This window comes from Dreissena polymorpha, chromosome 13 (assembly GCF_020536995.1).
Source record: "Dreissena polymorpha isolate Duluth1 chromosome 13, UMN_Dpol_1.0, whole genome shotgun sequence".
Lineage (NCBI taxonomy): Eukaryota > Metazoa > Mollusca > Bivalvia > Myida > Dreissenidae > Dreissena > Dreissena polymorpha.
In genome coordinates, this window is record NC_068367.1 from 26,164,041 (window position 1) to 26,236,129 (window position 72,089).

At 35.8% G+C, this 72,089-nt stretch overlaps 2 protein-coding genes across 2 annotated transcripts; both read left to right on the forward strand.

The window, feature by feature from the left end:
• The first annotated feature begins 5,911 nt into the window (after positions 1 to 5,911).
• Positions 5,912 to 58,267, forward strand: LOC127854528 (endonuclease 8-like 3). Its single transcript, XM_052389592.1, has 8 exons — positions 5,912 to 6,099; positions 18,632 to 18,750; positions 19,183 to 19,326; positions 31,452 to 31,635; positions 46,222 to 46,257; positions 48,506 to 48,622; positions 54,897 to 55,520; positions 56,912 to 58,267. The coding sequence occupies exons 1-8, from the start codon at positions 6,001 to 6,003 to the stop codon at positions 57,071 to 57,073; spliced, it is 1,485 nt and encodes a 494-aa protein (XP_052245552.1). The 5' UTR covers positions 5,912 to 6,000; the 3' UTR covers positions 57,074 to 58,267.
• On the forward strand, positions 6,175 to 10,357 carry LOC127854940 (uncharacterized). Its single transcript, XM_052390115.1, has one exon. The coding sequence runs from the start codon at positions 6,962 to 6,964 to the stop codon at positions 9,836 to 9,838; it is 2,877 nt and encodes a 958-aa protein (XP_052246075.1). The 5' UTR covers positions 6,175 to 6,961; the 3' UTR covers positions 9,839 to 10,357.
• Positions 58,268 to 72,089: the final 13,822 nt, after the last annotated feature.

Sequence of the window (72,089 nt, forward strand, 5' to 3'; positions counted from 1 at the left end):
CAATATATAAGTCTAAATTCATAAATACTATCACACAAAATACATTTCATCAATAACACACATTCATATTAAATTAGTTATCTCTATATATTATAAATATGGTACATAAAGTGTCAGATAGTGGTACATAAAGTGTCGGTACATAAACGGACTGGTACGTAAGGTGTAACATTCAACATTTTAAAAATCAGTTAACAATATATGGACTTAATTGTTTTGCATATACGCAATCAAAGCATATTTATTAAAAATTAAAACACACTGTTCATGGCTTTATCTTTTTATTTATACATGCATCAACTATTCTGGTTATTAATACATTTTAAAAATTATATATAAACAAGAGCACCACATAATGGGTGCCAAGCTAGGCTGCTGTGCAGTTTTGAATAAATGAATTTTATTTGTTTTTAATTAGAGGTTAGTGACCTTGACCTTTGACTAAGTGACCCCAAAATGGGTGTGGTGAATATACATGTGAGGTTTCAATGTTATAGGTGGAAGCACTTTGATTTTAGAGCCGATGTAAAGGTTTTAGCACGACGCGGACGTCTGACGACGAGCTGTCTATGACAATACCTAGGGTTTTCCCCGAAAACAGCCGAGCTTAAATTGAGCGCCATATAAATTAAATGGAAAACATAAATATTATGTCAAGAAAAATAAAGCTGTAAAAATCTCACCTGCTCGTCTTTGATGTTGCAATTAGCACATTCAGCATTTTCAGTATCTACTAAATAAATATATGAAAGTGCCAAATGTCCAAGATACCATGACGTCCTCATCAAAATGTTAGATCCTTCGAACTCCATTTATTTTATCCCCGATTAATCCTCTCACACATTAGGCCTACATGTAAGATTCCTTGTTATGTTCACAGCGTTTATTTTAAATCGTTTACGTTCTCAAATTTCAGCAGGTATTTAATTATAAATATTTATTTATGATTAAGATTTATTTACTATTTCGAAGATACAGTCTTGCAACGTGTTTAGTTAGTCTAAGTTACGTGTTTAGTGATTCTTACAAACAATAGACTGACATGAAAAGTGGCTCCTTTTGAAGCACAAACTGCATCCAAATATATATTACAGCTGGCCCGGTTTTATGGGGCCTGTTTTTGATAATAATTAATTACCATTTTTCACTTTCGTGTTTATTATGTTTAACAACGCCATGATGGGAAAAAGTCCGTTTCCCACAATGCTAAGCGCGCATTCACACAGGTCAGTAAGACCGGTCACTCTGGATCAGCAGACGATTTATTTCATAAATCAATCTTACGGAGGAATCCGCATTGTGTACACACCGGTCTTACTGACGATAATAACGTAGTGACGTCACCATCTATGTATAGAATGAGGAATCCGAGATAGCCGATGTATCACGATTGTAAGACCGGTGTGACACAATGGTGGACATCACTAATCTGCGGCCACTGCGGCCATATCTGCGGCGCTAAATGCGGCCATTCTGCGGGCAAAATAGATTGCAGTATCATTGATTTATTGATTGATAAGATCTATACCACATACTGTTGATTATACCACATACTGTTGACAATTATCATTAATATGTGCAAGTGTTAGAGTATTTTATAAATAAGAATTGGAATGAATGTTATAGTATTTTATAATTAAGAATTGGAATGTTAATTGACATGAAATTACTCATGAAAGTTTATTATTGTAATAGATCTACTTAAAATACTTAAATAATAAGAAATATATTTTTCAAGCTTTTCTGTAAATATAAAAACAGTACAAGAACACACTTACAAAAAATGTACAACTTGTTTAAATTACACAAAATAATAATTGATTGACATTTTGTTTTATTTTTTAAAATAATTATTATTGTTTAAAGTGATATTATGGACATCTAACAGTTTATAGGTGGCTATCGCAACCGTTGTTTATTTTTGGTGTTTTCACTTCATATACACTTATATTTAATAATGCAGCATAAACATACTAAAACAAATTACCGGAAAGAGAAATTTAATGCATTTGAATATCAACCGTACTTTCGTTTGACAACTGAATATGCATGTACGATTTGAACCTAAATTTAGTTTTAGTGCAGATTCGTTCATACGACACAAAGACACAGTTTTGTTTTATGGATCATTTCGGCTTACAGGACTGGGTGGGTCACGTAAGAATATCGAATATAAAATATATTTTTATAAACAACTGGTAGCAAGATGAGTTGTAGATAATTGATCAGTAACCACATTTTAACCAACTCTTTTGACCTGTTTATTCTTTTCTGCTCAATTCAACTGTGCAAAATGCCCATAATATCACTTTAAATTACACAAAATAATAATTGATTAACATTTAAAAAAAATTATTATTAATAATAACAAAGTTTCTAATTGAAAATAGCTAGATAAGAGATGGGCAGGTTGGAAAATGCTTAAATACGGACAAGCGTAAGTATAATTTCTTATAATGCAACTTTCTTATATTATACACAAACCGCTGAATTACATTAACTAAAAGAATAAACCAAAAAGTACAGCGTGATATACTAATACTAAATAATATCAAGAAACATGATGGTAATAATGACGTTTTTATGGTGTTTATTATGGTGTTTATTTTTACGACTAAACAATGCGAATGAAAAGAAATCAAGAAACAGAAACATAGTTGAAAAGCGAGTTGATACGGATTAAACTCGTTTATAATTCCATGTAAGTATTAACAAATATACACAATCGATCTTAAAAAAAACATGTAATGGAAATTCCGTAGTATCGTTCTGATATTCTATATTTGTTTAGAAGATTACCGGTATCATATTTGCCGAACATTTACATGGATATTTTATGATATAATACAATAACATTATCACTTAAATTGCCCCGATCAAAATTAAGTTCTCCACCTTATTCTACATATAAATCATTGTTTTCTTTATTAATTAGGAAACATAAATACATTCCTAAATGAAAACTTTATTTTTAATATACATTCTGTATTTGACGGTAATTAAGAAATAATCGACGTGTAAGCGTTGGTTATTGCGGTAATAACCAACGGTTTGGAGTTCCGATGCGCTGTAATTAAACCACAAATATTTTGCTTATTGATTCAAATAAAAGGGAAATAACCATAACACAAAGCACGACAGTTTACTACTATTTTGGTTGAAGTGAACTGAAGTACGCGGAAATTTTTCCGAATCGCGCGTTAGCGCACGTGCATTTTAATGACCATATTCATGGAATTTCCAGAACTGTTTTCAAAACATTTGTCTTCGCCCGTGGTTTGTTGCAGAATAACCAACGGTAGTTTTCCTTCGTTGCATGTAGAAAACAAGTCACGTGCCGTGTTAGAAAGCCGTTTTACTGAAACAGTGAATTGTTATCATGAATTAACTTAACACATAAGTATATAGCCTCTATATGGGGGAATAAGGTAGGGTCCGACAGCTCCCTGTACAATTGGGGTTAAAAGAGGCACATATTCAAATGGCCATAACTTCGTAAATAATAGGCAATATATAACTTCCCGCATTAACGCACAACTGCATGTCGCCATGAAGAATGACCATGAGTTTGAATGAACATCCATTGAAATTTCAAGAGGAGATGCGTTCACAAAAATTAATCTTATACATTGACACAATAACAATAATCAAAGGGCCATCATTTCATTTTAATGGTAGGTGATATTTAAATTTCCGGATAAAAGAAGTTCAAAAAAACAAAATCGACATTATTGAAAACATACATAATATGAATCATTATTGTACATGTGTTCTGATTTCAAGTGTGTTTTCGACATGTAGGCCATCTGAGCTAAATTGATTTATTTTACGCTCTTACGCATCATATGAAATATTAACTCAACGAGTTTTGCTGATCATTGCGCTGTACTAGTTTGCATAAAATGCAAACGCCTCTTTTGTCATGTGCGATGAAGGTGAGTCATAATTTAAGTGCAATAAATCGCAAATGGCTACATTTCTTGATTACGTCAGGAAAAGGGCGGGTCTTATACATGAGCCGGCCAATCATATACCTATCAATAACATCGCTTTAAGATTCATGGAAAGGTTCTCTTCAATTTTATGGGTTGAATAACCAATTTTGATCGGTTAGGAAAATACACAAATTATGATTAGAATTGAATGAAACGAAATATTTACCGGTACTTACAAATATTAATAAATCATTAAATACAAATGTTATTGAAATTGTATTGTAAGATTACCGGGTAAATAAATTTTATAAACTTGCATTTACTACATTTCATCATGAAAAAATGAATTTCACAATTGGGAAACTTCACGCATCGTTTTTCACAATTATTGAAAGCTCGCATTTCTGAAGAATTTGCGACTCATTTTTTTCACAAATTAGCGGCCAACGGACTACTTGCTACACAACCAGTATCAATCGAAGATGGATCTTATTTAATTGTGGTACCCTCTTTGAACTTATGTTGCCTGTCGACTTGTAGAATAATGTGTCAGTAATAAATGTATTTCTTCAGATTCACATGTTTTTTTTAAGAAATGAAAGATGCGCGTGTGTCTTTTTTTCTGTGTATTTAATGTTTCTTAGTTATATGTGACTACGTGCTTATTTTTTTTAAAGAAATGAAATATTCAAATGTGTCTTATTTATATTTTATCCATGTCTTAAATGTGTCTTATTTATATAAGACTACATGCTATATAGCCAGTGTCATAAAGCGTTGCAACGCGAAACGGTCGAATAATTTGGAGAGTTCTGTTGTTGTCGTTTAAATTTGTGAAACTACGAAGATTGCTTATATAACGTATACAATAAGCGTCTAATGTATGCTTTGCAGGATAGCTCAGTTGGCTAATGCGTTTTTACTTCAGGTTTCCGGGGGTCACTGGTTTGAGCCCTGCCGCGGGCTACTTTTTTTTCCTTTTTTAAATTTTATATTTGATTTTTTACTGGAGCTTTTAAAATTTCATGTTTACATTTATCAATATAAACCATTTAATGACAAACTTCAAAACATGCCAAAGTCTGTGAAAAGGCCCCTTTAATAAAAATGTGCAACGGTGATGTGGATCCATTCTCGTTGTTAATTTTAAATGTACACAACAATTTAGAAATAAATTAAATCAGTTATTTTGGCAGTAAATCCATTTTTCCAGTACAGTAGCCACGTGCCTGTGTATTGAGCTGATACGATAGAGATCACCACAGCAGGTTGCTAATACACAATGTAAACTTCCCCTGTTTTATTATTATCATTGTTATTTACCTGATTGGAATAAATAAAATGTATTCATTCGGGTCTGCTGGCGTTATCATAAAGGTCATTTAATGCGAAAAGTTGGGTTTCTGGCATAATTTCAATCGTTTTGCTTTTATACACAATTTCATGAAACAATGAATACAGTGGCGCGATGGAACATGATTTATAAATCAAGCTGACAGAATAGTATCAGTTTTTTAATTACGTGTAATTTAATTCGCATCTCTCGCTTAACTCATCGTTCAATGGCGCGCGCACTTAACAAAATTATAAAACATCACGTGTATCATTATATTTCTTTTTATAAATTATGTACAAATATAATATGTATAAAGCGCTTTACTTCTGCAAAATTCTACACTCCTCACTTATCCGTATTACCGTATGGGAAATAACAAAACCGTATGTACATTGTTAGTTGATACAGCAAATATAAAATAAATAAAAAAAAACTATAAAACAAAAACAGTATGTGGTAGCATGGAAAGTGGTAGCAGGGACTGTGTTTATCGTTCCTGTGGGTAGATCTTATCATCTAATCAATCAATAAATCAATGATACCGCACTCTATTTTGCCCGCAGAACGGCCGCATTAAGGGCCGCAGATATGGCCGCAGTGGCCGCAGAATAGTAATGTCCCATACCTGTTATTACAATAAATGTTATTTGTGGAATTATTATTGCGGGAAACTCTGATTACAAATTTCAGTTTTGTCTAATTTCATAATACAGTTGTTGGTTATTGGAAATGGTTGAAGGTCCGGGGTGTAAATTAAAAGGGATCAAAATAAAAGCGAAACTTCTGAAGCAGACAGTTAAAGATGTCAGTGGAAATTCTGTTGAAAAGGTATGTTGTGGCTGACCTGGAGAGTTGCGTCTGACCCATCGGAAGCGCGTTGCGCATGCGTATGGAGGGGACGCCGTGAACCTGTCCGACTGTTAACGAACGAACACTCAGTAAAATTAGCTTGTGATTATTGTTATTAAATCGTTATATCTTTTAGCACGTGTTAAGTTTTACTTGGAAAATAGTAAAGATACATTATTGGCGACGAGGCAAATACTTAAAGAACAGCGGGATTCCGGGTAATTAAGAACTTTTGCATTTGCCAGTTTGGCAACCACGTGCTATTGAAACATCGTATTTCACAACTGAGATCGTCTAGAGTACGTTCGTAGGTGCAGATCGACCAGCACAGATTATTTTTAAACAAATTTGAGCCAGTTTGGCAGTATTAATTTGTTTAAGAAGTGTTTCTCTTGAAAAGAAAATTGTTGCTGTGACGTCACGAGTTTATGAGCACACAGGTGAACATGTACTAGCGTTTTCGCAGTTTGCGGAGGCGCACAGGGGTACGTCGCAGTTTGCGCACAGGGACTTCTCGCATTTGCAGTTTTCGGGGGCACACAGGGTGTTTTTTTGCAGTTTGCAAACAGATACTATGCTGCAGTTGTAAAGACGGAGGGAGTTGAACTTGGCTGTTCGTATACTTCTGACCAGTTTGGTTGGTATGGTGGGCTATTGTTGCAATTAATTAAGTGAACATTGGTTAACAATATTATTCAACATAATTTGGTTTAAATACATCGATTGGACTATTTAGGTAATTTTTATTTGAAAATAAGAATACAATAAGGCGAAAACAATAAAACTCTACTTTCGGTTCAGTTGTGTACCATATAAGGAAAAACTATTGTTATAACGAATCATGAATGGTTTAACGTGGTTATCCGAGTATTCATTCTATATCGGTCTCATCATATTCGCCTTATTGTTTTTCCTAAATAAAAAATGTGGGTTTGAATTCATGACACTTCCCACAAGAGCTCAGTCACACTCAACACGTGATAACGATGATTTAAACTTCTGCAGTGATCCGAACTGTGTAAGATGCTATAAATACACAGGAGTTTTATGCAAGACCCGGAATTGCCTTGAAGATGTATCTGAAAAACAAATAGCTTCTGATATTAAAAGCGGAATCATAAGCGGTAGATATGATGATGAAGAGCAGCAGCCCATTAAAAAAGATAAGAAAAAGCAGTCAAGACAAGATGAAAGGCCCTGTAAGCCCTCAATTTATAGCCAGGGGGTTGAACAGCCGTTGAAGAAACAATTTAGAACAAATGAGAGCAGTGACTCGGACAATGAATCAGCGGTGCGGGTGGAAAAGAGGCAAAGGGGAAATCACTCCAAGACTTTTGATCATTTTAGGCGTCGTCGGTCACAGGATAGGGTATCAGAGGAAGACGACGACAGTGGCTCGGGAAATGAAGACGACAACAGACGGTCAGTTCGTAAACATTCCCGCTACAGTCATGCTCCATCTGGTGGTAGGCCATCACAAAAGCCAAAGCACAGGAATCACTCCAGCGACTCCAGTTCGAGATCAGGGTCAAGACACGGTGTTTCAAGGAGGCGGCATCGTCATGTACAAGGTCGTCACAGGGCAAGGTCATCACAATCAAGGTTCTATTACAGTTCCAGTTCAGAATCTGATAGTTTATCAGAGAATGAATATCACTCTAGAGTCCACGGTGATCCAAGGAGGCAGCCAAAGAACCTACGATATGATGGACGAACCAGTTGGCTGTCATTCAAGCAAAAGTTCAACAGCTATCGGAAAGTCTACAAATGGTCTGATCATGAATGCCGTGATTACCTGAACTGGTGCCTCGAGGGGAAGGCTCTCGATTACTTCACTATTGAGACGCATATGGGAGAAAGTTTTTCTTTCCGTGACATTATGCGAAAGATGGAAAGGCGCTTTGGTTCAAAGGAACTACCTGAGACAAGTAGAGCTAAGTTCCAGCAGGCTACACAGCAACCGGGGGAATCGTTAGAAGATTGGGCGGATAGAGTGTTAACTCTGGCAATACCTGCTTTTAGGGACCTTCCTGATCAGTTTGGTCAAAGGGAGGCAGTTTCAAAGTTCTGTCAAGGTTGTATTGACAGTGAAGCAGGGAAACACGCCTGTTTTGAACGACCACGATCTATTCAGCAAGCTGTTGATCTGGTACGACACCATCAGTATGTCACTCAAGTGGTGGATGGCAAGAAGGCTAAGCAATATGATCAAGGAATAGCGGTCAATGCGGTTCAGTCCCCGTGTGATGTGAGATTAGAAAAACTGGAAAAGGCGATCGAGCAGCTGACTTGTAAGTTTGAAGCTAGTTTAGCATCAAACAGTGCAAGAAATAACGAGGATATGACGTTCCCACAGAGGATTTTCAGATGTTTTCATTGTAATGGCAGGGGCCATATAAAAAAGAATTGTAAGGTGCACCAGGAATCCCTTAAATCAACGTCTGAAGGTCAAGTGGCTGAAAAGAGTCCACAGAAGACTAAACTCCAAAGGGCCGGTAGCGAAGGCCAGGCACCGCAGCCCGATGTAGCAAGAGGCCATTTGTTAGTGCCGGTTGAAGTGCAGCAGGATGCTTCATCTGGATTGGCGGCTGAAAAGGAAGGGAGCAAATCCGTGTCAGCAAGTGGAGTGGAGACCATAGCAGTCATGGTTGTGACGGCAGGGTCTTCGTATGTGAATATGTTGGTAGGAGACCGTCAGGTTAGGGCTCGGGTAGACTCTGGAGCGGATATATCTATACTGTCTTCAGCAGTCTATGACCAGTTAGAGCGGAAACCAGGCAAGGTCAGGGAAATCAACATGCAGCTTGCTGATAAGAATTCGGTTCTCAAAGGATTTGTGACACAGCCTTTACACGTACAGCTTGGAAAGCAGTCTTCCAGGGAAGGGGTATGTGTAGCGCCAATCAGTGATGAGATGTTGCTGGGACATGACCTGCTGCGGCACTTCAAGGCATTGATTGATCTGCACTCGGACTGCCTTTTAATCAATGGCGAAAGAATACCTTTGAATACAACATTCAGAGATAAACCGGTGGTAGCAAAAGTCATCATGTTCAAACGAACAGTGGACATAGGTCCGGATCCGGATATCCTGTCAGGAACGCCAATTCCGAGAAAGGGTCATAAAAAGTCATCGACGGCAGTTTGCCCGATGGATGTCAGTTCTTCCAGCGGTGACAAGGTAGAAGCTACTGTTGGGGTCCAAGAGTGTCACTTCTCGGACAAGAAGGCAGAAGGTCATACCGAGTCCTGGGCGGTTGGATGTCTACCTTTGGTAGGGGTCGAGGGCGATCAGTCCGAGGATACAAGTCCTGTTCGGAGTCGCACGACCACCAGAAGAGACGGGGTCGAGGGCGACCAGTCCGAGGATACAAGTCCTTTACGGAGTCGCACGACCACAAGAAGGGACAGTTCGTCCCAGATCCAGAAGAGCTTGGAGAGCCAGCGCCAGGTGGATAAGTGTACAAGAAACCACACCTGTCGTGTCCCTGGGTGTGACAGCGTGGGGGTTAAATTTGAAAAGGTCCATGCGCCAACAGTTTACGATAGACAGTTGGCCGATCCAAGCGGCCAGTTAGCTCATGTTTTCAATCGAATGGAATCGGCTAGTCAGCCTGATTCATATCCGTGGGATCCGGGGGGCGAGCCGTTCACTCAGTCGTGTCGGGTGTTGGCTGGAAGTTTTTCCCAACACCCACTTTTGTTACAACAGGAGTGAATTCACGCTCCTTACTTCACTAGGCCCTATCATCGATTTCCGGCGCCAACGGAAGATGGGGATGTGACTGCGATGTTGGCGGAACTTCAGGGGGTGACAACGCAGCACATCCTGAAAGTCACCACGAGAAACGCAGTCAACCTGTCTGATGCGATCTCCACAGGGCAGGTTGCCCTGTAGATCTACCTCGGAAATCGATGGTCCCCAATATACGCCAGTTTGGCAATCCAGGATTTGCACAACAAACCACAACCAGATAAATGGCAGAATATTGTTTCGGGCGGTGGTACCTGGTCCGGGGAGCGGTTCCAACAATAAAGACGGGGGGAGTGTTGTGGCTGACCTGGAGAGTTGCGTCTGACCCATCGGAAGCGCGTTGCGCATGCGTATGGAGGGGACGCCGTGAACCTGTCCGACTGTTAACGAACGAACACTCAGTAAAATTAGCTTGTGATTATTGTTATTAAATCGTTATATCTTTTAGCACGTGTTAAGTTTTACTTGGAAAATAGTAAAGATACATTAGGTACAACGCTGATAAAGATACGTTAAAATTAGCTAAAGAAACTTCAGCGAACAGTTTATATAGTCAGGTTTTTTTTTAACTAAGAAAGTAAAGCCGATATTCGGCGTCTTCCCCTACCAGAATTTTTCCCCCAAAACTACCATTTCCCCTCCAAAAATAAAATTTTTCACCAAAAGATAATATTTTACCCTAAAAGAAATGTTCTTCTTTCTTTTGGGGAGTCGACACTTATCCAATTTGTACCATGTACAACGATCTCGCTCTTTCTCTCTCTCCCTACGAACACTCAAATCTGGGAATCCCAGTGATTCTATATATAGCTCTTAAATTACGTCATTGAAACCGGGCAACTAATCGTATTAATCATGTGACTATTTTACTGGATTCCGGTCTTGCGCGAGAAGGGTGTTTCGTAAATTAATTACCGGAAACCAGTCGAATTTTCAACCGGGTTATGTGAAAGCCAAGATATAAACGTTAAAACAGAAAAAAGTCTCACAATAAGCGTTCATACACGAACAAAATAAAACGTTCGGACTCGGAAAATATTAATTGCGTTGACGCATTTTTTAAGAATGAATCATCAAAAACCGTTGAAACCCAGCAGGATTCGGAGGTACATGTAATCAACATCGATTAATACTGTCGGATTATTGTGAAAGTGAAAGTAGACAATCGGTAGCGGCCGCACCTTTCCCTTCCAATACTGTAGCAGATCTAGATTGTCAACCCATTCATCATGAAATTGAAATCACAATATTGACATTGTTCCCTGGCCACAGTTGAAAACATTTCCCATTATTAGATCTACCCCTGCAACTTTATTTAGGACTTTGACTTTAATATCATACTTGTTCATGTGTTTAAGAACAAAAAGGTCAGAGACATGCCTCTTTTTCTAAAAAAAACCCTGAAGTCTGTAGGCGAGTTATAGACATTGAAATGAACAGTTTTTATTTTTCCCCCAAATATGTCTCTTTTGCGCTCGATTTTCCCCTTTTACCCAGCGTCCAGTGTATTCCCCTTTTAAAAAAAAAAACCCTGATAGTATTGACATACCTGTACGCTGAAGCCAACCCCGTATCGAAAGTCAACCCAGTCATTGAAATTTAGATGTAAATCTACAAGCAAGTCGGGATAGTAATATGGGAATTTGAACTAGCCCGAGTCAGATTTTACTAGCCCAAACATTTTTGTTAAAAATGCAGATAAACATAACATAAAACATCCAAAGAAGCATTCATTTATTCAATCTTTAGAATACAATACAAATCTCTTATTAATTTTATCCTCATCCAAGTTAGCTTCCTCGTCATCTGAGCCAGCCTCTTTCGGATCCTGAAATAAGAAGAAATTAATTTCACACACGGATTTCAATCAAATCACAATTATAAATATATTCATTAAGTTTAGGTAAAAAATCAGCAGAAATGTATCCCATCTATCCATGTGAAAGAGAGAGCAAACTTGAACCACCCGAAAATACATAAGCAATTAAGTGCCAGGTTATTCTACAAAAAGCCAGTTGACAAATGCGTCAATCACACTTACCTCAGATTCGCATTCCTCAACGACGTACTTCAATGACAACTGTTCGGCCATTACTCTCTGTGTCCCGAACGCAACGCAAAACATTTATTTTACATAATAATAATCTGGGAACCACAAAACATGCGCTTTATGCGCAGCTAATCCAATTATCGGCTGATTGCCCAGTACGTGTGCGCTGTGTGTTAAAACATAAGCGGCTGTTGATTTAAGCGGCTCAAAACTTTGTTTACAAATATTGTAAATGAAAGTGGAACTCGTTTTCTGTTTAATGAATTGTACAAGCACGTCGGGTTTGTAATAAAACAAATATTGGATTTCCTACAAGCCCGAAAAAAAAAACCACTAGTTTTTTTGCTGTCGGACTAGTGCGAATTTCGACGACTGTCAGTATTGGATTGTTTTCTGCATCAGCATTTAAAGGAATGTACGCATTTTAGAGAGGGTCATAATCCCAGCTGTCTGGATCTTTTATTCAATTCACCACCGATGAATATACAGTACTATATAACTCAGTTGTTGTGACATCGCCCATTGGTAAAAGTGATCATTCTGTTGTGTGCTGCAAACTGTGCTTATTTACGGATGATCTATCAGAACAACAAGAAAGGCTTCAATATTTCAAGGGCAACTATGAAAGTATAAGGACTGATCTGTCCTCTGTGGTATGGGACTTATTATTTACGAACAGCGATACAAACAGTGCATGGACATTATTATGCCCCCCTTCGAAGAAGAGGGGGTATATTGTTTTGCACATATCGGTCCGTCCACATGTCCGTCCACCAGATGATTTCCGGATGATCACTCAAGAATGCTTATGCCTAGGATTATGAAACTTCATAGGTACATTGATCATGACTCGCAGATGACCCCTATTGATTTTCAGATCACTAGGTCAGAGGTCAAGGTCACAGTGACTCAACTTAGAAAAATGCTTTCCAGATGATAACTCAAGAACGCTTACGCCTAGGATCATGAAACTTCATAGGTACACAGTCTACACGATAGTTCATTTTATCCACTAGCCATTCGGGCTACTGGAATGGTGAAGACAAGTAGCCCAGCAGCAAAATTACTAGCCCAAAGTAAATTTGTTAAAATATACACCCTGCTAAAGGGTTTCCTCTTTTAATAGCAGATAATCTATTAAAAGTAAAATTGTATCCAGGGTATGTTAACTGTAAAGCATATTGCAAAAACAATTGCAACACAATATAACAAGTCAAGGTAATTATGTCCTTTATTAATCATAACTCTTTAACATGTGATAAACAACATCTTCGGTCATCTCATCATCACTGCCATCCTCGAGATCCTCTTCGTCAGAAACGATATCCTGTAAAACAAGCAACTTGATAGTTGTTTTCCAGAAGTTTACTTGACAAGTGAAGGCATAGATGGCATACTTTTATCATACATGTTGACTTTTTTCTTATGCTGTGTTTTTAAGCATAGCTTTATAAACTCTGTCTTACAGAAGTAGTTTCTCCTTCATCACTGATTTTTAAACACTTTTCTTGACACTCACGTTTCGTGATTTTTCATAGCCATTTGTTGACTTACGATCAGTAGTGGGCAGTTTCTTGCCAGGCTTTGCTTTAGCTACGTATTTAAGCATTATGCAGCCTTACGCGCGTAGGGACTTACAACTTTGGAAATAAACACACTCACAAAGTTACAAAGTAAAACCATGTTTATTCGGGAAATGCAAGCCGCGGACGTCGATTGGTTTATTTCGACAGTAAACATATCAGCATGATGTGTGCCAATAGTAAATAACCAGTCTAAATTTTTCACCACTTGGCCTGGGTTACGACTCGAAAATGACCGTTGAATGTATGGACCAATCCGATGACGTTTATCACACTTAAAAATGTAAACAATATTGATACAAGGAATTTCTACTGGCCGGATGGGTGTACGATATGGCAATTTTGATAGGCCCGAGCTATAATTTACACGCCCAGGCTGCCGGGCGTGCGCTTATTTCGCAGACTGGGTACATTGATCATGACTCGCAGATGATCCCTATTGACTTTCAGGTCACTTGGTCAAAGGTCAAGGTCACAGTGACTGGACACAGTAAAATGGTTTCCGGATGATAACTCAAGAAAGCTTACACCTAGGATCATGAAACTTCATAGGTACATTGAACATGATTCACAGATTACCCCTATTGATTTTCAGGTCACTAGGTCAAAGGTCAAGGTCACAGTGCCAAAAAACGTATTCACACAATGGCTGCCACTACAATTGACAGCCCACCATATGGGGGGGCATGCATGTTTTACAAACAGCCCTTGTTTAAAACTACTATTGAAGAGGTAACATCCAAACATATTCCATTTAAGTCAAATCGTAACATATTTGAAAATATTTGTTGTGCTTAGTCACCATTGTGGTTGGATAAAAACACTAGATTAGCAATACATAAGAAAAACAAGTATTGGAAAAAGTACAAATACTCCAGATCACCTATAGCTTATCAAAAATATGCAAGCAGCAGACAAGAGTGTGCAAAGACAATAAAATATAGTAAAAAAGCATACAAGAAGAAAGTAGCTTCAGAAGTTAAAAACAATAATAAGTCCCTCTGGAGCCTCCAGTGGAGGTATGTGAACTCCAAAAGGAAAACTAAAGACACTATCAGTGCATTGATCAAGCCTGATGATTCAGAGGCAGAAACTAATGAAGAAAAGGCCATTTTACTCAACTCTTTTTTCAGCAGTGTATTTGTGAAAGCAGAGATTGAAACAGGAGAACACATAGAGGTCATGGATGACATTGAAATTTTAAATCACATAAGTTTTAGTGAAATTGAGGTTTTAAAAGTGTTAAAGTAAATAAACCCAGAAAAGTCACCAGGACCGGACTGTATTCATCCTTAAGTGCTTAGTGAAGCTACAAATGAGTTAGTTAAACCATTAACATTGCTTTTCAACAAATCATTGAACGAAGGAGTTATTCCAGATGATTTAAGGAAGGCCATTGTGTCGCCTATTTTCAAAAAAGGAAACAAAAAGGACCCATCAAACTATAGACCTGTTAGTTTAACATCAGTTGTATGCAAGCTTTGTGAAAAATTGATTAGAGAAAGATTAACAGTTCATATGGTTTCCAATAGACTTTTTGCAGATGCTCAATATGGTTTCATGTAAGGACGTTCTTGTGTTATTCAGCTTCTAGAAATTTTTGATGAATGGGCAAATATGCAAGACTCTGGAGTACCAATAGATATTATTTATCTTGATTTTGCCAAAGCGTTTGACCGTTTACATGTATCTCGTGATTTGCTGCTGTTTAAGCTGAAAAAAATGGGAATTGTAGGTCGGTCAACTTTTCAACTGGGTGAAAAACTTTTTACTTAACAGGACACAGTGCGTACGGGTTGGTTCATCTGTTTCTTCATGGGCTGATGTAGTAAGTGGAGTACCCCAAGGAAGTGTGCTAGGTCCAATTCTATTTCTCTGCTTTATCAATGACTTGCCTGATGTTGTCTCTGGAATCGTGAAAATCTTTGCTGATGATACTAAATTACATTCACAAGTTCGCAACATTGAAGAGTGTGAAAAGCTTCGGGCTGATCTTGACAAACTTTGTGACTGGAGTGAAAAGTGGAAATTGTCCTTTAATGCCGATAAATGTAAGGTCATGCACATAGGAAGTAATGAAGACGAAGTGTTCAGATACTCTATGAGAGAGAAGGATGGAAATTTTGTTTATGTTGAATCTGTGACAAATGAGAAAGATTTGGGAATAACTTTTGATAATAAGCTCAATTTTGATCAACATATTTCTATTATCACATGTAAAGCACAAAGAATTCTAGGATTGATACACCGAACATTCGAATATCTTGACAAGGACATGTTTAATCATTTATACAAATCGCTTGTTCGACCCACATTGGAATATGGATCTAGTGTATGGTCTCCACATTTGGAAAAACATATTAAGAAAATTGAAGATATTCAACGAAGAGCTACCAAAATTGTGCCAAACTTGTATCACCTTCCTTACACTAAGAGATTGAAGGAACTTGGTCTTGTCACCTTGGAGTATAGACACGATAGAGCTGATATGATCCAATTGTTCAAATCCATACGCAATATTGACAGTCTGAAATGGGACAAACTGTTCTCTCTTTCACAAAATGATTTGCGTGGTCATTCCTTGAAACTTCAAACACCAAAGTGCAAGAAGAACATCAAATTAAATTCATTCTCAATAAGAACTATTTCATTTTGGAAAGGTCTGAGTGAAGAAACTATTTCTTCAAATAATGTGAACCTTTTCAAAACCCGACTGAACAAGGAAAATTGGAACGTTAAAAAATTTGTACCATCATGTTATGCGCACAATGAAATTAATTAGTTATATATCAATTGTGAGAAACCTTCACAAAGACCTTCATAAGACGGGCCAAGATAGCTTAAACGCTAAAATTATGGCCCTACGATCCAGGTATACATGTACCTGGGCGGTAGCAGGATTTATTTCGCTGGGGGGTCAAACTGGGAAGGGTGCGAGTTGGGTAAACCTTCCCTTATTTTTTGATTGAATTTTGTACTTTGCAAGAAGAATTTGAATGCTCATTAAAACCTTATTTTGTTATATACAGTATAACATTGTATAATATTATGTAACATAACAAGAAAATCAGCACCTGTCTGAAATCTGAAGCTTTAAATATTGGTTTGAAATTCACACCACTCTTTGAGTTGAAACCTCCCCTTAAGTTTCAAATTAAATTCACAATAAAATGTTATTATCTTCTACACAGTTTTACTTCCACCATCATCAACACTGAATAACTTACTATCACAATCGCCTAAAACTCCAACATGAGGGCAGCAAGGGCTAGTATTCTTCCTAGCAAAGTCTCTCACAACCTGCTTGATAAACTATGCAGTGTTCTGCCCTGAATCTTTACTGTTGGGGACAAGGACCCTTTAGGGTTAAAAAAGTGGGGACAAAAAGAAAAATCTGGGGACACAGACATATATTTGTAGCAGAATTAAATTTTCAGAAACTAATTACCTTTTACTTGCACTCTTTACTTAAATTTGCTTGATTTCTTATTACAGCAAGTCCACAGGATGTAACATTCTAATTCAAACGTGAACTTTTAAAAAACTTTAATTGTCAATCAATTATTAACATATTTACAAAACTTCGAACAGATTTATGGTCATTGGACTCAGCATTGCGTGTCAAAGTACTTGTTCGATAATTAGAATTACCGATAGTAAAGGTGTTTTAATGCCCCCGGATTGAATGAAAAGGGGTATATTGTGTTTGGCCTGTCTGTCTGTAATTCCGTCATTGTGTCATTCCGTCACCGAAACTTTAACCTTACATTAAAGTTTTGCAATAACTTTTGAAATATTGAAGATAGCAACTTGATATTTGGCATGCATGTGTATCTCATGGAGCTGCACATTTTGAGTGGTGAAAGGTCAAGGTCATCCTTCAAGGTCAAAGGTAAAAAAAAAGCGGCGCATTAGGGGGAATTGTGTTTCTGACAAACAATCTTGTTCTTTTTTGTGCTTTATGCACAAACTGCATGTAATTTGTTGTTGTCAAACAGTGACCTAGACAATTTTCGAAGACAATTTGCTTGGAATGTACATTTACGGGCAGACTTTTTTGTCATTTGCTAAACAATGTTGGGACTTGGGAAGACTCTGTTGAGGTGTTGTTATTATTGTCATATTTTCTAATTTTACTTGCCGGAAGAAAAAAACTAAAATGGATTTTGTTTTCTTTGGCCGGTCACTTTGCGCCAGTTTGATAGGTGTGTAAATTTCCTTGATATCAGCTGATTGGTTCTTAAAATCTCAACTTACAATTGCAATAAAGTGTTATTAAAGTAAATTAAGCATTGGCTACACAATGACGTCACGTCCAATAAAATAATTCGTTCTAGTTACACATTCACTCGATTACTTTACCGAATTACAAATTGAATCGATTAGTTTTAATTCCTAATTCCTGTGCGCCCGCGGACCCATATACAGAAAACGGGTGGGGACAATTATTTTATTTTTGCGCCAATGATGCAAGGGCACATCCACGGCAGAACACTGACTATGTCAATATCTTGGTGAATGGAGGGTAGGCACAAGAAGATTAGAGCTTGGTCCATACTAGACCTCAGCTTTGTTTTTACCAATCCTAAAGCACTGATAATTCTCTCCCATTCATATGACGTAACATGGAATGCACACAATATTCCCAAGAGTTCTTATATTTGGATACAACTGTACATCACATTTCTTTAGGGAGCCCTGCCATCACTGAAACCTCTCAACTAAGTCTTTAGCAGCTCTGACAGTTGACTCTGAGGAGAAAGCAAGTTCTCTTTAAATCATTTGAGGCCACTAGCTGTGATGGTACAATGCCTCTGTAATACCTTTCAAACCAATGGCAGCTTTTCATTGTAGTTCCCTAAATCTTTTGTTCAACTCACTTAGAAATGTATCCATAACACAAATTGAAATGTCTATTTTGTTCTGTTTGTAGTTGTCCTCCTGTGTTACTGCTTCTATGATGTTGCCATATAAACCTTTCTTTAGCTAGTCAGACAAATTCAAGTGCAAAATGACACTAACATACTATTCTCTTAATTCATTTGAATCTTTGAAAATTATATCCCTTGTTGTTTTAAAGTAAGTCCAATAATACCTTCTTGAAAAAACATTTATAATATATAGTTCAGGAAGAGAGGCAGCAGTGGAGAATCCCCATTCCATCAGCTGATTGGACGATCTCTCGATGATGTACAGACACTGGGAAAGGAACTCTTCATGTACTTTGGGGATATTTGTCTCCGGTAGGAATTAATACTCTTTTTATGTTAAGTTTACTATATTAAAGGGTTGTAAAATCACAGTTTATGAAGGTCATGAAAAATTGAATCTCCATTTTTGTGTGCACACTCACTGAATTGGAATTGGTTGGTTTTGGGTTTTATTTAATATAAGGGGTCTTTCTCGGACATCAATACGCATGTGGGGAAAGAACACTGGAAGAAAGAATGTGTTCTCAGAATGTTAGGGATCTTGAAATCCAATAAACAGGTTTATGTTCTAATCGCTTAAATTAAAACATTACTGAATTGAAGGGATACTACATGTATACTCAGTTAAGGCTCAACAACAGTTAACAGTTTTAATCTTTGAAACAGTAGTCAGTATGCAACTTTCCAAATATGCATTTGCATAATGATTAACTACAAACAGTTTATATTAATAACTGTTGCAAGGATCCACTTCCTTATGTCCGGTCAGTCGTTCATCAACAACCAGCGGGTGGACAGTGAGTCAGGTGGCAAGGCAGAGACCCCAACCCTTGAACTGCAGATGTCTGGGGATCTTCTCACATTTAGAAACTCCGCAGCAGAAATCAGGTTTGAATTTCAACGTTTCTGTGGTTGTTAACAAAAGTTTAAGTATACAGTCAAAACTGAGAACAGCAGTCAGACAAGGGCAATGGCCAATGTGACCGTTGTCCAAGAGTGACCGCTATAATTCTCAGATCACCATTTTTAGCTTGACTATTATATATGAAATATATATAGTGGAGCTATCCTACTCACCCGGCGTTAGCAATCCCGTTCCCGTTAGCGTAAGCATGCAAATGTTTAAGTTTGCGTACTACCCCAAATATTTCCTATGTCCTATGACATATTGCTTTTATATTTTGCATACTTCTTTACCAACATGTCCCCAATCTATAAACAAGAGCAGACAACAGTATCAAGCATTTTGACAGAATTATTGCCCCTTTTATACTTAGAATATGCATATTATTGATAAATCTATGTTAAAGTTTGCGTACCACCTCAAATATTTTTATGTCCTTTGACATATTGCTTTCATATTTTGCATACTTCTTTACCAACATTATCCCAATCTATAAACAAGAGCAGACAACTGTATCAAGCATTTTGACAGAATTATGGCCCCTTTTATACTTAGATAATTGAACATTTTGCTTAAATTGCCATAACTTCTTTATTTATGATCACATTTGATTCATACTTTGACAAAACAACGCTTACCTGACATACCACAATGCACTCCACCCAAACCATCCCCCATGCCCCACCCCAGAATCCCCCCGCCCCCCCAAAGAATCCAGAATGACTGTTGTCTGCAATTTACTGTTATTCTCAAGTGACCATTAGGGCAGTTTTGACTGTACATGTATTAATGAACATCTAACCAGCAGAAAGATTTTTCACAATTCTCATTAGTCCAGTCAGTTTAGCTGAAAAAAGGGTCGAACCTAGAACTAATTGCAACAGAATTTCTTTTTGCATTTTCAACAACATATACGTATATAGTAACTGTGTTAAAAAGTCCTCAAGTGTACCCGCTTCCATTAACAAGATTTTTTCGTGCTAGACAAGAGGGTGATAAAGTTATTGCAAAATTCATTTTGATCGTACTGGTTTAGTAAAATTAGTCCACAACAACGATTGACAATGAATTAACTTTTTATTTTGCATCACAACAGCAACATTTATTATACTTAACAATGTACAATTAAATGTTATTAATGTGTACTGGCCATATTCGTATTTTTTATTTGAAATTGTTATTTTCGGGGTCAAATTACCCCACCCACTAATACATTTTCTTTTTTTCAAACAGTGCACTATTTACATACTTAAGACCACTGAAAAAATGTTTGCAACAAAAAGGATATAAATAAAAAAAAGTAACCCAATAATATATGAATATACATGTATATTATATTATTGGCACATATAAATATTGTGATGTTATATATCAATTTGGCTTTAAACAACAGTTTATCAATAAGGTTATGAATAATAGCACCTGCACAACTAGTTACATAGTCAATAACAAGAGGTTTTTATTTCAAATGTATTATCTATGCAAACTAAAAATTTGCTCTGACATAGTTTTGTGAGGCTTATACAAAACTTTCTAGTGATAGACATATATAAGTATATTTTGACAGCAACAAATCAAGGGTTCAAACCGCATCATGTAATACATAGTACTTTTATAGATGTATACAAACAATATTCAAACATATAAATGACCAAACATCAATCAATTGTCTGTACCACATGCATATGATGAAAAACAAGCAACATAAATCAATTAAGTCTAACTGAAATGAAATCAGTAGCATTTTGGTAGCAAATCATTGTTTGCTTAGTATAATCAATATACAAATTGTTAGACGTTTGTACCTATCAGAGCATTAAAGATTAGAGAAACTTTGTATCTATGTACACTTACATATCGGCAATCTAGCAAACATTTCATTCCATACAAGTCTCATTTTCATTGAAGTCCAGTTCTGTAGGTTTTATGGAATTTGAACACGATACTCCCCTGCATCCACTTTGACCTATGGCTGACAGTTTTCTTTGGTTGTTTTTCAATAGAGATTGTAAAGTTTGTGGCACATAATCCAAGTTCTTCTGTAATGAAGCAATATCTTGACAAGATGGGTAACAGTCTTTTGTCTCTTTGATGTTATTTATGTCATATTTGATTAATTTAGCAGCAGACTCAATTATTTTTCTTTTCTTCTTCTGACATATTTGAATCGTCTTCATTGTAGATTTCATGAATTATGTTTGCGATGGTTTGTCTCATTGTCACAATATCGCTTTTCCCATCTGAATTTCTTATAACAACACTCGTGCCAAAATGTTCAGTAATTTTCCTTTTCATATATTTTGCAGAATATGCATTTTCTTCCCCACAAATGTCTGACATTTTGTTTACAAGATCAACAATCGACATATTTTGGCCCGATTCTATCATCTTAATCACATGTTCAAAAGCACCAACCAGGCCTGTGTTTTCTGGTCTTCCAGGAGTTCTCTGTCGTTTGGCACCACATGTAGATTCACTGTCATCGTTATGGTAACATTTTCAAATACCTTTTCCAGTCCTGAAGTTCACACTACACGACTGGTAGTATATGGCTTCTGCTGCAGGAAAGTCAATGACGTGGGAAAGACGAGCCTCATCTTTCCTTGTATTGCAAACATCTACAATAAATTCCTGAAAGTGTAAACTTCTAACAGGATATGTATCACTCGATCTCTTGTTTGTTTGTAAAGAAAATTTTGCTTGATTTGCACAAAATAATTTTTTTTGTTTGAAATCAAACTGAGCATCAGAGCGTAACACACGTGACACATTGTTAGTGACAGATATATCCTGCTCCTTGACAGGCCGTGTGAACTTTTTTTTTCTACACTGAACATGAACGATGTCACCCGGTGCAGCATTCAACTGAAGTCCTCTTTTACTTCTTATGTCCAATAGCGTTTGACATCCCTTTGGACCAAGACGGGCTACTTTGGGGTACTTTCGTCAATGCATTCACGACAAATACTGCATATATCCATGGTCTGCAAGATTAAAAAGAAGTATTCTATTTATTCTAATTTAAGTAGGCATTTTAATGTCATTGTGTATGAAACTATTGTCCTCCACTACATTAATTACAGTTTAGCATCTAAAGGCTTAAACGGAAACGCTGATGATAATATTATTGTTGATGTTAAAAGGAACCAAATTACCACTGTTATAATACATAGAGAATACATTGTTACTTTCTTATGATAACAAATTGTTATTGGACAAGGATGATATCGGCATCTGGGAGCATGTTTAATAACGGGAACGTGGTAATAGCAATCTTACATTTTTTATACAGAAAGATATTTTAATTTGAATAACATAATTTTAAACGCCATCATAGAAAATACTTCTTTTTTATTATAAGATCTTTTTTTATTAGCAGTGAAACGAAGAAAAAAGGTACTTATGATCGAAAAAAATATTTAATACCATAGTTCTGAGGTTTGAGTTAAGAAGTTTACCTCAGAAGAACCTTCGTAGTATTCAAAGAGGCGGTGGTTTTCAACAACACGAGTGTATCCATAACACTGAAACATTTAAATGAAATATTTTCATTTCGTACTTCAATTCCAATTATTAAGTTAGCAGCGAATGAGTACATTATTAAATTTGTTTATTAATTTTATGTTTATGTTTTTCGTGTTTTCTATAACTATTGTTTAAAATAATATCTTATATTTCTGCAAATGTACCTGTCATTGTCGTTGCAGGATCCTTGACACCGATATGTAAGCCCCCGCACAAAAGTTTGACCACCTGTAACAAAATAATAACTTTACTATAATTGTTTTTTTATAAAATATTTGTTTAAGTGTTGATAGCCAAACTAAAAGCATAAGTATATTAAGCTGAATCTTTTATGTCATAACATGTTGAACATAAAATAAGAATCTTAAAAACAAAACAACAACAATTTAAATGTATTGGAATACCTTTGTGTAAAATGGATTAAATGTTTCCTTCTTCACATATTGGAACAGTATGGACTAGAAAATAATCAGCCAATCTATGATACACAGTCCATCTGCAAAAAAGAAGCGATTAAATTGGTTATAGGGGTCATTTATGTTAAATTAAACCTATATAATTATGCTTTAATAAGACCCGAATGGCCTTCCGTAGAAAAGAAAAACTTTACGAGCGGTTGCTTTGTTAGCGAAAAAAAATTCGCTTTAAAGCAAATAATTTCAGAAATACAGTGCTTACTGAACTGCAACATTTGTTTAATCATTTGTAAATCATGTAACATCATTTTACCATTAAAACACAGATAAATGAACATCTATCTTGTATGAAGGTCACGATTTTTGCATATTTCAACTGTACATTTATCAAAGTACTTTTACTTCTCATTTATCAAAAACTTGTTAATATATAATGATTTACATACTTTCTAGGTGTTTCCCACGACTAATTTAATGACATAAAAGAAAAATGACAAATGTTCTTAGATAAAACAACCGGTTTTCAAAGGCGCGGCCATTTTTCGAACTATGACGTTAACATTCTAGTGACGTCATAATTCTGAGCGTTTTGGGTAAAACTGTTTGAACGGAAGTCTAATGTGTCCATATATAAAGTATTTCTTTCAACCGATTTTTAAACAAAAATATCCGAGTTAATGCTTCACAAAATTTGTGGGACTTTTTTGTGGAAATACATTTCAGTGATGTCTTTCACTCTATGCAAAGAAAAATACTGTTGCAATTAGTTCTACCTCAAATGTTAGACTGACTGGACTACATGTATATATGATTTTTTATGTTATCTTTTTGACAGTGTACTGTGTAGCATTTACACTGGGTATTATAAATATCAAAGGTACTCACTTAATCAGGCCTTTAACTGTATGGGTCCTTTGTTAATTTACATATTTTGTCAGAGCTTAAACCATAATCTTTGGAAATGCAGGCATGTAGGTTCTAAGCCTTTAAAAGCCTGTGAAAAGGTCTGCTAATAAAGTGGTGACCAGATAATATAGGTATTTCTTTATCGCAAGTCAACATCACATAAATTTTAGTACTTATTAGATGGATGGATTCAATAACATACATTTTGTAACTATACTGCAGTGCTCCAGCTAGGATTTGAAAAGGGCAGGGGGGGGGGGCTTTTTTGTCAAAAGGGCACTTTCGAGCGCGTGGTTATCTGGAATGCTTCCTGTTGCATGTTAATTTATATGTTATTAATGATTGTTAGAATATATAATTCCCATTATTATTAAACGTGTATCTTACCGAAACCTAAAAGACATAAACAAAAGTGAATTTGCGAAGGATTTTCGAAATATAGCTATTGACGCTGACAATATCGACAATTTTGTTGACCAGTTTGAAGATGAAGTAAAACGAATACTGGATACCCATGCGCCAATGCAAGAGAAAATGAAATATGTCGTGCTCCCAAACCATGGTTTACCGAAAATATTGTTATACTTAAACGAAAATTTCGCAAAGCTGGAGAAAATATAAACATCCGCACCTATACGAACAATTGAAAGAAGCCCGAAATAACTACACCCATGAAATAAATCGAGAAAAGTGTAACACTTTGAGCCAAAAAATAATCAATTCCAAGGGAGACTCGAAAATACTGTACAAATTTGTATCAGAATTGACAGGCAAAAGTATAGAAGATAAAATGCCAAACGACCTTGCAGAAGCATTTGCTGATCACTTTATGAATAAAATTGAAAGATTTTGATGATTACAAAGCAGAAATTAAAGATGCACCATTGTTGAAAACATTTCAAGAACTGTCTGAAGACGAAATTAAAACTCTTATTTCTCAATTGCAAACTAAATCTTGTGAACTTGATGTTTTACCAACAAATTTTCTTAAATCACATTTAAATGACATACTCCCTCTTTTGACCAGGTTAGTATATCTTTCATTACAACAAGGAGTCTTTCCGCTGAAATGTAAGCAAGCGATAGTACGACCATTGATCAAGAAAATTGGTCTCGAACTTGAACTCTCGAACTATAGACCAGTAAGCAATCTCTCATTTTTATCCAAATTGATTGAAAAAGCTGCTCTCTTCAGGCTTAATATCCACACCGATAGTTATAACCTTTTACCGAAAAACCAGTCGGCATATCGGCGACATCATTCATGTGAGTCAGCCCTGCTGCGACTTATCAATGACCTTCTGGATGGCATGGAGAAACAGGAAGTCAACACCTTAATAGCCATCGATTTAAGCGCTGCATTCGACACAGTGGACCACAACATTCTACTGGACGTCCTTAACAGTCAATATGGCGTCTGTGCCACCGCATTAAACTGGTTGGACTCGTATATACGACCGCGAAGTTACCGTGTCAAAAGCGAATCAACGATGTCAGCTCCACGCCAGCTACAGTGTTCTGTACCACAAGGAAGCTGTCTCGGGCCTTGGTTATATTCAACATACGCGGGAACGCTCTTCGATGTCATTTCGCCGCATATTTCTGTGTATGGATTCGCTGATGACCACACTGCAAATATACGCTTTACTCCAACACCATCAATGGAACGCAAAGCAATACAAGACCTTCAAGATTGCGCAATAACTATTAACAACTGGATGAATGGGAATAAGCTCAAAATGAATAACTCAAAAAGGGAATTTATAATGTTTGGTAGTCGGAAACAACTTGACAAGTGTGTGACTGAGTCGGTTGTCATTATAAATGATGCAGTTCCAAAACAAAAGTGTATACGCTACCTTGGTGCCTTTCTAGATGAAACACTTAATTTTAAGGAGCATATAACGCGTAAATGCAGAACAGCCATGCTTAATTATTTTAAAATCAAAAGCATTCAAAAAATTTTAACAAGTGAAGCCACAGAGATTCTTGTCTTATCATTAGTTGTTTCACACCTAGATAACTGTAACGTCTTATTGTATGGAGCCGCCCAGTGTGATCTTAATAAAATGCAGAGAATTCAAAATATGTGTGCAAAGCTAGTTCTTAATCGGAAAAAATACGATAGTTCCAGTCAAGCATTGTTCGATCTCCTTTGGTTACCGGTAAAAACCCAAATAGAGTTCAAACTATTGACCTTTATGTACAATTGTTCAAGCGGAAACGAGCCGGCTTATCTAACGGAACTATTAACGCTCCAATTTCCGAAGCGGAACCTGAGATCTGCCGACAATAACGTGATGAGCTACACAGTCCCTATAAACAAAAGACGAACATTCGGCGATAGGGCTTTCCGGACTGCTGGCCCAAGAATCTGGAACACTATTCCATTAGCGATCAGGCAGTCAGAGACATTGGATTTGTTCAAAAGAAACCTGAAGACATTTTATTTTAGGAAGTTCGACACACTGTTTTAAATTATATAAACTTTTTAATGTGCTCATTTAATGTGTGTTTTAAATCCCACAATCAATGCACTCACTAATTAATTCATTATCTATTTATCTACTTATTGATTTTTTTACTTAATTTAAGTAGTGTTTTGTTTTATTTATTTAGTTTGGTTATTTTAAAGTGTTTATCAGATTTTAGTTACTGCCTATATTTATATGGCGTCAGCTTTTTACCTTGTAACTTTTATGAATTTGATGTCATATTTACATGTACAACGCCATTGAATATGCACGCATAAAAATAGGCGTTTAATCAAATAAATAAGTTTCAAGTTTCAAGTCTTCAATGAGGAATAAATTAAATACAAATTAATTTAATTAAATTAATAAATTTAAATTAAATGAAATACTTTAATAAAACAAGATTTATTAATGATCATAATTATGTAAAAAAAAAAAAAAAAATTTAAAGGCCAGGGGGGGGGGGGGGGGCTATGGAGGTTAGGGCGGAGGTTTGGATTTTGAGGGCAGGGCGGGGCGCCGTTCAATTTAGGCCTAGCTGGAGCACTGCATTCTAGTATTCTCATTAAATACAGTATATGAACCAAAGGTCAATGGATCTGTTCCGTAAAGTACCAGATGGAAACTTTAAATGGTTTAAAGTCCAGTCATTGCAGTTACATACATTAACTAAGATTGAATTTCATATTTATTTTGTAACTTTGTTATGTGCAATAATTATTGTTTGGGCATTTCTGTTTTGCCTTTCTTGTTTGCAAAAATATTGATTTGATTTACTTATTTATTGGGCAGTGCAAAATGTTTTAGTTAATGAAACCATGCTCTGTAGTCTGTACAAGTATTGACAATTTTACCCTAAAATGAACATGTTTAGCTACATGCAGTTTTATAATGTTCTACCTTTGGAAGTAGAATGTAGTTTAATCCAAGATCAGTAATCGCATGATCATTATGCATTCACTTGACATAAAATTGTGTCAGAGTTGAGTCCCTTTAAGTGAAAAACGAAACTAAATACTTGTTGATCTGTTCTTAACACTTTGTCTTGAGAGTTTTTACAGACAATATAACAGAGTTGAAGATATAACCAAATGGTTTATATTATTTTCTTGTACAGTTTGATGTTTGTGTTTAAAGTATAATACTTGTATCTGAAATTATCACATCGTGTTTTCATGTAAAGAAGCACCTCATCTGTACATGTAGATGTACATGTATTTGTATACTATAAATCTTAGTTAAGCCTTTGACTACAATACTTTCAAATAGATACCAAAGTCATGCTAAAAACTCAATTTAATGTGCAGCAGTTATGTTTTGGATGAAATTATGAATAAAAATACAATTTTTAAGGATGTTCGATCGTTTTGTGAAAATTTTCAAAATATCCGGAATGCTATAATTTTTTGTATGGTGATTAATGAATCTGTATCTGAAATTAATATAAAATAAAAAAGAGAGGTCACCGTGAATAATTTTGAGATAACGAAGGTTTTTAAATGCCATGTGCGTTTGAAAAAAGGTCATTTTTGCGGGGCATAAATTTGGGGGTACGGTAAAATGTTTTTGTGTAATACATTTAAAATGGCATAATAGTATTGAGATTGCATTAGATTAGCAACTGTAACATGTGTATTATCATAGTGAACAGTTTTAAAACCAAAAATTATGGAAATCGTAAAAAATAATGAGAAATAAGTATGACTAGTTTTTTGTTTGTTTTGAATTTTTTATTGCACAGTTCAAAATAGATAACATGCAATACAGAAACATATTTGTGTTGATGTAATATTCATATTCATTTGAAGTTCTCAATAATTAAAGGAAACTAGCTAAGCATTAAAATGAAGTAAAGAAATTGATAGGTCACCGTGGATTTTTTTTTGCTATAGAAATTTTAATATGGACTTAATTTCAAAAATACAATGACTAACATTGTAATAGTAATTAAAACATATCTATATAATAACTGCTCCATAACAATTAAATTATCAACTGAAATGTGTTACACGTAGAAATATTTATAATGTATATTGTTATGAACATATTTCAGATGTAACAACTGAAAAATCAATGTTGATGTTCAAATAAACATCTTAAATTACCCCACCCACCTGTTACCCATGTTGTTGGTTGTAAATTGAACATATGTACTAGGTATTTTAAAATTATTTTTAGAACTGTGTGATGTGTATTTAAAGACAAGAGGCCATGATGGCCCTGTATCGCTCCACTGCTGAAAAAGACTGAAACAAATATTCTCCGCATGTGCAGATACTTAAATATAGGCCCTATTTAAGCACATGTACAATTTTGTGACCACCTGGGCTGGGTCAAATTTAACCCCAGGGGCATAATTTGAGCAAACTTTGTAGAGGACTACTATATCTCACTCCATACAAAATGTGGTGGCCCTAAGTCTTAGATGTAGAGTTAAGGACAAGAATATTTTTAAAGTTTTCACAAAATAAGCAAGATACAAGCGTATATAATGTTCAATTTTGTGACCCGCGGGTCAGGGTCAAATTTGACCCAAAGTAACAAACTTGGTAGATGACTTTAAGATGTTCCTGCATACCAAATTTGGTAGCCATAGTCAGAATGGTTTTCGACAAGATTTTTAAAGATTTCACAAAATAGGCGCTTTATAAGCGTTTATTAAATTTTGTGACCCCCCGCGGCAGGGTCAAAGTTGACCCCAGAGGCATTATTTGAAAAAATTTGGTAGAGGTTTATAAGATGTCACTACATACCAAATTTGGTAGCCCTAGGCCCAATAGATATGGACAATTTTTTTTTTAAGTTTTCACAAATTAAGCACTTTATGAGCATATGTTCAGTTTTGTAACCCCCGGGGCAGTTTCAAATTTAACCCAAGGGGCATAATTTGAACAAACTTGGTAGAGAACTATTACATGTCACTACATACCAAATTTGGTAGCCCTATGCCATACTAATATGAACAAGAAGATTTTTAAAGTTTTCACAAAAAATGCCTAATATAAGCATATGTTCAATTTTGTGACCCTCAGGGCAGGGTCAAATTTGACCCAAAGTAACAAACTTGGTAGATGACTTTAAGATGTTCCTGCATACCAAATTTGGTAGCCATAGTCAGAATGGTTTTTCGACAAGATTTTTAAAGATTTCACAAAATAGGCGCTTTATAAGCGTTTATTAAATTTTGTGACCCCCCGCGGCAGGGTCAAAGTTGACCCCAGAGGCATTATTTGAACAAATTTGGTAGAGGTTTATAAGATGTCACTACATACCAAATTTGGTAGCCCTAGGCCCAATAGATATGGACAATTTTTTTTTTAAGTTTTCACAAATTAAGCACTTTATGAGCATATGTTCAGTTTTGTAACCCCCGGGGCAGTTTCAAATTTAACCCAAGGGGCATAATTTGAACAAACTTGGTAGAGAACTATTACATGTCACTACATACCAAATTTGGTAGCCCTATGCCATACTAATATTAACAAGAAGATTTTTAAAGTTTTCACAAAAAATGCCTAATATAAGCATATGTTCAATTTTGTGACCCTCAGGGCAGGGTCAAACTTGACCCTAGGGGCATAATTTGAACAAACTTGGTAGAGGACTATAAGATGCCACTACATACCAAATTTGGAAGCCCAAGGCCCAATGGTTATGGACGAAAAAATATGTGAAGTTTTCACAAAATAGACCCTATATAAGCATATGCTCAATTTTGTGACCCCGGGGCAGGGTCAAATTTGACCCCAGGGGCATAATTTGAACAACGTTGAAAGAGGAACATTCCTAAGAAATTTCATCACAATTGGACCAGTAGTTTAGGAGAAGAAGATGTTTAAAGGAAACGTTCAGGCACGCACGCACGACGGACACAGAATCATAACATAAGCCCCGCTGGCCTTTGGCCAGTGAAGCTTAAAACAACAAAGAATACAATAAGCTGGGCAATTATGTTTCACACACCATCTGTGGTTTAATCAATGCCAAAAATATCTTACAACTTAGGTGAAACATGAGAAATACAACTGACATAAGAATCACAACTATGTTCGTCATCGAGAAGGAAAAACAATTATGTAACAGCTATTAGATTTCATAGCTTATCTATATACAAGATGCAAATTACAATTGGTTAGATGTCAGGCAACAAATAACTCGCTATTGTACATATTATTTTCTCTGATTTTGTTACTCTGATTTGTCCGTTTGTTACCTCTGACAGGGGGCTCCTCAAACCACTCAGTCCGTTTCTTTTTGATACAGGACTCAAATGTTTAAGTTGAAATCCACTTCCTGTCACATGCAAATCTACCTTAAGTTCCTTGCACAAATATCGAGTTCATATTTGTAAGAGAACAGATAAGTATGAAGATACTTGAGCAGTATTGCAGTAACTTGCCAAACATGTTCACTATCTGCCAACAGTGTGCAGGGTTTAAGACTTGTGTCCCTAGCTCCAAGGCCGATGTCAAACTTACAGGCATTGCTCAGAGTGGACTTTACACAGCTTGTGCTGAATGTAATTGACTGAACAAGTTGCTTGATAGGAGAGGGTCCCTCGCTCAAAGGTTAATGTTACTTAAATGAAAATTCTCAACATTTGGACATCATTCAGCTTGTGACGTCTGTGGCTTCATTGTCAATCAGACACATATCTCGTGTGAACCCTGGTTTTACATGTTTTCCATATTTTTTCTTAATAGTGTAGCCTGAATACAACACTGTATAGCAACCATTGCAGTTTGTCCCACATTCTTGATTCATTACATCTAAAACCTTGCCATTCAGACCTTCTGTGCCCTGCCGGATGAAGTACATGTATGAAGAATTGAACAACTTGAATATTTGCTCTCCAGTATTCAACTTCAAGAGGGCGTTCTCTCTGTTCAGAGAGCAGCACGACAGACTCGTTTGTGACGTGTTACTGGATCAGTTCATACTCCCAGGTGTGGGAAACATCATTAAGAATGAGGTAGGAGCTTGTTTAAAGCTCTTTTTAGCTCACCTGAGCACAATATGCACATGGTGAGCTTTTGTGATTGCCTTTTCTCCATTGTGCGGTGTCAACATTTGCCTTGTTAACACTCTAGAGGCCATATATATTGTCCAATCATCATGAAATTTGGTCAGAAGATTTGTGCCAATGATATCTATGGACGAGTTCGAAAATGGGTCCGGGTGCTTGAAAAATATGGCTGCCAGGGGCGGCGCATTTTTTTATATATGGCTATAGCAAAACCTTGTTAACACTCTAGATGCCACATGTATTGTCTGATCTTCATGAAACTTCAGAAGATTTTTTCCAATGATATCTTGGACGTTTTTGAAAATGGTTCAGGTTGGTTGAAAAACATGGCTGCCAGGGGGTGGGGTATTTTTCCTTATATGGCTATACATGTATATGGCTATAGTAAAACGTTTTCAACAATCAAGAGGCCACAGTTATTGTCTAATCTTCATGAAACTGGGTAAGAAGATTTGTCCCAACAATATCTTGGACGAGTTTGAAAATGGTTCTGGTTGATTAAAAAGCATGGCAGCCAGGGGACGGGGGAATTTTGTCCAATTATGGCTATTGTAAAAACTTGTTAACACTCTAAAAGTAAGTCATATTTATAGTCCAATGTTAATGATACTTGGTCAGAACATTTGTTCTAATGATATATTGGATGAGTTTGAAATGGTTCAGGTTGGTTGAAAAACATGGCCGCCAGGGGGCGGGACATTTTTTTATATGTGGCTATAGTAAAAACTTGTTAACACCCTTAAAGACACATTTATTTTTCAATCTTCATAAAACTTTGTCAGAACATTTGTTCTAATGATATCTTGGATGAGTTCGAAAATGGTTCCCTTCTGTTGAAAAACATAGCCACCAGGGAGCGGGGAGTTTATCCTGATATGGCCATAGTAAAACCTTGTTAGCACTCTAAAAGTTACATTTATAGTTAACTCTTCATGAAACTTGGTCAGAACATTTGTTCTAATGATATCTTGGGCTGCATAAAACAGGTCAGTTCCTTTGTATCTTTGGTGAGCAACTTTTGGCATTTCAGGTCCTCTTGTTTAAGTAAAAAAATATTTCAGAGGGTAAAATGAATTATTTCAAGATTATTTCAGCACTCCTACTTGCCTGGCTATGGTGTTCATATCTTTACTTTATTTATATGTTTTACGTCTCCAAAAGTTGTCTTACTTCCAAATCTGGTTGGTTATTATCCCCCGCCATAGGCAGAGGGATATTGTTTTGGCGTTGTCCGTCCGCCGTCTTTCCGTCTGTCCATCTCTCCGTCCGTCTGTCCGGAGCCATATCTTGGAAGTGCTTTGGGGGATTTCATTGAAACTTGGTATGAGTATATAAATGGATAAAAGGATGATGCACGCCAAATGGCATTGTACACCATCTGTTAATAACAGAGTTATTGCCCTTTGTATCTTGAAAAAATGCTTTTTGTGTTTGTCCGGAGCCATATCTTGGAAGTGCTTTGGCTGATTTCATTGAAACTTGGTATGAGTATATATATGGATAAAAGAATGATGCACGCCAAATGGCATTGTACATTATCTGTTTATAAGGGAGTTATGGCCCTTTGTATCTTGAAAAAATGCTTTTTTGAGTGTCAAATATAACACTTGTGTGTCCAGAAGCATATTGGCGGGGGATATCAATTCAACGAATTTGCTTGTTCTCTTTACACTTGAAATTACACTTTTTCCATAAAATATAGCAATAGGCGACACAGTCAACATCATGCAGATATGCCCACATTATGACATAGCATAGTTGGGCAGAATAAATATAAATCACAAATCTTTCTGTGGTTTGGTGGTTGGGTGTTGTTTTTTTTTTTGGGGGGGGGGGGGGGGGGACATGTTTTTTTCTAAAAGTTTATTTTGGTACTCACATTGCAAGTTCTGTTTGGCTAAAACTTTCTATCGCTAATCCTTTTCATGGCCTGCTAATGGTTCTACTATCAACAAAAGAGTCAGTACTAGTGTTGCTGTTAACACCTTAACAGCCATTTATTGACAAATGAATTTTATCATGTATTCATGCAAGGGGATTTTTTTGATAGCGGTCACTAATTGCTGTCAGTAGATGTATTGTAATTAAGTAAAAGCCAACTGTGTATGTATCTTATAGCTCAATCAAGCCTTAAGTTGCTGTATTATACCACCTGAGCTATAAATACACATGTAAAATCTGTAAAAACAGACATTTTACAGACAAATGTATTTTCCACATACATTACCTTTTGTTTTTGCTTGAATTATAGAAAACAGTTTGTACATGTTGCATTAATCTAAATTTAAATCTAAATAGTTTAGCACATGTCCGTCCGTGTGTGGGTCCGTCCACCAGATGGTTTCCGGATGATAACTCAAGACCGCTTAGGCCTAGGATCATGAAACTTCATAGGTACATTGATCATGACTGGCAGATGATTCCTATTGATTTTCAGGTCACTAGGTCAAAGGTCAAGGTCACAGTAACTCGAAATAGTAAAATGGTTTCAGGATGATAACTCAAGAACGCTTACGCCTAGGATCATGAAACTTCATAGCAACATTGATCATGACTGTCAGATGATCCCTATTGATTTTCAGGTCATTAGGTCAAAGGTCAAGGTCACAGTAACTCGAAATAGTAAAATGGTTTCCGTATGATAACTCAAGAATGCTTACGCCTAGGATCATGAAACTTCATAGGTACATTGATCATGACTGGCAGATGACCCCTATTGCAACTGACAGCCCATATGGGGGGCATGCATGTTTTACAAACAGCTTTTGTTTTATGTTACTTCCTTCACACTTTTGTTACAGTTTCTCATAACGCCTTCAATATTTTACCTATCTCTTACATATTTGGCATGTAGGTACCTTGCATGGACCTCTACCTTTTGATGAGGTTTGAGGTCACTGGGATCAAGGTCATTAAGGCTAATAATAGATTTTTTGACGATGCTGCTTCTGCGAAGCATCTCGTCTAAGTAATCATACCATGAACAAATTCTTCACAATTGCGACCTATTTTAATGACCGAGCCAGTCTGATTGAGTTTGATTAATCGGCAAACCTCGCTTATTATCATTGATTAAGGTAAAGGCAGCTTGGTTCCCGCCATCTTTCAAATTTATCGAGAGGTTTGGGACAGGAACCAGACACGAAACTGCCAGGTGGCACTTCAAACGCGGTGACACTGGGAAAAGCCCAAATGTAGTTATTTTTAGATTTGATAGAGAATGTAACACGCCTCCCAGTTTCGTTGAATGGGTCAAGCTCCCCACGGGTACTACTTCCCTGTACCCCCACATTTTTAGCTCGACTATGATACATAAAATATATATAGTGGAGCTTTCCTACTCACTCCGGCGTTGGCGTTAGCGTTAGCATCTGCGTTAGCATGCAAATGTTGAAGTTTTTTTACTACCCCAAATATTTTCTTTGTCCCTTGACATATTGCTTTCATATTTTGCATACTTGTTTACCAACATAACCCCAACCTATAAACAAGAGCAGACAACTCTATCAAGCATTTTGTCATAATTATGGCCCCTTTTCCACTTACAATATGCAGCAAATGTAAAAGTTTTTGTACTACCCCATTTATTTCCATTGTCCCTTGACATATTGCTTTCATATTTTGCATACTTGTTTACCAACATCACCCCAACCTATAAACAAGAGCAGACAACTCTATCAAGCATTTTGTCATAATTATTGCCCCTTCTATACTTAGAATATGCATATTTTTGATAAATCTATGTTAAAGTTTGCGTACTACCCCAAATATTTCCTATATCCTTTGACATATTGCTTTTGTATGTTGCATACTTGTTTACCAACATGACCCCAACCTATAAACAAGAGCAGACCACTGTATCAACAGGGCCCTCGTTTTGCCGTTTTTGGGGCCGAATTTCGGCCCCATTCCCCCCTTAAAATAGTATACTCTTTCCCCCTATTTCAGCTAAAAATTCTCCCCTCCAAAAAAAATTATTTTTTTTTTACTTTTATACCTATGTGCCAGCTGGTATCGTGCTATTAACCTTTGATTCAATGTATATTTATGTAAATTACATTAAAATATAGCAATTTTAAGTGTTGAATGGTTTGTGAAAAGATCTTCTAAAATTCCCTTTATTTGCCTAAAACAACGCGAAATTCCGCCCTCTAATGGCCCCGGCCCCAATCCCCTAAAGGGTAGCAAGGGCCCTGATCAAGCATTTTGACATAATAATGGCCCCCTTTACACTTAGATAATTGAACATTTTGCTTAAATTGCCATAACTTCTTTATTTATGATCACATTTTATCACATTTTATTATAACTTTGACAAAACAACACTTACCTGAATACCACAATGGATTCCACCCAAACAATACCCCACGCCCCTACCCAGAATCCCTTTCATCCCCAACCTCACCCCCCCAAAAAAAAATAAAATATATTTTTTTTTAAACATCATCTAATAAATTACCCCACCCCACATTATACCCCCCTCTCACCCCCACCCCCTACCCCCCCACCCCCCTCCATTTTTTTTTAAACATCATCTAATAAATTACCACTCCACACAGTATACCCCTCTCCCCCCCCCCTACCCCCCCCCCCCAAAAAAAAAAATTATTTTTTTTGAAAGATCGTCTAATAAGTTATTGAATGTGAACAATTTCCCCATGATGGCTTACGTTATACTGTCAAGCACTCAAATAGTTGACAGCTAGTCCTCTGACAGCTCTTGTTTATGCCCCCGGTAGGGTGGCATATAGCAGTTGTCCGTCAGTATGTCAGTAAGTCAGTCTGTCTGTCCATTTGAAAACTTTAATGGTCATAACTTTTTCAATATTGAAGATAGCAACTTGATATATGGCATGCATGTGCATCTCATGGAGCTGCACATTTTGAGTGGTGAAAGGTGAAGGTCAAGGTCATCCTTCAACGTCAAATGTCTAATATATGGCGTCTGTCTGTCCGAAAACTTTAACATTGGCCATAAGTTTTTCAATATATAAGATAGCAACTTGATATTTGGCATGCATGCGTATCTAATGGAGCTGCACATTTTGAAAGGTGAAAGGTCAAGGTCATCCTTCAAGGTCAAAGGTCAAATATATGGCATCCGTCCGTCCGAAAACTAACATTCGCCATAACTTTTTTATGGTTCCGAAGGGTGGCATATAGTTTTTGAACTGTCCGTCAGTCCGTCTGTTCGTCAGTCAGTCTGTCCGTCCGTCAGTCCGAAAACTTTGACATTGCCCATAACTTTTGCAATATTGAAGATAGCAACTTGATATTTGGCATACATGTGTATCTCATGGAGCTGCACATTTTGAGTGGTGAAAGGTCAAGGTCATCCTTCAAGGTCAAGGTCAAATTTTGCAATATTGAAAATAGCAACTCAATATTTGGCATTCATGCATATCTCATGGAGCTGCACATTTTGAGTGGTGAAGGGTCAAGGTCATCCTTCAAGGTCAAAGGTCAAATTTTGCAGTATTAAAGATAGCAACTCGATATTTGGCATGCATGCGTATCTCTAGTCAAAATTTTTGACGCTCTCAAATATTAAGCTACTTTTTATATGGGTAATATTTGGAGCGTACAAAGGGGGAAAGACCAAATTAATGGTGGGAATATTTTCTTCTTTGTCTATATTGTTGCGCAAGGATTTTGTGCGCAACATTCAAGCCCCGATATAAGACACTTAATATCAACGGATTGCAATAATATTTACATACCTGTGTAGATAATTCATTTCTCGATAATGCTCCGTAGAAATTATGTAATGACACTTTGAATTTTGCACGCCTAATCAATTTAAATCCAACCACTATTCAATTTTTCAATTTCTCTCGATTCGCTCGCTGTGTAGATATAAATCGATAACACGACCTCGATGTAAAGCATCTGGTTTAAAGTGGGAGAATAAACAGCGTAAAATACAGTTTGCGTTCGTCTGTTGTGGTGCAGAGCGTTACATAGTAAACAGATGTTATACTTTTCTGGATTAATTTAGCATTGTTTTTTTTTCTAAATTGATAATTAAAAAGTTCTGAAATATATTACATCTTTTATTTTTATACTGTACATAAATAATATTAATACAGATCGTACAGTATACCGTCCTATGTAACGTAGAATGTAAGTACATAAAACAACACAGACAGAGGTGCGAAAAAGACATGCATAAACACTTGCTGAAACTTAGAACAGTGAATAGAAACTGCACCATATCTGTTTTGAACATTTGCTTATTAAATCGACAAAGATTAGCATACTAGATCTAGTTAGGTCAAAGTCGGTGTTAAAAGCTCATGTTAAATAAAATTACGCGTACACGTTACACCGTAATGCCTTCTTCTGATTGGTTCATATTTAAATCAGTTTCATGACATGGCTACAGGTCAGTGATTGTTTTGCGATTTAAGCAGAAGTTTAACTGAAGAATTTATGCCTTTCTAACTTCGAATCTACGATATTTGATGTAAAAATGGACTTCTGAATTAAAACTGAATGAGTTGGTAATGTTATTTTGCAATTTTACGCAAATTGATGAAAATTTAAACTTTCTGGTTTCCACCACAAAAAAGGTCCTTCAACGATGAGACGTTCCAAAGAATTTAGCCCATATAAAAAGTATCTCTAAATTCTTTGCGCGTCTTATAAATGAGACTAGCGTATCTCATGGAGCTGCACATTTTGAGTGGTGAAATGTCAAAGTCAAGGTCATTCTTCAAGGTCAAGGTCAAAGGTCAACATTTTTCAATATTGAAGATAGCAACTTGATATTTTGCATGCATGTGTATCTCATGGACCTGCACATTTTGAGTGGTGAAAGGCAAGGTCATCCTTCAAGGTCAAGGTCAAAGGTAAAATATTGCAATATAGAAGATAGCATCTCGATGTTTGGCATGCATGTGTATCTGATGGAGCTGCACATTTTGAGTGGTGAAAGGACAAGGTCATCCTTCAAGGTCAAGGTCAAATTTTGCAATATTGAAGATAGCAACTCGATATTTGGCACGCATGTGTATCTCATGGAGCTGCACATTTTGAGTGGTTACAGATCAAGGTCATCCTTCAGTGTCAAAGGTCAAATATATGGCTTCAAAGCGGCGCAGTAAGGGGGCATTGTGTTTCACGAACACAACTCTTGTTTTGTACCCAACATTCTTCGTACCCAATTTTTTTTTTCGTACCCAATTTTTTTTTGTACCCAAATTTTCGTACCCACATACACAATTGATAAACTTAAATTGATGCTTTTCAGGGCCCTTGCTACACTTCGGGGATTTGGGCAGGGGCCCTTAGAGGGGGGGAATTTTGCCTTGTTTTGGGCGAAAAGGGGAATTTTAGAAGATCTTTTCACCAACCATTCAACACTTAAAATTGCTATATTTTAATGTAATTTACATAAATATACATTTAATCAAAGGTTAGTAGCATGATTCCAGCTGGCAACATAGGTATAAAAGTAAAAAAAACAAAAAAAACACAATTATTTTTTTTATTTTTTATTGGAGGGGGAATTTTTAGCTGAAATAGGGGAAAAAGTATACTTTTTTTCATGGGAAAGCCGCCCATATTCGGTGGTAAAAAGTGCAAATTGAGGGCCCTGCTTTTATATCCATCCTCTTCGAAAGCATCGTCACACCAGTACTGTCAGTACTTTGATTTAGGTGGTTATTGCCCTTTGATAAGTAATATGACAATCTAAAGAATTTGATGTTTCTGTGATAGATCACAGGAACTTATTATCCGAAGTTTATGAAACCATGCAGTATCCTTCATGGTTGGCATACCTAAATATGACATATTGTTCCACTCCGGTGATTTTTCAACGAGTCATGGCCCCTTGAATAATAATTAGTTACCACACAATTAACACATAGATTGACAAAGTGCATCATCGGGGAGCATCCATCAGTTTCACTGATATTCTTGTATTTATAAGTACACTGTATCTCCAAAATAACGCGGATGACGGGGTCCAAGTCAGAAGACAGCATTATAAACGGATTCGCATTTTAAGTTCTGAGCATTCATAAATTATTGCATTGCTGTGTTGTCATTTGCCAATTATGCAAATATTCATATAAAACCCTACAGTATCAATAAATCTATACATACCACTTTTCTTATGTGCATATATATCCGATTATCCTGTATAATTAATACATCAATTTAAAAAAAATCTTACCATTTATGACGAGAAATGTGTTTAAGAATTTCATAAACATGAACTGTGCATTATGGGACAGCGGTTTCATAGGGCACTGCTCAGATTTAATTGTAACAACCAATGGACAAGTGTATATGAACATTTACACATTTATTATTTGAGCTGAGTAATTAATAAATTGGTTGCTATAGTGATCAGAAAACATTGCATTTTGACCATACATTTGGTTCTGACAAAAGTTCTTAAGCGGCTTGTAACTGAAAATGATTGCTGTGAAATCACTTAATTTTGTCAGCATGGAATTTCGTAGTTTTTTAAAAATGACTATTTCTCCTCAACTTTATTTTGAAAATTAAAGTTTTTTGATTTTGAAAATGAAAGGTATTTGCGTTGGTCATTTTCTGATTTGTTTGCAAGGCCAGAGTTTTTTAATAAAATGATTTTCGGATTTTTTTTCTAAAAGTGTCGGGTAGGAGGACAGAAAAAAAGAAAAAGAAAAAAAGATGGATGACCAAATATGCGCTCATTTTAAAAATGTTATGGTATGAAGTTCTTTTTACTAAGCAACCACAGTGATTTTTTTCAAACATGTTGATGTGCAAAATGATCATAATCAGACTGTATTTATTATCAAATTTCACAAATTCTAAAACAACACCTTTTGTTAAAAGGTTTTCTGTTAGTTGTGGTGGTTGATTTCCAGGTCCAATTATTAAAAATGAATATTTTTTCACATCTTTTTCTTGACAGAAAGACCCAGGATAATTGCCACCATCCATTCTTGTTGTCTGAAATAACACAAAACATATTTGTACAAACTATATACAACAAATCAACACATAAATGTCACTATCTTAATATATGTCCGAATTTTACCATATCCGAAATATAGTACATCGAGTGAAGGACCTACCTTTGATTTCAGAAATAGTTGGTATCTTAATTAAAATATATCGTTCCCAGAACATTTTAATAATGGAACTGTTAAACACAAATGCCTGTTGAAACAAGTTAACATGTGTTTTTGTCATGGTATTGATTAAAGAAATAGCGTCCCTAATAATCGTTATAATTATTGATCTTCGTGACAGTTTATTTCAGGATAACATAATTGATAGTTCAATGTCATAAAGGAGCTGTGAATCAGATAATAACCCCCATAAACTTGACTATTTTATTAGGACATTCATGGTTTGAAATCGTTTTAGAAACTGTTGATTTTTGTGATTTTTGAACTTTTGGTACGAACCAGTTCGGAACAAAAGCAAAGTTTCGTACCCATTGAAAATAACGAAAAAACACATCATATATGCACAAATTCGTCACTACAACTACATTAAACAACACATAAAATTTTATTCTCTAAAATATGACCGTTTTTTTGCGTAAAATATGGAATGTTTAAAGTTTATAGACGTAAATGGGTTTCGCATTTCGAGCACCTATTAAATTAAAATCGTTCTTTTCTTATTGCTTTCATAATATTTTTTAGTCATTTTAATACTATCAATTTTATAAAATTGTAAAGAAATAATAAATTATTTACTTACAAATCGATTCCATTCAGGATTTTATGTGGTGGTTGCATAATTATTGGGAAATTAGCAGACTTTGCTGATGAAAGCGTTGTAGCGTTCATCAACTTCTTGCACAAACAATTATGGCGTAGCTGTTGGTAAATTCCAGCACATGTACACGATGAAGGAGGTTCACGTATTAATGTGGGTGATTAAAACTGGGTTTATTATGATGATTTATAACTCATTTGAACTTTTTCTAAAACCCGGCAAGCGTTTCTTGTTTAAAAGCCACCTTTTGGCATCCAAAAAAAAAAAAAGATTTTAATTAATTTTTTTTTTGGTTTCGTCAAAAATTGGAGTCGGCGGGTCCGAAAATCATTTTATTAAAAAACTCTGGCCTAATACTTGTCTGCGATAATTCGTGGTAGAGATAGGCGGTTTTCTTTTGAGACGCTTGCGGGAAGTGGGCTCTATTTATCACATGCCACTAACTTGTACATTGTTATGAGGTTATAGTCCCTGGCCCTTCTTATTGCATGCCAGTTAACTTATTCATTGTTATACTGAGCGGATAAGTGGGGCTGAATGACTGTTACAAGTGTTTGAAGTGACAAATTAAATTTCCAATTAGTCTTATTCAATTACAATCATGGCAAAGCAGAAAAAATGATTACGTTTAATCTGCAACATCCCTGAAAAAACACAATTTACATAAGATTAACAAGTAGCGCTAACCGTTGTGATTTTACCAAAACAAAGTAAACCCTATCCATACAGCTTTACTTCCTAAGCAATTTACAGGACCTTTCATGTCTTAGTTAAGTACACAGTATAATATACTCCCAATTGTGAATTCTAGTAAGTGGATTTATCTAGATAGCTAAACAGACACAGGATGTCTTTCATGCATACTGTAATTCAGGCAATTGTATTTTTATGCCCCCCTTCGAAGAAGAGGGGGTATATTGCTTTGCTCATGTCGGTCTGTCTGTCGGTCTGTCGGTCGGTCGGTCCGTCCACCAGGTGGTTGTCAGACGATGACTCAAGAACGCTTAGGCCTAGGATCATGAAACTTCATAGGTACATTGATCATGACTCACAGATGACCCCTATTGATTTTGAGGTCACTAGGTCAAAGGTCAAGGTCACTTTGACCCGAAATAGTAAAATGGTTTCTGGATGATAATTCAAGAACGCTTATGCCTAGGATCATGAAACTTCATAGGTAGATTGATCATGACTAGCAGATGACCCCTATTGATTTTCATGTCACTAGGTCAAAGGTCAAGGTCACGGTGACCCGAAATAGTAAAATGGTTTCCGGATGATAATTCAAGAACCCTTATGCCTAGGATCTTGAAACTTGATAGGTAGATTGATCATGACTAGCAGATGACCCCTATTGATTTTCAGGTCACTAGGTCAAAGGTCAAGGTCGTGGTGACCCGTAATAGTAAATAGGTTTCCGGATGATAACTCAAGAACGCTTATGTCTAGGATCATGAAACTTGATAGGTAAATTGATCATGACTGGCAGATGACCCCTATTGATTTTCAGGTCACTAGGTCAAAGGTCAAGGTCACAGTGACCCGAAATAGTAAAATGGTTTCCTGATGATAACTCAGGAAAGCTTATGGCTAGGATCATGAAACTTCATAGGTACATTGATCATGACTCGCAGATGACCCCTATTGATTTTCAGGTCACTAGGTCAAAGGTCAAGGTCACAGTGACAAAAAACATATTTACAAAATGGCTGCCCCTACAACTTAGAGCCCATATGGGGGGCATGCATGTTTTACAAACAGCCCTTGTTAATTGTATGTAATTATTTTTTGTGAACTTAAATTCTTCGTCAATCGGTGTAATGACAAAAGAAACGAAAATTAGTGCATAGCAAATAATAATGGTTTCACAGTATATTTCAATAAAAAGTTCATTAAAGCCCCTGTCAACTAAAACATAAAAAATTTAAACTGTGAAATAAACACATTTTTTTTTTGAAGGGAACTGATGCAATTTAGTATGCTTTTAATTATTTTTGATAGAGTGATGCCTTAATTATAATTTTCAAATTCAATGAATTTTAAATTAATAATATATTTCAAATATATAATACATTATGATATTTTTTAGTCATTATATCCCCATTACTGGTAATGGGGGCTATATTAGAGTCACTTTGTCGGTTTGTCTGTCGATCCGTCGGTCTGTCCCGAAATTTCATCCGATCTTCACCAAACTTGGTCACAAGTTGTATCTAGATGATGTCTAGGTCAAGTTTGAATATGGGTCATGCCAGATCAAAAACTAGGTCACTGGTCACATAGTGTGTTTTAAACCGAAGGTTTGTCTGGATCATAACTATGTCATTTATCGTTAGATTTTAAAATGACTTGGTATATTTCTTCACCATCATGGGACAGTGAGTCGAGTGAAAAAAGTATGTTGATATCTCCAAGGTCAAGGTCACACTTGGGGTCCAATGGTCAAAAGCTTGTCCGGGCCATAACTTTTGTCATTTATTGTGAGATTTTAAAATCTTTTGGCGAAGTTGTTTACCATCAGTGGACAGTGTGTCACCCAAAAGAATAACGTCAATATCTCCAAGGTCAAGGTCACACTTTGAGTTCAACCATCATAAATTAGCTTGTCCGGGCCATAACTAAGTAATTTATTGTAAGATTTTAAAATCATTTGGCACATTTGTTCACCATAATTGGACGGTGTGTTGCGTGAAAGAATTACGTTGATATCTCCAAGGTCAAGGTCACACTTAGAGTTCAAAAGTCAAAACTGCCCATAAATGAGCTTGTCCAGGCCATAACAATGTCGTTCATCGTGAGATTTCAAAATCATTTGGCACATTTGTTCACCATTATTGGACGGTGTGTCGCGCAAAAGAATTACGTCAATATCTCCAAGGTCAAGGTCACACTTTGAGTTCAAATGTCAAAAATGGCCATAAATGAGCTTGTCCGGGCCATGACTATGTTGTTCATTGTGAGATTTTAAAATCATTTGGCACATTTGTTCACCATTATTGGACGGTATGTCGCGCGAAAGAATAACATGATATATCCAAAGTCAAGGTCACACTTTGAGTTCAAAGGTCAAAAATGGCCATAAATGAGCTTGTCCGGGCCATAACTATGTCGTTTATTGTGAGATTATTTAATCATTTGGCTCTTTTGTTCACCATCATTGGACAGTGTGTCGCACGAAAGTATTACGTTGATATCTCCAAGGTCAAGGTCACACTTTTAGTTCAAAGGTCAAAAATGGCAATAAATGATCTTGTCTGGACCATAACTATGTCATTCATTGAGAGATTTTAAAATGACTCTGTACATTAATTTTGTTCACAGTCATTGGACTGAGTGTAATAGGAAAGAATTCAAGAGTTCAAATGGTCAAAATGGCTGTAAATAATAATGGCATAATAATTCTTAAAAATTGCCATAAATTACATTCTCTTGTTTTGTGAAGACAGCATGCATAAATAGTCTGTGTCATTGTGGCATGTGGGGGTATACGTCACGTCTGTGACAAAGCTCTAGTTAAATCATGAATATGGAATAATTATTTTGACTGATTAATCTTAAGACTAAAGCTGGTTGCCCCAAAGTAAGAACATTCAAGAAGTCGCACCTTAATGTATCAGTCTTAATTTGGAAATATGTGGTTGAGAGTAAGTTTTACTGTTTCAAAATTGTGCAACTTAGCTATGATAAGGAAGGAGAACATAAACAAGGGTTAAACGGAAATGCTTAGATAAATTATCTGTTATGAAGATGCACATGTTTATATGACATCATTTGATGATAAATCAACAATAGAGAGGATAATGTGTATTTTGATGTTGTTCAAAAAGACAAATGATCCTAGGTCAAGTTTACCTTTCAAATTAAAATATGTTCAATTCAAATGCAGACATTATTGTACCTGTCTCCAGTGTGACTAAAAGTTGAATGTTAAAAATTAAATGAAAGTTGCTTACTTCAAAACCAACATCTGGTTGCAATATTTGTTTTAAGGCCTTACTCTTAATTTAGAAATACAATAAGATACTATTTGTTGCGCTTTGTTACATTGCAATACGATCTGATATGATCCTGATGGAAAATTGATTGCAGTCAATTATGTACATATAATTGTAAGCTAATTCAAATCAATAAATACTGATTTATGATTTTAATTGAGATTTCCACGATTGAACTAAAGTTTTGATAAGATCACCACTTTAACATCATAATTAATACCAGGATTTCAACTGTGTATTGAGTCGTGATCGTTGATACCAAATCAAAACATGAATACATGATTGCTGTCAGTGCTGGCTTTCAAAAGTTTTGTGAAAAGTAAATGCTCCAGAATCAATAGTTATCTTGTATGAACACTGTACCTTTAACTCACAAATGGGGATTTTTGCAGTGTGACTGTCAGTTGCATATATTAAGTACTGCTTATATGAATCCTCTTGGTGAAAGTGGCTGAAGGGACTTTTGATGTGTTGAGTGTGCTTGAACATAAGAGCCAATAATTGTTCTTCACTTGACACTTCTTGCTCAACCGAACAGGAATAAATCTAATTGTAGTTTTTCCTTATGACATGCAACTGTCAGCAACAAGAATAAAAATAATTTAGGGGCCTTATTCGAAAAACCTCATAAGTTGAATCTTGTACTCAACAGCCTACCTATTTCTTTAATTACATAATACGTGATAATTATTCTTTGTTTATAAATTGACAAGTGGGTTTAACGTTGCATTTAACAATCGCAGATTGTTTCATAATAAAATTGCTTGACTGAAAACCCTTTTATAATTGTCGTTTTTTTTTTCAGGCCTTGTTCGACAGTGGAATAAGACCATCCTCCAAGGTAAATAATAAGTAGTTTAAAGGTTATAAATAGTGTGATCGTTTGTGAACATACATTTTACTATTTAAGTTTATTTTAAGCCCCTGTCCATTGAACATAATCCAATGTATGCTAAATTTGCATCTCTGTTATAATCAAAGATAAGAACATTTATTTTACACTGAGAACTATATCCTTTGTGAGAATTACATAGAGTTATGTGAAGGTTCAAAAGAGTTTAGTGGTAGTGGAATACATACATACATTTAGTGTAGGTTTGTCACAAATGTAGTGTACATACTCGATTTGCTCCAGAGACATTGCCCATAAGCATGTAAAGAAACTGTTCAATATTTAGTTACCGAATCTTTTATATCTTTGATATATTGATCGATTTGGAACATGTGGAGAAAATTATAATACAATAACATGTCTGTGTAACATTTGTGGCCCTATTCCTCAAAGGTCAAGGTCACACATAGAGTTTGAAGATCAAATTTGGCAGTAAAACATCTTGTCCTAACTGTTACTTTGTCATTCATCATGTTATTTTTATTGACATAAATGGAGATTTGAGACAAAAATGTGGATCGTGGGGGCATCAATGCACTTAAGTCACATGTCTTGCTTTTCCAAGAATTTATGGAAGATGACTGTGGTTCAACATAATGTTATTAAACCATTATTCGGGCGTTACTTGCAATTGTTTAATTCATTTTCAGGTAAGAAAGCACAAACCAAAAGTTTACCCCACTTCTGGAGGAAATGGCATACTGCAATCTTACTTTTTTTTCAATCCCAACCTTCAATATTGTTATAATTTCAAGCCTTTTAAAGTCTCCTTTAGTTTACAAGTATTACATGTATAATAATTGGCAATAAACAATCGGGCTTTTCATTTGGGTTTCATTTAGAATTGATTGGACATACATTATAAGCCAAATAACAATATTACATGTATATTCAGTTTTGTATCAAGAAGGGATACAAATAAATTGACACAGAAAAATAGTTTTTAGCTCGGCTGTTTTCGGAGAAAACCCGAGGTATTGTCATAAGCAGCTCGTTGTCCCCTGTCCGCGGTCGGGTGTCTGCCGTCCGCATCGTGCTAAAACCTTGATGTTTGTCTCTAAAATCAAAGTGCTTTCACATACAACTTTGAAACTTATATGCAGATGGACCTTGATGATTTCTACGCTAAACCCATTTTTGGGTCACTAGGTCAAAGGTCAGGGTCACTGTAACCTCTAAAAAAAATAAAAAAATATTCTGACAATCTTTCATTAATTAGCGAGGCTGTTTTCGGAGAAAACCCGAGCTATTGTCATAGCCAGCTCGTCCGTCGTAGGCATCGTGCTAAAACCTTAACATTGGCTCTAAAATCAAAGTGCTTCCACCTACAACTTTGAAACTTCATATGTAGATGCACCTTGATGTGTTCTACACGCCACACCCATTTTTGGGTCACTAGGTCAAAGGTCAAGGTAACTTTGACCTCTAATATCAAACTTTAACATAGGCTCTAAAATCAAAGTGCTTCCACCTACAACTTTGAAACTTCATATGTAGTTGCACCTTGATGAGTTCTACATGCCACACCCGTTTTTGGGTCACTAGGTCAAAGGTCAAGGTCACTGTGACCTCTAATATAAAACTTTAACAAAAACCTTAACATTGCCTCTAAAATCAAAGTGCTTCCACCTACAACTTTGAAACTTCATATGTAGATGCACCTTGATGAGTTCTACATGCCACACCCATTTTGGGTCACTAGGTCAAAGGTCAAGGTCACTGTGACCTCTAATAAAAAAAAAAAAAAAAAAAAATTCTGACAAGCTTTCGCAGCCGAGCGTGACACCCATTATGGGGTGCTCTTGTTTAAAACTGCACCCGCAGCCGAGCGTTGGCACCCGTTATGAGGTGCTCTTGTATAAACAATATTATAGTCTGCTCACTAAGGGATATTCAAGCATGTGTGATTGGTTACATCATCTTGTCAGATTTGAGCACACACTTACCCAAAAATTACTTTGACCAGTTTCATATGAAAATGGGCTTTATGCCATAAAGGGCAAACTTAGCTCAAGACCAGCCTTCACATCTGCGCGCTGACTGGTCAGAAGACAAGCTTCTCTTTCTTTTAATGAAACCGGGAAACCTTGTGTGAAGTTTCCAACAGCTTAGGTCCTTAGCAGACTGTGCAGGCTGGTAAGGAGCTATGCTAGACACATGTCATAAGACCCATGATGTGGCTTATTTCTTGCTTCAGATCAGTGAGTTGAAAGATGAGCATATTCATCACCTCCTGAAGATGACCAGGGACTTTACAGAAATCTTCTATAGGGTAGGTGTATTCATACTTTATAAAGGAAAGAGCTCATTGAAGGCATGTTTCATGCTCTGTACATTTTCTAGAATTTTTATGCAATGACAGTTTTATTTCCTAACCTGTCTGATTGGTATATGTTGGTTGAATACAATTATACTAGCGTTGATAAAGTCATTGCTTTAGTTCAATAACAATATGAAATTAAATCAATCTATAAGATATTATTCTGTATTATTCAATGTAACTTAATTCTGTTATTATGCTTAGTTAACGGCAATGAGCATTTGTTTAACACTGTATGCGAACGACTGGGTGGGGTAACGACGTAGCAATACTACCAACTGACAAACCATCTTAAAATTGTGATCCGAATTCAACGGTCACCTGTGGATAACGGTCACTTTGGTCATTTCCCTTGACTGACCGCTGAATTCAGGTTTGACTGTATAAACGTAGGTATGATTTTAAAAGTGTCCGGAGTCCTGTAATCAACTATCTTTCATATTGAAAACTTGTCCCTGTTAAAAGTATTTATGAATTTTGGCGTTGTTGCGTTTATGAATAAATACTTATGCATAAAGACATGGTTTGAATTTAAAAGAAAAAAATTACAACCTATGTTGTCAAAGGAGTCTTAAATAGAATGTTTAAGTGTTTTCAACACAAACCTTCCTTATTGTTGAGTGGTTAAGTAGATGTACATATTTCTCAAACAGAAAATCCAAGTTTTCATAAGTTTCTTTTATATGTTTATAATGTTTGAATGTCCTTTAACAATGAACCCAGAGGTTAAGATCCTATTACCTAGTAACACATGGAGTTGTTTTCATTCAACCCTTTTAAGAAGGCAGCATAATATTTCTACACTGCTGTCTGTCTTTGAATCTGGATGTCATATACACAATTCATGCTCCAGTCTTAACTGTGAAGTATATTGATGGAATTTAATATAAACTAGCATAAATGTAAAGCATCATAGTATAACGTGTCTTGTGTTACGTTGGTCGCCCTACCTAAAAGGTCAAGGCCACAAATAGAGGTTAAATATGACCATTAAACAGCTTAACAACTCCTGTTGCCTTGAGGTTGCCGCATATTTAATTATTTATGAATCTTACAATAACTATGCACAAGTGGAAAACAATTTTATACACAGTGTGGGGTTTTACACCTGTGTCCCTTTAACCTTTGCTGGACTGAAACATTAATCATGCAAGTTTAAAATTACTGACCACAAATTACCATCAGGAGAGGACAGTGTGTTGCCTGTAACACCTAAATCACTACCTTAAAGGCTCAATGTCGCATTAAGGGTCAGACGTCAAATTAAGGAATAAAAAAGCTTTTCGGACTTCGGTATGGCCCAGTTTATGAACGATTATATTGATTTTTGACGACGCGAACAGCATCGTCCAAGGTATCATAACCGTAGAATTTTTTTTAACAATGGCGACCTATGTAAAAGACCGAGCCAGTCCGATTGAGATAACTCGATTTTGTCAGTTACTTCCCTTTTGCATTCGCCACTGCGTAGGAGATTGCTCGTCATTGATAACATTCTCCTAGCAGAGTTGTCCTTCGTGTTTCAACATTCAACAATGGCTGCCACCATGAGAGTCTCGATTCAAAACTTTCTTACTGCATAAATTGGCTTGTTTCGCTATTTAGAAGCTGTCATTTAGGATATATGAATTATTTATTCACTAAATTCTCCGCTTATGACAACAATAGTTGGAATTCGAAGGACATATACTCAATGTGAATGAAGGACTTTCTAGTACGTAACAGCTTGACACGGCAAAACTGGCATACTGCATTACTGGTATTTTTAGTTATCAATATAAGTCACATTGTGCTTTATAAATTGTATTCGAGCATTTTGCGACTTATTGAATGACTATGATACCAGATATCAACATTTCATCGGGGATTTGCAGATCACCAAGCTGTCCTGAAATTCAACATTGATTTCAAACTCTTTACTGGTTTGGATACTCTTTCTTAGTGTTAGTACTTTTAATCATTTTAAAGTTAAATGAACTGTGTTACAGTAAAAGAGACATTAAGGCGATTGTGGCCAGTTTGGATCTAGATCAGCCTGCAGTCGCTTGAAAGCTGTTTGCTTGAAAGAGTTTTTCTGACAATAACAAATAATTTAATTGGATACTGATTTGACTGCGCTTTTCCTGTGACCTGGCTCAAATAATAGAATTGTCATTAATCAAATTATTTATTTCGAACATTAATCAATTGTTTTTCTTGTCCCTCGGGATCAATGACTCCAGCACTTTCCTGTTGAGAATTGAATACTGCTAAAGGCCATGCTAGGGGGCGTGAGAGATGTTGCACCTTCCAGTTTCGCTCGATTGTTCATTGTCGGCTCGGGTACTACGTACATGTACCCCGGGTACTCTTAAGTATACTTACATGTATCCCGGGTACGGTAAATATACTAAAATGTACCCGAGAAATTTAACCCTAAATTCATCGTTGTCGACTATTTTTTTGTAATAATTATATATACACATCAGGGCTTAACACTAACTTTTTGTTCAACTAGCCCGTTCGGGCTAGTAAATGCAGAACCTACTAGCCCTGACCAATCTTTCATGTGCCCTGACCCAAGTATTATAAAAACCTTTATATTTATTATTCAACTTGTATTTTCTTGTGCTTGGAGATGCGCAATTATGATTAAATCATTCTTATTAGCTTGCCTTACTAATGCTATTGAATTCAATATTCATCTATTTAAGACATCTATTTGTAATCTTCACGCCATTTCTGGAGAAATTTTCTTGTTTTTTTATTTCCTCATACTTTCTCTAACTTTCCTCCTTCCCTTTTCTTTTCGTATCCGAGGAACCCCCATCCCCATCCGTAAAGCCAAACTTAAACAACGACATGAGCGTTAAAACCTTTTTTACATAGATTGCCGGGTTACCGTCTTACAAGAAATGGTAAGTGAATCTTAGCAAAATAACGTGTTACGGTAGTTGTAACCATTGTACAGGGTTAACTCTCTACTAAATGCCGGGATCGACCATTAATATTAGTTTTGCTAATTGAATTGCGTAAATTTTTTTGTCAAAACACTTCTAATCTAAATAAAGTCTCTATCTTCCTCTAAATGGATTTATTAATCGTCTAAAGGATGGAATAACTTTTCCATAATGACAACAAATTGAAATTATTTAAAATTGATAAATAACTATTAATTTTATAGTTACTTTGTGTTAATGTCGAGTTTTATACCTTCATCATTCCGGACGATCCTGGGCGATCCCGGCTTTTAGTTTCAAGCGTATTTTCATTGAGAAAACACGTCACTTCGAGGAAACCGTGTCTAGCGGCATTCCGTTTAAAAATAGGTACTGACGTGTTTTACCAGGAAAACCGCCGGGGATTTTCTGAATTGTCGGCCTCTTTTTGATTGCAATCAGGGGGTTCCGAATCTATTTCAAGATACGATCCGTTTGTTGTCTCAGAACTCACTCTGGGATTTAATTGTCATCTGATCGTACTGTATTAAGATTTTTGCATCTTTGAAAAGCTTATTTAAAACGCAGTTTATTGATATAGAATATATAATCCCGCCCAAAATACACACGACCGGTCGGGCATGTTCCTGGGACATTGGCTAGCCCGGAACAACGTACGGCAGTGAATGTGGTTCGGACGTGCCTTAGTGTTAAGCCCTGCACATTTATGTCAATTTTCTGTAGAATGGCCTCTATATTATCGGAACACATACTCAAAAAGCATGTTGATGCAGTGTTTTTTGAAGAGAAGTGTGTTTAAGATAATCGGTTGCGCGTTTTACGACATCGGATTTTGGGTGTGAATACAACTCAGGTACAGTCTTATATGGACCGAGTACAATTACGTTTATTTACCATACCTGGGGTACATGTAAGTATACTTAGAGTACCCAGGGTACATGTAAGTATACTTAAGAGTACCCGGGGTACATGTAAGTAGTACCAGAGCCGACAATGTCCAATCAAGCTCCATTATCCCTCATGAACCGACTCAAAAAACTGAGTCGGCAATATTTGACTTAATTTTTGGTTTGGTTGCTCTCGAGGGATCGAAAATATCAGAATCTTCCTAAAAGCCCTACGGGTTTGATCCCCAGAAGCGACATTGAAAACTAGCATACTTTGTTATCTAAAAGGCAGCTAAACCTGATATTCAATGATAATGTGAATTTTCTCTCACATGATGTTCATCAGTCATATTATATAAAAACTTACAGCAGTAGTAAACAACTGGACAATAATTAATGAATGCATCTTTCATTTGTCTTTGAAACTTTGATTTTGACATGGCCTAGATTTAAATATGTGACTGGACTTTACCAGCACTCTTGTAACAGAGCTAAACTTTAAAGGTACCATTGAAGATCACCTAAATCCAGATTTGCTATTATAGACGTGTGGAAAGTTTTAAGGGTGTGACAAGTAAGCAAAAATTGGTCATTACCCAGAGGCCACAACTGATCTATGACTGTATTAAAACAAGAAAAATCAGTGCCTGATTTAGATTTCCTTAGATAGTTCAATAAAAACTAATTTCATAAGCATGGTAACAGTTTAACAGTAATGCTACCAATGTGTCACACCAGGGCCTTGAATTTGAAATCTAGGACATGCATGGTCATTTCTTCATGAAATCAGGACACAAAATTGTATTTTAAGTCCTTAATTGAACTGGCTATAGTTCTCAGATTATTATAAGCTCAATCAGTATATTTATATCATTATTTATGCTTTTTGTATTGTAAACATATACACAATCATGCAGTTACATGATAGCAATAAATAATATCAAAGCTACCCATACTATAAAGGTCATTGACAAAGCCTATGGTCAAAATGTGAACACATTGAGTGTAATCGCCCTCTCGTGCCAGCAAAATCAACACGTTGACAGGTTGTCATTTTTGACAGTTCTACTTTCACTTTCATTTTGTGATATCAAACTATTAACAATAATGTGGCTGAGAAAAATATCGCCATTGCTTTTTATGCCCCCGGTAGGGTGGCCTATATCAGTTGAACTGTCAGTCAGTCAGTCAGTCAGTGTGTCAGTCTGTCCGTCCGTCCGAAAACTTTAATGGCCATAACTTTTTTAATATTGAACATAGCAACTTGATATTTGGCATACGCGTACATGTGCATCTCATGGAGCTGCACATTTTCAGTTGTGAAAGGTGAAGGTGAAGGTCATCCTTCAAGGTCAAATGTCAAATATAACGCGTCTGTCTGTCTGTCCAATAAACTTTAACATTGGCAATAACTTTTTCAATATTGGCGTGCATGCGTATCTCATAGAGCTGCACATATTGATTGGTGAAAGGTCAAGGTCATCCTTCAAGGTCAAGGTCAAAGGTCAAATTTTGCAATATTGAAGATAGCAACTCCATATTCGGCATGCATGTGTATGTCATGGAGCTGCACATTTTGAGTGGTGAAAGGTCAAGGTCATCCTTCAAGGTCAAAGGTAAAATATATGGCTTCAAAGCTGCGCAGCAGGGGGTATTGTGTTTCACAAACACAGCTCTTGTTTAATATATTTTCTGCACATTTCTTCAAAAAACTTACATCAATACACGATTTTCTTCGTTAATTCAATCATTCCTGACAGACTTGTGTACATATTTCGCTTACATTTTGACGCGCGTAGGTAGGACCGCATTACCACTTCCGAAATGTGTATTCATACTATTGCCTACGAGGAACTTATCTGAAGTTTGACGGAAAGGGCCGAAAATGTGCGAGTGTGGGTCAAGTTCCCCACAGGTACTACTTTCCCGTTCCCCCAATTTTTTTTCCGTACCTGAAATTTTTCGGACCCAATTTTTTTTTCGTATCCAATTTTTTTTTCATTCCCAATTTTTTGTTCGTACCCAAAATTTTTTTGGTCCCAATTTTTTTGTTCCCAAATATGTTTTCGTACCCAAATTTGTTTTCATACCCAAATTTTTTTCGCAAAATATTTGTATCAAATTTTTTTTTAGTACCAACATACACAATTGTGGTGATTGTGGTGATGTAGATAAACTTAACTTGATGCTTTTATATCCATCCTCTCAAAAGCATTGTCACACCAGTACTGTCAGTACTTTGATTATTGCTGGCGGATAAATTACTGTAGGGGATGGACATCATTAAAGCCATGCATGAGTTTGTAAGCTGGGGTAATGAGTAATGTTTTACAAACATCTTGTTTGTATAAATTTGAAGCTGTGCTTATAAGCCCAGTGCACATAACTTATGTCAAGAAAATCGTATTCAAGCTTGTCAATCAATGATTTTCTTCTGTTCTCTCTAGAAAGCTTCCATCAAAGAACAGTTTGCTGGGTTGGGTGAAAACAGGAAGTGATGTCATCATGTCTGATAATGCTCAATGGACATGCACATATTGCACATTAATCAATATGCCAACCAGTATGTCGTGCAGTGCTTGTCTGAATGCCAAAACATCTGGGAAGTCATCCTGTTCACAATCATCTGCTAGTGGGCAAAATATAAATGTTTCTACTGGTGCTTTGTCATCAAGTAATGTCCATAATGCTCATAAAGACAACAAAAGAAATTCTTCAGATACTTATAGCTCAGAGGTGAAAGCTAAAGTGCCAAAATTGGAAAGAGATGTTTGTGGAGCATGTGTAAATTATCCGCACAATTTAAATCAACCACAGGCATTACAGCAGAATCAAGCACATGTGCTGGAAGCTCACCAACCAAACAGTCAAAACAAAAGCGGTGTAAATGGCAAATCAACAGCTGCTGAAAAGACTAGCAATCCTCAGAAGGTAGAATCAGATTGTAAAATACCACCATGTCCAACACACCAGAAGAAGTGTAGCATGAAGGAAGTAAGGAAGGAAGGTCAGAACAAAGGGAAATGGTTCTTCACCTGCAATGTGCGCACATGCAATTTCTTTAAGGTTTGTAAGCATTTGGAGTTGCTAATGTAGTCATGGAAAATCAATTTGGTCTGATTTGATGTTTACAAATTTAACCGCATAAGAGGGTCATTAAAATCAATATAATTATTCATTATATGTTGTGTGTTTTTATTTCAAATACTTTTGTAACCCAAAAATTGAACAAATACAAAATAGACACAAATATTCAAAGCAATATCTGTTGAAGAATCAATCATTTATCTCACATTCAGGACACAACTCTTTATAAGCAGTCATAATAATAAGGAAGAAAAGTGGCACTTGTGTGTTCATTGCACATCTTTGCTCACAGGGGTTTTTATATGATTTTGTGGAAAAGGCCTGGCCTTTTTTGAGGGGGAAAAAATCGTGCGAAACGCCGGATTTTGAGGGAAAAAATCACACGAAACGCCAGATTTTGGGGGAAAATAAGGAGTCTTAAATAATCAATTAAGCATATTTTACTGTTTTTAAAACAAATTAAAGGAAACAGAAAATTTAATTATGCAATATTCTTCTATTTTCTACACTGGATCAGGTAAACTTAAATATTTAAAGGTTAAAAAAAAAAGAAAAAAAAGAAAAAAAATTTGGAGGGGAAAATGAAATCTAGGGGAAAATAAACCAGTTGAGGGGAACAAAAAATCGGAGGGGAAAGGGCCGATTTTCGGCGGGTCACAAAGAAGGAAAAAAAACCTGGCTCATTGTTTTTTTTCTTAGGCATGTATAAAGTTTTATTGCAAGTGTTTTTGCATTAATTTACAGAGCATATACTTCTTTTTATATTTATCAAATAAGTGTCTTTAACCAGCGGTTGCTTCATGGTTTTAATTTAACAATTTGGGCTTCTGAAGATATTTATACCTCGACAGGGTAGTCACTATTGGTCATTCAGGATGCATATATTAATGTATCAAGCAATACAATTGAACTTCAAATGTGTCATCCACATGTTGTGGAGATGTGCAAGACATATTTGTTGGTTATCAATTAAATTCACAAGTGGTGCAGTGTCAAGTGAAAAAAATATTTTTTATGGAAACGAGTGCCAAAAAATGGACAATCTTAACAAAATCAACAAGTTTTCTTTTTATTTTATGCTTTTCCATGCTTTATTATATTTACATTTTTGAGTGTTCAACATTAGAATTACGGAGAACAATGATGTCATAATGTAAAAATAACAAAAATCATTTCACAATGAATATATAGATTATTTTCAATGATAGTTATCAGTGTTATGAATAGTGAATTACAATGTTTAAATTTCTGATATTTCCCTGTAAACCACTCAAATATATTAAATTAATATAAATATGTACTTGAAGCATGGATTGGATGTTGCAAATCCCAGTTTTGTTACCATTGTATTCCCTCAGTATTGTTTGCAGTGGGCAGACGAGCAGTTCCCAATATGTGCAGGTCATGGGCAGCCGTGTACCATAAGGACTGTTATGAAGATTGGGCCCAATAATGGACGAAGGTTCTTCACTTGCAAGCTGCCCAAGAACAAACAGTGCAAGTTCTTTGAATGGGCCGAGGGCTATGATTGATTGTGGTTGTTTCATTCACTTGCGCAGTTTACATAATTGTCTTGAAAAAATAATTACATGGTGCTGGTGTTTTTATTGCTGTATTTGTGTACATAATTATGTGTTTCAATCGTTACATAGCTCTGGGTAATTTAAATTAATTATGTTGTTACTTTTTGATGCATTTTTATTTTCATGATATTTATATTACATGTCCATTCTTCTTTATAGCATATGCATCTTTTATGGGTCATATATTGATTTTATGTTTAGGTAAATATATACTTTGGTCTTCCTAAATTGTTTTTAAACTAATACTGCCAAAAGCAAATGAAGTCCTCTTATGCATAATAAATTTGTTAATTGTTTGCTGGTGATCATTTGAAATTGCCACTAAAGTCAATATGCGAATTTGGCCAAAAGCTATAGAAACATTCTAGCTCGTGATAATGTTAGAAAATTTTCATTCTCTGCACAAGAATGTATTAAACATTAGTATCGCTTCTTATAGAGTTTAAGCGATGCTGAATCTGTATCTTTTCCAAAATTTCTTGAGATTTTTTTTATAAATAATTTTGTTGGAAAGAAAAAAGCTGTAAGCATTTGCTGTGTTCATCTATTTACATTTGGAGCGCCTGATTTCAAGATTATATCAAATATTTATGAAGACGATCACGACAGCCATACGCAGACACGTATAGCTCCAAAATATCTGTCAGTTATTGACATTAATTGGATAACCAGCGAAGTGTGAATGTAAGACTTGTTGACGGGCCATTTTAATAAGAAATTATATTCTATTTAATTTAAAGATAACTTCATATCTTTTATCAATAGTAATGTTTAATGCAAAGTATGCACTTATTTGCTCAACTAGGTGATTATTTTTCCAGATTCAATGTCTTTTAGCAATCTTTATTGCAACATCACATAAGGTGGATGGAACCGTGCTCAAGATTATATATTTGGTATCAAAGGACAAGGTGGTCGAAAAACCTTTCATATTGGAGTTTTCTGCTCAAGTTTCTTGCATGTTAATAATCCAAAGATCAAGACAATCCAGAGATCAAGACAGATACCAAAGGTTTTCGCTATCACCTTGGTCTTTTTGATCATGGAAACATGCTTTGATGTGTAATAGCTGTAGTGTATATACAAATGTACTTGTATCAATCAGACTTTGAGGTATCTGAAAAATAAACACCTATCTATCTATCTTCGGATACTGTTAAACTCCCCTTTCAGGTATTATTAACAGATCGCGCTGCCAGTGCAAGAAAAAGATTTATACAATATTGTACAATACAAGTATTGACAGTGAGGCGTCAAGAAAGAAAGTAAGACTGAAACAAAGTTTGAATGTGTTAGTATATGTATACATGTAGACAAGAGTTAAAATCAGGTTAAAAACACACTCTGCCGCAACTAATTGTATGATATTTGGCTTACTGCCAGCTTGAAGGATTCAAGCGTTGGCAGGAGGACACTTTCTGAAGGGAGGTTGTTCCATAGTACGACAGTGCTGGGGAAAAAAGAGAAGTTATAATAGTTAGCAACTGTGTGAATCTGCCTATAAAAATAGTTACCAACTGTGTGAATCTGCCTATAAGAATAGTTAGCAACTGTGTGAATCTGCTTATAAGAATAGTTAGCAACTGTGTGAATCTGCCTATAAGAATAGTTAGCAACTGTGTGAATCTGCCTATAAGAATAGTTAGCAACTGTGTGAATCTGCCTATAAGCTAAAGGATGTGTATGGCGAGTCAATCTGGGATTTTCCACATAAGTGGGTACGGGGACAGCTACTTAAGAGTGGACAATTTTGTAAAATAATACTATTTTAGCATCAGTCCGTCTGTTCTCTAGAGATCTTATACCGAGTGACAGTTGCATGCCTGAGACACTATCATAAGTGGAATAGTTGTTTTGTATCCATCTGATTGCTCTTCTCTGAACCATTTCGATTTTACTGATGTTTTGTTTGGAGGCGAGTATTCTACTTGAGGCCTGACAAGAGTTTGATAGAAAGTTCTTTTACTTTTTTTGTTTTTAGTTTGGATGTTACGTTTAAGGAAACCAAGTGTTCAATTTGCTGTTGTACATATTCTATTAATGTAAGTGTTGAAAGAAAGGTCTTTGGATAAGTCTAATCCTAAGTATTTTGTACTTGGTACGGTTTCAAGGATATGGCCATGTAATATATAAATATGTTTGTTTTTATGTTTGTTTCGAGTTATATTAAGGACTTGGCATTTACTGGGGTTAAACTGCATTTCCCATTTGTTTTCCCATTGTTCCGAGGTATTAAGATCATGCTGTAATTGGTTGCAATCATGTAGGTTGTTGATTGTGAGGTACACAGCAGTGTCATCAGCGAAGAGAAGGACTAGGGATCTTACATGATCTGGTAGGTTGTTTATTTAGAGGAGAAATAAGAGGGGGCATAGAACAGAGCCTTGGAGCACACCAGATGCCACTGGAACTTCATTAGCTTTCTCGTCCTCCAGAACGACAACTTAAGTTCGATCTATTGGGAAAGAACGGATCCAGTGAAGAGTGCAGCCTCTGATACCATGTTGGTAAAGTTTATAGAGAAGTTTAGAATGGCTGACTATATCAAAAGCCTTGCTAAAGTCCTGAAGAATAAGATCTGACTGCTGGCCTGCAACAAGGGTTCTCACAAGGTCATCTACCAGTTGGATGAGTTGCGTTTCGCAGGAACGGCGCTCTCTAAAGCCATGTTGGAGATCATATAATATATTGTATCTGGTAAAATGAGCAGAGATGTTAGATGCTATGATATGTTCAGTAAGTTTACAAAGAATACAAGTCAGAGTTATAGGACGGTAGATTAATGGGTCACTCTTGGGTCCGTTTTTATAGAGTGGGGCCACATTTCCCTTTGTCCAGTCAGATGGTAAGGTACCAGAATCTATAGACTTTTGGAGAAGAATGTGAAGAATAGGAACTATTTCACTGCGAAGTTCTGTCAGCACAACTCGCTTAATGTTGTCAGGACCAGCAGCTTAATCGGTTTTGAGGTTTGATAATAGTTTGAGAATACCGTTAAGGCTGATGGAAATGCCAGGCATTGATGGGTACTTGCTTCTTAGATGAAAAGGGAGATCAGCATCACGAAGTTATTCTCTGATTTTATGAAGACAAGACTGTCAAAGTGGAGTGAAAACAGATTAAAATTTTTGGTTAAGAATGTTTGTTTTTTCAATGTTACTATATTTCAGTATGCCACTGGATTTGTCATGAAGAGGTGCAATACCTTGATTGTCCTGTCGAGCATTCTTAATTAGTGAACATAGTTTTTTTGTTGAGAAAGAACTTTGATCCGGGTTGGTGTCATCAATGCCTAAGATGCGCTCCAAGTATTTTGTATAGGATGTTTTGATTTCTTGCCTTATTAAATGTTTTAAGACTAGGTGTTTTTTGGCCAAATGATGCATTCCAGCGTGTTTCGACAGTCTGAATAGTTTGTCTCTTTTTCTAATTAGTCTTTTAATTGCAATGGTTATCCAGGACAAAGATCTTTTTTCTCTTATAATTTTTGTTGGAATGAATTAAGAGATACATTGTTCAACAAGATTTTTAAAACTGACCCAAATGTCCTCAAAACTCTTAGTTTCATATCCATTTAGTAATCTATTACTCTCCTGTTCAACATAACTATTAAAGTTTGGCCAATCTGCTTTTTTGTAGTGGTGTATTTTTCTTGGTTTTTGTTTATTTATTTTAGCTTTTACATCAGAATTTATTTCTACATGTCATGGTCTGAGATTCCAGGAAGAGTACGAATAATATTTGTGAGTGTATGATTTGATGTTAAGAATAAGTGAAGTGTGTTATCTAGTCTAGTGCTGTCTGTGACCATTTGGACCAGGTTAAAATCATCGAGAAGATTAATAAAGTCTTCATATATTTGTGGGTACGCACAGCCATGTTTGATATTTGGGGTTTGATCTTCATCCCAGGAAAAATGTGGGTAATTAAAATCACCTAGCACTCAGATGTTACCTTTTAATGATCTAGTCTTTTCTAAGGACAATCTCAACTGTTCTGCTCCATAAACATCAGACTCCCTTGGACGATCAAAAGCAGCAATGTAAATTGGTCTAATTTGGGACATTTCTAATTTAACCCATAGTAATTCACAATCTGTTGAAAGTTCAGGCTGTTCCTTAGCAGTTAATGTTTGTTTGACTTAAATAAAGACACCCCCACCTTCGGACCCGGATCTATCCCTTCTAAACGGTGTGTAGCCCAAGAACTAAGGAAAGATTTCGGCAGTTGAGTGTTCCTGAGTCAACCATGACTCTGAACCCACGATAACGTCAGGTTTGTGTCCATCAATTAGAACATATAAATAATGTTTTTATTTAGAATTGATTGACAATGTTCAAAAATTTTAATGACTGACTTTGCTTGATATTGTAGTATGTTTTATTCTTTTTTGGTGAGGAACATTCAGAGGTACTTGTATGACTAGTGATCTTATCTCCGTTCATATCCTCGAGGACAGAGGAACTGTTTTCAGATACAAGTGAATCTATGTTATATGTAAATGAGGAATTTGAATAATTTTGTTGGTCACAATAAGTACAAGACCAGGAGAAAGACCTGTCACACTCCAACAGGTTATTGTATGCAGAACTACTCATATTTTTACAATTATGTGGAACTAACATGAGCAACCATCACATTCTATTGCATGGTCAGTGTCCAAGACCTCCTGGCCACAGTAGCCGCAGTGGGAATTGGGGTCCTGGATTTGTCTCTACATCATGAGACAACGACAACAGTTATATGCACAGATATGGTAATGCGAATACTCTGCAATTTCGGATGGGCATTGTTTTCATGAGACAAGCACACGATATTATACGGCTAGGTTCATACCTGTTTGGCTGATTTTGGGGTCTGTTACAAGTACTTCCGTTTCCAAAATTAAGGTCAAGGTCAACAGCGGGAAAGTTTTCGGTGAAAAAAAGGTCCAATTACAACAAAAAAACTTGAATTCAGGCCAAAAGCTGAATGGGAATATGTGCAAATATTAAGGTATAACAAACCAAACCAAATCAATAATAACATAATAATTTGAACGTGAATTTCGAAAGCAGTTGATGTCGATATATATATTATATATTGTAACGACGGTTTATCATGTCTGCCTACACACCAACTTTAAGTATTGAACAATATATTGGCCCTTCCCCTCCGATTTGCATTTATTGCAAATGTGCCTTTGATAGCAACTGTTTATGAACATGACCCGCTTGAGTTTTCATCACATCCTCTGAATGAAGACTGCACAATTCCGATATATAAAACATGTGCCTTTTAAACCGGTAAATATTAAACAATAGACTCAATATGTTCTTTTTTTCGACTAAGCGTTAATTTGTACATTCACTGTTTAGCTCACCTGATTGTGACCGGTCTTTGTCCGTCGTCCGTCCGTCCGACCGTCGTCCACATTTGGTTTGTTAACACTCTAGAGGCCTTATTTATTGTCCGATCTTCATGAAACTTGGTCAGAAGCTTTGTCCCAATGAAATCTCGGTCTAGTTCGAAACTGGGTTGTGTCGTGTCAAAAACTAGGTCACTAGGTCAAAACAAAGAAAAAACTTGTAAACACTGTAGAGGTCACATTTCATGCCCAATCTTCATGTTACTTTGTCAAAATGTTTGTCTTAATGATATGTTGGTTGAGTTCAAAAGTGGTTCCCGTCCGTTGAAAAACATAGCCGCCAGCGGGTGGGGCAGTTTTTCTTATTTGGTTATAGAAAAACCTTGTAAACACTCTAGAAGTCACAAATTTTGCCGAATCATCATGAAAGTTGGTTAAAACATTGGTTTTATTGATATCTCGGACGAGTTTGAAAATGGTCCAGATCGGTGAAAAACATAGCCGCCAGTGGGCGGGGCATTTTTCTCTATATGTATATAGTGAAAACGTGAACTCTAGAAGTCACAATTTTGGCCCAATTTTCATGAAATTTGGTGAGAACATTTGTTTCCTTGATATGACAGTTGAGTTCGAAAATGGTTCTGGTCAGTTGAATAACATGGCTGCCGGGGGGGGGATCAGTCACTTTTTTTGCCCTATCATCATGAAACTTGGTGAAAAGATTGTTTTTATTAGCTCACCTGTCACGAAGACACTTGGTGAGCTTATGTGATCGTGTGATGTCCGGCGTCCGTTGTGCGTGCGTGCGTGCGTCCGTCAACAATTTGTTTGTGTAGACAGTAGAGGGCACAGTGTTCACCCAATCTTTATGAAATTTCGTGAGAATGTTTATCTTGATGAAATCTGGGTTGGGATTGCATTTGGGTCATCTGGGGTCAAAAACAAGGTCACTAGGACAAATCATGGAAAAACCTTGTGTATGCAATAGAGGTCATAGTTTTCATCCAATCTTTATGAAATTTGGTCAGAATGTTTTTATCTTGATGAAATCTGGTTTGGGATTGTATTTGGGTCATCTGGGGTCAAAAACTAGGTCACTAGGACAAATCATGGAAAAACCTTGTGTATGCAATAGAGGTCATAGTTTTCATCCAATCTTTATGAAATTTGGTCAGAATGTTTATCTTGATAAAATCTGGGTTGGGATTGTATTTGGGTAATCTGTGGACAAAAACTAGGTAACTAGGTCAAATCATAAAAATAACTTATGTAGACAATAGAGTTCATCGTTTTCATCTGATCTTAATGAAATGAGGTCAGAATGTTTATCTTGATAATATCTTATTTTTGATTGTATATGGGTTATCTGGGGTCAAAAACTAGGTCACCAGGCCTAGTAAAACCTTATGTAGATGAAAGATGTCACAGTTCTCATCACGTCTTAATGACATTTTGTCAGAATGTATTAATTTATGAAATCCCGCTTGGGATTGTGTGTGGGTCTGATAGAATTTAAGTTTATGTAGCAAGATTAGTCAGGTTAGCGATTCAGGGCCATCATGGCCCTCTTGTTAAAATTGTTATTTTGATGATAAATTAGTTACACTTTGTAAAAGAAACAAGGCTCCAAGATAAAAGGCTTTGTCCTTGTATGGCTAAATGGAAACCATAAATCCTATATTTCAATAACATGTTTTACACAAATAACATTGGGTTGTTACTTAGACCAAATTTACTGAAAATATTTTAAATCCGTACACTGAGATCGAGACTGAGCTTTCTATTTCTATTAATATGAAGTTCCTGTGACCGCCAACAGCACGGGATACTTATATTTTTATTTCTTTCTTTTACGTGTAATGGCCGCAAGAGCTCTGCTTCAATCAAGTTATTTAAAAATGAAGGCATACACATATATATATATATATACATATACATATACATATATACACATATATACATAAACAGATACATACATATACACACATACACACATACAAACATACATACATATATACATATACACATATACATGTTCACAATATACATAATATATATAATGTTTATAAAATAAACATAAATAATATTATTTATTATAAGCATTATATGCTGTCTATTAATGTTGCCGACTGGAACACACTGTCTTTTACATTACATCCGAACGGTTTCATAGTTTTTAGTCTCTTTATCCACAACGCTTCTCTAATAACACGCTCTTGGCGTCCAGCGATATTTAGCGTCTCCAGGACCGAGAAGTACATATTGTCATCGCAGTGGCTCGAATCGAAGTGGGTAGTGATGGGCTTTTCTTTATGCAGGCGGACGTCTCGCAAGTGTTCACTCATGCGCTCTCGGATTTGCCTCTCCGTCTCCCCAACATAAACAACACACTCGCACTTGTTGCATCCTATACCGTATATCACGTTTCTCGTGCGACAAGTTACATTTTTGCACGTGCTGTAAGTAATTTTGCCGTCTGTGTCTTGAATGTCACTTGTTGTCAGTTTGTTACAGCACGTGCAGTTTGTCTCACATATGTGTGTGATGAAGGTAGCCTTGCTTGTCTTCTTGTGTACCAGGGTATCACAGAGGTTTTTGTACCTACGGTATGCTACTAAAGGCGGTTTACTGAAAACTTCGCGCATCCTGTCTGATCTATATAGCACGTTTAAATGTTTGTGTACAATGCTGTGTACGTTGGGAAGAAGACTGGAAAACGTGACTACAAGAGGAACTCTGTCGTTTTGCGTTTGTTTTTTTGATTTTTCCAGTAACTCTGTGCGCGACAGTGCATCTACCTTCTGTAACTGGCCTTCTACGAATTTCCCGCTGTACCCGCGTCTTCTTAATTGCAGTTTTAGGTCATTTCTATGTTTATTGTAATCACCTTCCTGCTCACATATTCTTCGTATCCGCAACCCAAGTCCATACGCTAAAGATCTTTTACTGCTAGGGGGGTGGCATGAGTCTTTGCGTATGTAGAGCTGTTTGTCCGTGGGCTTTACATATAGATCTGTGTAGATATGACAATTTCGCATCCGTACGGTTGTATCTAGAAAAACGATAGTATGCGGACTATACCGAAGGTCTACTCGAATATTTTCGTGTATTGAATTGGCATGTACGGTAAAAGCCTCAAGTTCAGGCGCGGTACCTATCCATATTCCAAAGCCATCATCTATAAACCTCTTATAAAATGCCGGTACTTTATAAGCTGCCATGAGTTTTTCGTCCCACTTCCGCATATAGCTACACGCAAAATTTTTTCCCCAGTTTTGAGCCGTTCGCCACTCCATCTGTCTGTACGTAGTTGTTTTCATTTAGACTGAAATTGTTGTTTTCCAAAACTGTCGTGATTACGTCAATCATATCATCAGTTGAAGTGACTAGTGGGTTGGAGCGCGCGTTCAATGCTTCCCTGCAAGCTTCTAACCCTTCTCTTTTGGGTATGGATGGATACAGTTTCCTGACGTCAAAACAAAATAGTAGACAATTGTCTTTCGGCAGTGGTTCTTTGACTTCTTTTAGTTTCCGAATAAAGTCCGTAGTGTCTCTAATGTAACTCGGCGAGGACTCCACATATTCATTTAATTCATGTTCGGCTAATTTGGCTAATTTCTCTGTAGCTGTATTTATCCCGCTCACTATTGTGTGTAAAGGTGCGTCTGCTTTATGTATCTTCGGATTTCCTTTGAGTTTACCCGCTTGTGGGTACCTTGGTATCAAATACTGTTTCATATCACCAGAGATACTGCCTTGTCGGTGAAGTCTATTAACGAGCGACTTCACATTCTTCATACTTTGTTTACTTGCATCGCCTTCAGTACATCTGTATGCCTCGTCTTCACTCATTTCGTGTTTCAGTGACTCTATGTAAACTTGTTTATCTAGTATTACTATGCCAGATCCCTTGTCTGCCGGTCTGATGATAATTGAATCATTATGTAACAGTTCATGAAATGCTTTGTTTTCATTCTTGTCTAGATTTAATTTGCCAGTCTTCCTCAAATTTGAGATGATATCATTCTTTACCAGTTCAACATAAAGGTCGAGGCTTGGGTCTCTCCCCGCGTTTGGAGTAAATGTGCTTTTTGGTTTTACTCGGAACTTATCGATTGTTCCCTGTTTCATATTTTGGTTGCTTTCACTGTCCGCAAAGTATTCCCGTAATCGCATTCTGCGTTCCCACTCCCCAAGGTCAGCTAGCAATTTCACCTTATCAATATTCTTACGACTTGGGATGAATTTAAGGCCCTTTTCAAGGAGATTTTGTTCAGCGTCGGTGAGTACGTGTTTTGATAGGTTAGTCACTGAAGATTTTGTCTCATCGGATTTTTTTCGTAACGATTCTTGTGGTGATATTTGGGGTTTATTCTCCTTAACCTGCTTTTCTTTGAACGCTTTTGTGTCACTGGGTCGTTTCACATTCGTATTTGCATTAGCATAATGCTTATAATAAATAATATTATTTATGTTTATTTTATAAACATTATATATATTATGTATATTGTGAACATGTATATGTGTATATGTATATATGTATGTATGTTTGTATGTGTGAATGTGTGTATATGTATGTATCTGTTTATGTATATATGTGTATATGTATATGTATATGTATATGTATATATATATATATGTGTGTATATATATATATATCTATGTATGTGTGTATGTATATGTATATATATGTATATATGCGTATATGTGGGTATATGTGTATAATATCTATATAATAATATATACACAGCATATAATTCATAATATGTAGCGACTTCCGAGTATTGGCGCGTAACGTCACGTTCACGTCGGGTAACGTTACGTCATTTATTTATATTTTTGTATTTACTTCCGTTATGATCGACAGAAGAAAAGGCTATGTAAAGTTATCGTAATAATCGTTTACTGAAGAAGGCCTTTGGCCGAAATATTTAATAAAAGAGTAAATGCACCATTATATTTTCCAAAAATCATCAGTGATTGTTTACAATATATCTCAATGTTTTAATTGTACTGTAACCATGGAAACCAAGATCTATACACAACATAATTTTTTGAAAGAGGTGAAAATGAAATAATGTATTTAAAACACGTGAACATTAAATATTATGTTTATTAAACCTTGTAAAAAAACAACCAAAAAGCAATGTTATAACAAATGGCATTTTTAAATCTCTAAGCAATTCAGATTTAATTGTAATTCACGTATTATATACATCTTTAAAGAATTAAAACAGATCCCATTTAATTAAGTACATACATAGACAAACATAATTTTCTCAGATTTGTTTAATATTCATTTAATCGTACAATGAATTTACACATGGCTATCCTAAAACCTATTAAATGACAATACATTCAGGAATCATTTATTTTTAAGTGTTAGTTGCATGGCAATGATCACAACTTTGTGGTCGCCATTGTCACTATTGTAAAAATAAAAAATTCATACAGTTGTTTAAGTTGACATATAATATTAGAATGAATTAAATAAAAAAAAAACTGCATAATAAAATGAGTATTGGTAAAATGTGTTATACATTCAAATATATTCAATAAATATGAGTGAAGTCTTGAGGAAGTTTATAACTCTTAAATCTACAATTGTTGCAGCACATAATGAAAGACTGCTCATGATTTGAAAATATTACAGCAACTAGGTGTACTATGAGTCATTAGTCACATATTGTTGGCATTGCTACATCTGCAAGTGGGATAGACAGGAATAGTTCCTTTTGCACAGCATTCTTATTCTTCCTCTTAAAGCACAGGCATTGAGCAGAGAGGCGTAGTGTTTCCTGTTGGATTGGTATACAATAGGTTATGAAACTTCTTCCCAAGAAGGTCAAGTATTAATTGACATCTTCTGCACATTGACCCTGTCTGGCTTTTTATCTTTCAGCTGGCATGTCTGATGTTATTCTGTGTACATGTAAAAAAAATAGATTTAATCAGTTTTCATTAAAATTACCTCATGTTTGACAGTAGAGTACTTGCACATATCTGCATGGACCCTTCGTTTTTTCAATGCTTGCCTTAAATCAATATAAGCAATATTTCCACTTTGCTTTATATTACCTTTGCTTGCAGATTCATTTTGGTCCAAATAATAGAATGCATCCATATGTATTGATTAACGTGTATTTCATTTCAAGGTGTGTGGCTTTAAATTAGTCTTCAATCTACTACCACAAGCAGCCTGTTTTCTGCAGAGTTAATAACATTAAAATAGGTTATCCTGCGATGAAAATGTTTTTATTAAACAATATATCATGGGTTATTCTGCAAAAAGAAAATGGGGTTATTCTGCAAACAAAGCCTATAGATGCTTCAGTTAAGTTCCGTCTTAAATTTCCTACTCAGGAAAATTGCAATGCTTGTTTTAACTTAATTAAAGGGACCATTTCACTTTTTGGTAAAGTGACAAAATATAATAAAATGTTTCAGATTCGAACATTTTCGTGGTAGTTATAATATTTGTGAGGAAACAGTAGTACTGAACATTTACCATACTCTAAAATATCTATCATTGGCATGTTCTGGGGATTTAAATACTTGAAAATTATAAAGCGTTGCAACGCAAAACGATCAAATAATTTGGAGAGTTTTGTTGTTGTCAGTATATTTTGTGTAACTTCGAGGATTGCTTATATAAAGAATAAAATACATCACTAATTGTATGACCACGGATGGTCGAATGGTCTAAGCGTTAGACTTTTTTGTCCAGGGGTCAGTGGTTCGAGTCCAGTTGAGGGTTACTTTTTTATTTGCTAAATTTTATTCTTGTTTTTTTTTTACTGGTTCTTTTAAGATCCAATGTTTATATCTATCAATATACAGCATATAATAACAAACTCCACAGATTTTAAACACAGAACAACTATGCTTACAATTCACAAGATTAATTTAATTCAATGTAAACCTAATGTTTCCTACCAAACGACAACACAGAGAAAAACATAAGCAATCTAAATTATCAGACTTTACTATGTTTTTATTTACAGTAAATGTCATTTTTGTGTTGATCAGATTATGTTTTTTTCTGTACTGTTGTTTAAAAAAAATCTACATAATATAGCAGTAGAAGTAGTAGTAGTATATCAAACGTGTATACATACGTGTCTGTCAGGTTCTGTTAATTGAATATGACGATCTATATGATGACTCTGGAGTGTGCATGTAAGTTTCTGTTCATTTAACATGTTTGTATAAATTATGTCTTTTTTGTATTTGATTGAGACATCCGTTTTATTTCTCTATATATACAATATAGACATTTCATATACAACGATAAACAATAAATATCATCCAAACAGATTTAACATTAGTAACTGACACATAATATTATGCAATGTGAATTTTTCACACACATTTTAACAAATACATACCCAAAACTGATATATTTATGTGCTCAGTCAACAAATCAAATGGGGTAAGGGATAAATGAAAAAAATAAGTAAGATAGTAAAAACATTTAGCAAACAGATGACAACATAACAACTTAATAATTTGTAGTGTAGATGTAAGCATTTGTTTTATTATCCTGGATTTTAAAGACACATAATCACATACGAGCATCACTAAAGGATGCAAGTTGCTAACTGTACACATAAACAACATGCATACAAACAACACCACAACGGTATTCGAGAAACGGAGGCTTTTCTGCCGGTATAACAGTTCTAAACATCAACACAGTGACATTTCAGAATAAAACGTCGAGTAAAACAAAATGTATATCCATTGTACATAGATACCTCCGCTTAATGCCACTAGACACACAAAGGAATGTTTGGTGTACAGTCATCACGTGAATTTATTTTCTAAAAAATAAGTACAAAAGTCTCACGCACATACGTGTGCGTGCCAAAACTACACCCGAAACTGTGAAACATGTCCCAGGTAAGTCAGTCCCATGCAACACTGCTCGTTGACAAACATGGAAGATTATGCAGCTAACACATACAATCATATCTTGCACAATCTTTACAATCTGTTCGATGTCATAAACGTATATATAACCAGAATGTGTGATGTAGAATCATACACATGCGATTGTTGAGAACTATGTAATTTCATTCACTCATTTGGTACTACTATTATTGTTTAAATACTGACCATACAGTTAGCTTATATACATGGTAGTCAAATATTTGTAATTTTCATATGTGGCCTACAATTGTGTCTTGCGAAAAAAACTTCAATAGAGGGAATGGACATAACATTGGAAGTTAAAGCGTTTGCGATCGCTAGATTGATTCCATGAACTAATTGCTGCATTTTTACTTTAAGGTATGACAGTAGTTGTCTGTATTAAGATAAAGTGATGTTGACTTTAAACCTTCATGTGACCTTGATCGTTTATATTGGTCCAAATGCACTAAGCGACATATGAAAGTCAAATACACATATTTGAAATGATTACATCAACAATAAAATGTATATACATCGACTAAATAGGCAGTGACTATTTTGGAAATAATTAATTAAAATGAAGAAATTTCCATTCGCATTTTTGTAAAAAAGGGACCTTTTCACAGATTTTAGCATGTATTGAAGTATGTAATTTAATGGTTTATATTGATAAATGTAAATATTGGATCTAATAAGCTCCGGCAAAAAAACAAGAATAAAATTAAAGAAAGAAGAAAGTAACCCTCAAACTGGGCTCGAACCACTGACCCCTGAAGTAAAAGTCTAACGCTTAGATCACTTGGCAATCCGTTCTCATACAAGGAATGTTATATTTAATACTTTATATAAGCAATCCTTGTAGTGTCACAAAATATAACGACAACAACAGAACTCTCCAAATTATTCAATCGTTTCGCGTTGCAACGCTTTATAAGTTTTTATATCGTCAAAAGATGCACATACTGGATATTTAAGAGCATGGTAAATTTTCAGTATAACTGTTTCCTCTCAAACCATAAGTACAACGAACATTTTCGAATCTCAAACATCTTTTTTTTTAATATTGCCAATTTACCAAAACGCGAAGAGACGAAATTGAAATAATTTATAAGCACATGTGTGTTGATATGTGTTTTGTGCAAGAAATGAATAAGTACTTAAACGTTACTTGAACAGTGAACTATCGAATTAAAGTCACATATAGTTACAGGAAACATAAGGCAACTGCCAATTAAGATTGTTATCATATTGGTGTTTTGTAACCCTTTACATTAGTGGATGATTTATAGGTGGATCACACAAGTTCACAGTAAACAATATGTATCACGAGTGATGTTTAAATTCATCCATGACCATGATTTCTACAAATACAGTGTAACTATTTGCAGTTCAGTCCCATAAATATTTTGCACAGTATAATAACTTGCAGAAACATAAAGTCAACAATGCATCAGCCCACCAGCAAGCCAGCCAGCTGCGGCCTTGACTTCATGCAAATTTACTTAAAGGGGAATTTTCACAGATTTTGGCATGTATTAAAGTTTTTGATAAAATGCTTTATATTGATAAATGTAAACATTTGATCTAAACAGCTGCAGATAAAAAAGAATACAATTAAAGAAAGAGAAAAAGTAACCCTGAACTGAACTCGAACGACTGACCCCTGGAGTAAAAGTCCGGCGCTTAGACCACTCGGCCATCTGT

Bases quoted from the DNA above. Each gene is read 5' to 3' on its own strand.
- LOC127854528 (XM_052389592.1), top strand. From the start codon at position 6,001: ATGGTTGAAGGTCCGGGGTGTAAATTAAAAGGGATCAAAATAAAAGCG. The intron at 6,100-18,631 runs GTATGTTGTGGC...TATAATATATAG, and splicing joins GTGGAAATTCTGTTGAAAAG to TTCAGGAAGAGAGGCAGCAG. The intron at 55,521-56,911 runs GTTTGTAAGCAT...TATTGTTTGCAG, and splicing joins GCACATGCAATTTCTTTAAG to TGGGCAGACGAGCAGTTCCC.
- LOC127854940 (XM_052390115.1), top strand. From the start codon at position 6,962: ATGAATGGTTTAACGTGGTTATCCGAGTATTCATTCTATATCGGTCTC.